The sequence below is a fragment of the Gambusia affinis genome, linkage group LG23 (genome assembly GCF_019740435.1).
Source record: "Gambusia affinis linkage group LG23, SWU_Gaff_1.0, whole genome shotgun sequence".
NCBI classification, from domain to species: domain Eukaryota; kingdom Metazoa; phylum Chordata; class Actinopteri; order Cyprinodontiformes; family Poeciliidae; genus Gambusia; species Gambusia affinis.
In genome coordinates, this window is record NC_057890.1 from 16,587,735 (window position 1) to 16,652,021 (window position 64,287).

Below are 64,287 nucleotides of genomic sequence, written 5' to 3' on the forward strand. Positions count from 1 at the left end.
TCCTTTTAACAGGAAGACTTCAAAACAAAGCCAACACTGAACCATTTATTTACATTTGATGAAAGTAAGTTTAAGCAATGCCTCATATTGAGGATCAATGTGGTGACAGTGATGAGGAAAAAGTTCCCTTTAACAGAAAAACTTTCCAAAAAAGCTTTTGCAGAAGAAATGAAATCAAGAGTAAATTTCAAGAGGCTGCATGTTTTGACACAAAACCAGTTTTCACATTTAGATTGAAATTGTTGAACATAAATGAAATTTGTTTCAGTTATTGACTTATTAAAGTATGGACCCTGTCTTTGAAATATGTAGAGTCAATTTAAAACTTAATATTAAGTAGATACAAAAAAATAAAAAAAGGTATGCATTTTCAAAAAATAAATAAGACACTACCTTTACCCAAAAACATGAAATATACATCCAAAAGACAATTATCTTAATGCAGCTATCCTGTGTCAACATAGCCACATTCAATTATCACTAAGAATATATAGCTATGCTATGACGTTTTATGTTAGTAATTTACTAAGCTGAGTCCGTTCCTGCAGTCTCTGAACTGTATTTGCCAAATCCTTGGCAGCCATTTTTCTTTCACATCACAGCTGATTTTCAACCATGAATACCACAGCAAAACAAAAAACCAAAAAAACCCTAAAGACAAAATGATTTGCAACCACAGAATCCTTCTTAGCTCATTGACTCGCAGCAGAGAATCAAACCAAACCAGCAAAGCTTAGCATCAAACCCGCAGAAGACATGACGGGTCGAAAAGAAGCTTGACTTAATTTACCTTTGATGAGTCGAGTGCTTGAAGCGGTCCTCAGCTTCACTGTCGATCACCCAAGATACCCATTATCAATCAGTTGCTAGTTCCAGACGCCATTTTCTTCCTCAGGGACGCCAGCAACCAAACAAACAAACCGCCGCTGAAACGCCATGGTCGCTCGGTCGCCCCTCCTCTGCTGCTCCGTTTAAACTGTAAAAATGGCGTCAATAACTTCATCAGGGATAAAGCAAACAACTTTGAATAAAGTTTCCGAAAAATAAATTATCAAATAATCAACGTACCTATTTCAAATATGGCGCTCCCGCAGCCTACTCGCCCTCAGTAGCTTATTCTCAGCAGGTCAAGTACATGGCGTCATATTAGGCCTCGATAACACGGAGACGATTTCAGACAGAGCGGCTAAAATTTTGAGTTTTTAGGCTGGGAGTCCAAGAAAACTCGGCTTGTTAGGCGATTAGAAAAGATCATTTTCAATCCGGGTTGCAGAGTTTATGACTACCAGGCCGCACTGGTCAACTGGCGTCATTATTTTTTGTGATGACGTGGATGCCAAATTTTTATCAAGCGTGATGCTTGCGCCTCACACTCATAAACAACAAATTTGGCGCCATTCAGGTTGGTTGCCAGATTTTAAACCCGTAAAACCTCCCCAAATCTCAACCTCTAATAAAGATAATGTAAATAGCACTATGCCTAGTTTACTCCCAATATAGTTTTAGAATATTATAGTATTTAATCTTGTATTTATATGCTACAAAATAATTCAAAGTTTTAAAAAGCTACACTTTTCAAAGAACAATACAGTTATCTCTTATACAGTTTTAGAGACGAGTTTCTAAAACTGTATATATATATAAACTGCTTACTTTAAAAAGCACAGTCAGTCCTTCTGAAATACATTTTTCTTTATCCGTAGTAAGTTTACATAACTATAAGGCAGCAGATCTTAATTAAATGTTCAGTTTGGTTTTAGTTTCAATGCAAATCATAAACTTCCTATAGTTCTGATGTTTAACTTTAATTTAACTATAACTATGTATATGTATAAAATTATGGGGAAAATTTTATATTTATAAATAATAATAATAAAAATTAGTCTACCAGTCTAGTAGAACAATTTCACACTGATTTTGAGTCAATGAGTCAATTAGTCTGATCTGGAAGCTATTGAAGATATATAGTAAATAATGACTAAATAAATTGCTAAAAAATATAAAAAGGGTTCAAATTTTAAAAGAAAAATGTGTGTGGCTCATATAATCGGTTTTTTTCACACTGATTTTCAGTCAACTCAAAGTTTTTATTTTTACCCCGTTGTATCAGACATTAACAGCTAAAATATCTAATTTGTGAGAACAGAATTTTTATGTCTTCCTTTTTTCCTGGGGACCCAAACGCATCATTGTTCTTGGAGTTGTTAATAAAGTTGTTTCAAAGTCGTGACGTCATTTATTCCGCGTTGGCCTGGACGTGGCACCAAGGAGGAGCAGCGCCCACAGTTCTATCTGATCCGGTTCTTCTACGCCTGTTATTCGGTTCTGACAGCAGCCTCAGCGGGCTAAGCGCCTAAAAGCTCCCACCCTCGGCTTGTCATCGACCAAGGCTGCCTCTCTGGAAGACGTTGTTTATTAAAAATGGGTCTGACCATCTCGTCTCTGTTCTCCAGGCTGTTCGGGAAGAAACAGATGAGGATACTGATGGGTAAGCGCAGCTGCTAGGCTAACTAGCTCCCATCTGACCGGGCCAGTACCGGCGGCTGGCTGAAAGCGAACTCTACAGCAGTACTGCTGCTTTTCAACGGTCACACGTTACCCTGCCACCCGGTTTACGTTCGTGCTGATCTATGTTTTACTGCGACTTTTAAAGAAAACGGATCAAATCAAATCTAAGTTAGTTAGCAGACGCTAACGGTCAGAGCTAAACGGAAGGAGTGGTAGATCTGTTAAAACTGTCCGACTCAGTTAGTCTTTTTCTATTAATCTTCTGATCCAGTCAGAAATAATTAGAATCAAGTTGCTGTCAGTTTTAGAGACAGTTCTCTTAGTTTCTGTGTAGTTTTTTTTTGCTTTCAGAAATAGCAATCTACTTTATCTTTATGACTTTGTATAATTTTTCTCTTTTATTGATCCAGTTCTGTCATTCATCCATAAAATGAAGAAACTTCAGTTACTCTTAGTCTGTTGATCCAGTTGTGTTGGACTGGATCCACTTCGGGTTGCTTGTGTCCATTTGTTTGAGACTGGTTCCAGTTTTGAGTTGATCTCCCAATAGTCAGGATCCGCTGATAATCAGTAATAATAATAATCAGTAATGTCATAATATCAGAGGATCCAGACTATTGGTCTGGAGTATTTTCTTAATCCACTTGCATTACGATTTATATTTATTTTATAGCTAGTTTTGCGAGTCGAAGATCTGGACAATATCTCTAAATATATATTGTTTAACCATAATAAAGTTGCGGATGGGTTTTGTTTTTATGTGGTGTTTTTATTACTTTCAGGAAACTGAGTCCAGTTTCCTGAAAGTAACAGCAACAGCTTGCCTTGCAGTAAGAAGGTTTAGTTCTGGGTGAATTGTTGTTGTTTCTGGATGCTTTTCTGTTATTCTGGATTTGTGTCTCTGTCTATTCAGTAACTGATGGATTTAAAGAAAAGTAAAAAATTAGTTGCAAATATTTTAAAAATACTGAGTTTTCAGGGTGAAAAGTTACATAAGATGAAGTAGATCTGATCATCAATATGTTTGTGCATTTCCTGTGGTGTCCAACAGGAGTCAGTGTTTGGTCTAAATTATTCTTGTTACATAAATGGCCATTTAAGTTGGCTAAAATAATATAGTTGTTTTTGTGGAAGGGTGTGGGTGATGACTTAACATATGTGTTATTTAAACACCAGTAAATATGAGCCAAATGATCAGTGTAAGTAATCAGAAATGTTCTGCCTTTGCTTGTTTCAGTGGGTCTGGATGCAGCTGGAAAAACAACAATCCTGTACAAACTGAAACTCGGAGAGATCGTCACCACCATCCCAACTATCGGTGAGTTCAGATCGTCATGCCAGCAGCTAAATGCTCAAAAGTCAAAGGGGGAGGGGTGATGAGATGAAATATTGATTATTGGAAGAATTTGTTGTTACTGCGTTGTACCTTCATGAACTTCAGGGTTTATTTTTGTCCGTTAGGACAGAATCGGATCAGGAGTATCAGTAACCAACCAAATCAACCTGACTTCAGTTCTCTATTTGTTCATACTCTGGAACATTCATTTCCAAATCAGCCCTGCTTTATATTCACTTTTACCTTCCACTAAACTTTCCATTGATATGAGTGGATCCACCTCGTTTGCTTTTGCTCTTGCCGTTTTAATCTGCGTCTGACTGACTTCTCACTGTTCTGCCTTCATGAAGCCTCATTTTCAACTCCTCTGGGTTTTGGGTTGCCGATCAGGTATTGTTTGAGTTTTTCAGATGCTAATCAGCTGCTCCCAATGGTAAAAAACGATACCATGTTGCCATGGTTACGCATCATAACTCCCCAAACCAGAGGGGCTAGTCATCCAAACAAAGAGCAGGGCCTTGCAGAAAAGCCTTAAATGTAGAAAGTTTATCGAACCAAACAAAAGGTTTCCAACTTATTGTGACATTTTAGCAAAATGTGGATTCTTTTCTGGATTTAATATCTTCAGGAATAAATAGAGCGTCATCTGTGTAAATGGAAACTCTTTTCCCCAACCTGGTGTTTTAAAGACCATTTCACTGCATGCACTCAGTGAGAGACTAGCTCTGTTGTTATCACAAAAAAAGTGCAAACCTTTGTCAGTATTCCCCTAATGTCGAAAAAACACAATTGTGCAATTGCAATTGTTTCAATTAAATAAGAAATATAAACATAATCATGTGAATAAGTTTATTCATTAAAAACATCATCCTCCGACCACTTCCTGTTGTCTTCTTTGTCGTTTTTGCCAGTAGTAACATCCAGTTGTTGATTACATAACTTCTGTGTTGTGAAACAAGGGTTTCCATCCATCCATCCATCCATCCATCCATCCATCGACCGACTTACTCACTCAATCACTCATTGACTTACTTTCTGGATCCCTCCCAACCCTTGTCCCTAGTGGGGTTGGAAGGGTGCTGGTGCCTCCAGCAACGTTCCAGGCAATTGCAATTTAGCAAAATGCACCAATCTCAATACAGTCGAATAAAACCTCATCCTGGTGCAAAGACTTTCCATCGAAATTGGCGTGTTGCCACTAAGCTGATTTAGTTCTACAGTCAACGGAAACGTTGACCTGACCTGGCGCTCGCTAACGGCTGCCTGTTTCAGGTTTTAACGTGGAGACGGTGGAATACAAGAACATCTGCTTCACGGTGTGGGATGTCGGCGGCCAGGACAAGATCCGACCTCTGTGGAGGCACTACTTCCAGAACACGCAGGTACGCCCCCCGCAGGCGCAGGCTCAAACTGCGGCTACCGACGTTCTGACCCGGTTCTTCTCCTGCAGGGTCTGATCTTCGTGGTGGACAGCAACGACAGAGAGAGAGTGGCCGAGTCGGCGGAGGAACTCTCCAAGATGGTGAGTGATCAGTAGATCTGGACATGATCTGTCATCGATGACATCACAGGTCACATGACTCCGTCTCCCTCAGATCCAGGAAGATGAGCTGAAGGACGCCGTCCTTCTGGTGTTTGCAAACAAACAGGATCTTCCCAACGCCATGGGGGTCAGCGAACTCACCGACAAACTGGGCCTGCACAGCCTGCGCAGCAGAACCGTAAGGATGGGTTTACAATCACCACCTGCAGAACAGGAGCTGTGGGAAGCTTAGCATAGGATGGTATAGAGAGTAATCGATTATTGAAATAATCGTCAACTATTTTACGATTAATCAGACTCAAGAAAGGTCATCTGCTGAAACGACACATTCAGAGCAGCCAAAACAAAAACAAAAAAAACAATTTTACTGAAAAGTTTCATTTTGTTTATATTCTATAAAGAAAAACTCAAATTAGCACATTTTGCTATCCAATTATTAATCAGGTAATCCATAAAATAATCCCTACATTGTATTGGCATTAAGATGCCAATCATCGCTACAAATGATCAATCATTCACTAAAGGAATGCTCTGCTGCATTTTAGGCAATAAATTAGATTAGATTTAGTTTTAATTTAATTATTTGTATGTTTTAATAAATTTTTAATATTTTGTAGAAAAAGCTTAAATTAAAAAATCTATTAACTGAAATAACTCCTAGTTTCAGTGAGTATTTAGCTCATTTAAGCAATTAGTTTTTTTTCCTGTCATCTGAAACACTTTTTTCACATTATTATTTATTAAATGTTATAAATAATCATTTTTATCTTATTGCCACAAACCCAGAGCTATCAAAATATCTTCCAGTCCTGTTGAAAATTAAAGTTTATCATTCTTTTGGAGGGCGAGATTGAATTATTATGTCATTATTAATATATTACTTAAAAATGGTCTCAAAATAATAATACAATTTATTACAAGAGTTTCTGGGACAGTTAATCGTCCAGTAAAACTTGTCATTGTGACGTTTAAACACATTATTCCATTTCTTCAGCGCTAGTTGAGACTTCTGCCTCCTGGTGGCTATAATGTGCATTACACACCTGGTAAAATGTGACACAAAACACAAATCTCTCCAGTTCATGTCTCCTACAGATTATTTGAAGCTTTGGCAGTTATTCTCTAATTCAGAGTGTTAGAAATTTGGTTGTTTGTGCAATAAAACTGTTTTCTATCCCTTTTGGCAGAAATGATGCAACCAACATTTCACGTCTTTCCTTCCTCTTGTGACAGGACTTTTTGAAACACTTTTTATTGAAGTGTTACAAAGAGCCACTTTTTTTTCTAGCATTTTTTATATGTTCTGCTGTAATATTTTTGCGAGTTCTGTTAGCGCTTCAGTAGTGAGAGTTGTCCTTATTTGTATTTCCTGTTAGAAATGTATAGTATGCTGCGTTTCTTAAAGCTGCAGTATGTAACTTTAATTTATTTTTACATATTTGTTGAAACAGTTTGTTATGAGACAGATAATCTGTGGAAAAAATTGAGTTCCTCAGTATTCTCCCAGTGCTCCCAGTTCTAACTAGAATCAACCAATCAGAGCCAGGAGGCGGGTCTTAATGCTGACAATCACCCTTTGTGCTCTGCTCTTTTAGAGGTGCAGGTCCTGGGAATTCTGAATCAATTCAAAAACCGAGATTAGTTACTTAATTTTTTGTAAATTTATATTTTGAATAATTCTGTGATACTTTTGTTGTGTAATTAAAAAAAAAAAGGCAGTCAGCTAAGCTAACCTGATGCTGGTCATTTAAGTTACAGAATATTATTCACAAACCTGTTTTTGCTACAATATAAACAGATTCGATACACTATGGAAACCATTTGAATTGTTTAAATAAATGTTTTTGTTTTCATCGTCTTTTCTTCTCATCAGTCACATAATTTAAACAGGATCTCTTGGCTGTTTGAATAGAAAAATTGGTTTCTGCATCAAATCGTGACCCTCAAAGTTGGAGTCAAATCAATAGTGAAAGATTTGCATCTCAGACTGCTACGTTGCAGCTAGCTTAGCCTGTTGTGAATGCTAAGGCTAGTTAGCATGTCCACTGATAACTGTCAATAAATGGTTTAAGACGTTTTTCCACCCTTAGCACATTGAGCAGAGTGTACATGATGCTGGTTGACAGCGGTAAGACCCACCCACTGGCTCAGGGAGGAAGTAAAGATGAATCTTTTCAGATTCCTTCCTCATTTTAAACCGTCACAATTTTAACAAATAAGTAAAAATCAGGTTTTAATAAAAGGCACAAACGGCAGCTTTAACGGTGAATGGATTCTGGTTCTGATGGGTTTGTTTCTGGTTCCAGTGGCACGTCCAGGCCACCTGCGCCACTCAGGGGACGGGTCTCTACGAGGGTCTGGACTGGCTGTCCAATGAGCTGTCGAAACGCTAGACGCCCACAGGAAGCAGCAGGATGATGTCACCGTGTACAAACCGAGGAGGGAGGATGAGGAGAATTTCACAGGACTGTTTCTGGGTTGTTGTTTTTTTTTTAAATTATAAATGTATCTGTAGGAGGAAGTGATGTCATGGACTCTGAGCTCACCTGGTTTCCCATCATCCTCTTCTATTGTTTGTTAGGTCTGTTTGTTTTGTTTTAATCTGTTTTAACTCCAGATCATGTGACAGGATGTTGTAGGGAAAGGGGGCGGGGCTTACGACAGGTGACAGTTACCTGGTCATGTGACTCATTCCACAGAGCCGACCTGACGGCCTCCTCATTCCTTATCAGTGTGAAGAGGAAGAAACACAGACGCAACGATGCAATAAAGGTTTTTTTTTCTTCTCAAATCTCTCTAGTGCAAACTTTTTCACTAAATTTCACCTTGACCTTTGACCCTCTTTTGATTTTTTTTTAAAAATTCCAAGGATGAAACGATGCACACAGGTTGTTTTAGCATCTGTGGACTAAATATAGTCAAGAGTTTATTCCATTTAATGAACAGAAAAAAATAGGATTTTTCAGTAATTATCTTGCTGATCAATAATCAGAACCAATTTTGATTTGCAAATGATCCCATATGTGGTTTTAACTAAAAGCAGCTCATTTAAGGAGAGTTTGAACAAACCCTGCATGGGATTGGTGCATCAGAAGATTATGATATAATCTAAGAACCAAGGAATCAGTTCAAACTTTCAATATTAGGAATCAGTTGATCAAGAATCTGAACAATTTCATTAATTCACTTGGAGTTACGTTTGTTCAGGATATGGATTGAGTAGAAGAATGAGGAGGAAATAGAAAAACAGGAACTGGTTCAAAGGAAGCACCTGCTCAAAAAGATAAGTTTAGAGTGAAGAAACATTCAGCTCAGAAGAATCTTCAAAAAAGAACTGGCTCAAAGAAAAATGTCGAAACCCAGGAATCGGTTCAAAGGATATTTAAAAAAAATAAGAATAATTTCAGACTGGGGTCCAGGGTGACCCCGCCTCTCGCCCAGAACGTAGCTGGAGAGGAATCAACAACCATCCCGACCCCATTAGGGACAAGGGTCAACAGAAAATGGATGGATGGAATAAGTTCAAAGAAAGTCAGTTTTAAAAGAATCAGTTCAAAAGGAAGAATCTTCTAAAACAGGAACTGGTTCAAGTAAGAATCAGCTGCTCTGATATGTGTCTGCTCAGATTATGCTAAGCTATAAGGACTTTATGAAAAGCAACCAAGATAAACTAAAATCCCTAAAAACTATTGAGAAGTGATTAAGACATTTCTTAAAGCTCACCAAAGGGAAAATATATAAAAAATGAGCTATTTTTCCATCATTAGGCGACAGTCAGTCCCTGAGAGTTATTCTGGAACTTCTACATAAATTTCATCAGTAACTTGATTCAGGATCTCATTTAAATTTCCACAGAAAACTGGCAGTGAAAGCAGAAGATCAAGTTTCAAACTTTATTTTACAGACAACATAAACAAAAATAAATCACAAAATGACGCCATCGCCTTCGCTCCGGTTGACGTTCTACACGTTGATTGGTTCATGCTGGTTGTTCTGACGTTTGACCACAAACACTTTCTGACCTGAAATCGTCACTACGTACACAAAATCCTCCAGGATTACTGCAAACATCAAGCGCGCAGGCTGGTTAGCTGCTGAGCCAATCAGATCTCTCTCTGGTGAAAGCGAGCGTCTTTGTTACCTGACATGCGTTTGAACGGCGCGTCTGTTGAGCCGGATAACCGGAAGCGGCAGGCCGTCCGGACCATCTGCATCATCACACCTGCAGTGTGCTCATCGTTCTCCAGCTCACCTGCAGACTGAACAGGTGAGGAGTTCTGTCAGAACCAGCCTTTATCGAGGCGGATTAGCATTGCTTTCCAACAGCCGATGCTGTCAACAAAGTATGGGAGTACAATGTTGGAAAAATGTCACTATAGTAAATTGTTTTAAATAAAGATGTCACAGACACTTTTTAAAAAACTAAAATGTAACTTCAAACCATTCCTTTATAAAACAGTCACCAGAAAATAAATTATATATACAAAAATCACAAAACACAAAAGGCATAATTATCAAAATGAAAAGAAATCAAAGCTTGAAATATGTCTGTTTTAATAAATAGATAAAATTTAAGAAAAAATATAATTAAATATAAAATATAATTATAATTCAAAATGTATTTGAATAAACTAATAATACAAAAAGGAAGTCAAAATAATGCCAGAATTCATAGTATTATCATTTATTTCTAGACAGTTTTACTTTATTCTCGTAATTTTATTATTTTTATTTTCTGAGGGTGACTGCAATACATAGTTTCACTTTCTGAAATTAGTAAGATTTTTTGTTTTTTTGTTTTTGCATAATATTTTAATAATTTTTGAGCTGAATTCGTGGGAACATCTCTCCTGGATTTCCTCAACACATCAGTAAGTTTAAATGTTAATGTTGTGAGTAATTTACGTTTCCCACATTATGCAACACTGTTTTCTAACAAACACCTAAATTTCTAAATCAATTTTAAGCCTAAGTCTACCTGGTTGCAAGTTTTCCAACAAAAAGTTAATTTCAGAATCACATTGCCACAAAACGTTGCTTTATTTTCAACCATGTTTCAATCAGCTTGCTGTAGAAGATGTCGATAGAGAAATCTGGCACTTTTGGTTTTCTATACACTGTGTTCTGTACTTTGAATAAGTGGTTAAAGGTGGAGAAACTCGTGTTCTTCCCCAAACTCACAGCCAGAACTCCGTCCTCACTGATGACCAGGTACCCGAGCTGGTCTGGAATCCGCTCCAGACCCGCAGTCAGAGCCGCCGTGGCCTGGAAAAAAAAACAACCAAACAAAAAAAGGCTTCTGTGAACGTCTCATCAGCTTCCAAAGAAACAAAACGCAGAAAATATGAAGTTTAAACCCTCACCATACTGTACGTTCTCTGCTCCGGTCTGTTGTCCAAACTGCAGCTTCACTTCCGCTTGCTGCCGCTGCGTGACCCTCACGTGACCACTGACGCACCAGCTCACATGATCAAGCCTGCTGATCCGAACCGTCTCTCCGTGGTGCTACTGGACCAAAGCAGCTGGCTATGGCGGGTCGAGGCAAACTGATCGCCGTGATCGGGGACGAAGACACGGTGACGGGCTTTCTGCTCGGTGGAATCGGGGAGCTGAACAAGAACCGAAAGCCGAACTTCCTGGTGGTGGAGAAGGACACGAGCATCGCGGAGATCGAGGAGACGTTCAAGTGAGGCCCGATACACTGTTATACTCACATCTACACACCAGAAACCTCTCATTTTAAATTTATACAAAATTAAAATAGACTTCAGGTGTAATCAACAATAATCAGACAACATTGTTGATGAGAATATTAAATATGTAAAATCCTGAATGGAATCTGGAGTGGCTTGTGGTTCGGGCCCACAAGCTCCTCCCCAACTCATACACTTCATGTTTTAATGATTTTAGTTTCTATAATCTGTTTTTTTGGTGTAATTTGGAAGAGAGTCTATAATTATATTAATTACGACACATAAATGAAAACTGTAAATTTAACCAAAATGCTAGCATGTTTGTTATTTATACCAGACTCTCTTCAAAATGAAACACTTTTTAAGATTAATTGATTGTTGATCACATATAAAGCTTTATGTTCAATCAGAATGACCTCATTCTATGTATTGGTAGTATTGTAAATATTCGTCTGATATTGCATTGTTCTGATTATATTTTTTCCATTTGGTTGTCAAAGTAAAATGATTTCCTAAGGATTTTGGCGCAACATGGGTATGGAATACCTTCAGAGTCAAAAATAACAGTGCAATGAAAGTGTTTTATTATTTCAGTTATTTATTTTAAAAATTCAATGAATGTATTCCAACTTCCTGAACAGATTCCTGACTTTGAATCTGTTATTCTTGAGCAGATTACCTACTCTGAGCTGATTCTTGAACAAATTCCTAATTCTGCATACAATCTTCCTGACTGAAATCTGATTCTGAATCTTAGGGGTTTTTTAAATTCTTGAACAAATGACTAATTCTTGAATGGATTTCTAATTCTGAACTTGGTCTTGAACTAAGATTCCCGACTTAAATCTGATTCTTGGCTGTGAAGAGATTTTTTTTTTTACATTTGAACAGATTCATAGATCTAAATTAGTTCCTCTTATTTGAATTGTTTGGACATTTGTTTCTTCCTGCAGGAGCTTGCTGGCGCGGAACGACATCGCCATCATTCTGATCAACCAGTTTATCGCTGAGATGATCCGGCACGCCATCGACGCCCACATGCAGTCGATCCCGGCGGTGCTGGAGATCCCGTCCAAAGAGCATCCGTATGACGCATCCAAGGACTCCATCCTGCGCCGGGCCAAGGGCATGTTTTCCGCAGAGGATTTCCGATAAACGGCTGATAAACGAGCTGAGTGTGTTGATCCGCTGGCATGTCGTCTGAGATTTCCAGGAACTGGATGCTCAGTCTTCATGTGACTGAGTGTCGTCTTGTTTTTTTTGTGTGTGTGTATTTCTGCAGTTGTTCTCCTCCCATCAGTGTTTGTGCAGATGTGTTAACTTATAAAATTGTAACAGATGTTGGAATTAATAAAATATATTTGTGATTGTGGAGTTCATTGTTTATATTTTGTGAGAGAAGGTAACATATCAACTGCGCTTAAAAATTCTTTTCTAAACAAACTCATTTATTTTGATCAGTACATGTAATATTCTTAACTCCTTTAAAGCCGCAGTATTTAACTTTTACAAAAATAAGTTTTTCCATATTTGTTAAAACTGTCACCATGTCAAGGCAGTATGTTACGGGACAGATAATCTGTGAAAGGATCCATCTCCTCCACCTCCTCTGACTGTTATTTCTGTCTGAATTATTGAACCATTTTCAACCAGCAACAACCAATCACGGCCAGAAGGCGGGTCTTAGTGCTGTCAATCATCCTCATGTACTGCTGATAAAAATGTGCTAATGGTGGAAAAACAAGCCACTGTTACTGGAAAACCATTTATGCACTCCCTTTGCTAACTATGCTAACTAATCTCACAGCAATCACTCAGAGTGATTGACAGCACTAAGACCTGCCTCCTGGCTCTGATTGGCTGTTTCTCATTGGCACTGGGATTAGGCAGAGGATATTTATTCACTGATAGTTTGTCTCATACCATATTGTCACTACATTGTGTCAGTTTTAACAAAACATGTTTTATAAAAGATACTGAACTTTTGAGATCTGACTACACAGTTATCAAATCATAATTCCTCCACCACCATGCTTAATAATTAAGGTTTTCTCCAAAAAGACTTGATTTATGTGGGTATAATCTTCAAAAAGTAATGCTGAAGTACTCTTTGGTGTGAAGACACTTTTTTTTACCACTCTTAACAAGGTTTGTTAAAAAAAAAATTAATGATCCTGTTTAGATACTCTTACCCTGGAGTGAACTGGCTTGGGAAATTACTTTTCCTTCATTAATCCTTGTGAAATAGTAATGATTGAAGCAGGACCAGGTCCAGACAAAATAAAAACTAGTACTGAGAACACCAACACAAAGGAACTTCATCATTAAGCTTCTGTCCTTCAGCTGAAGTTCAGAAAAACATGAGCTGACCCTCAATGGAGGACAGGAAACTGATGCTGAAGTGTTGTGCAACCCCAGGATCTTCAGTCCAGCAGAGGCCAAACAGGAACTATTTCTTCTTAAAGGTTTGTCACAATATCAGAAAGTACAAACTGTTCTCAATCAAAAATAATGCACTCGATTAATTTTTCATTGGGAATGAATAAAATATCTTCTATTCTATTACAGTGTGTGTAACAGGGTTTCATTTTAACAGTATTACAGATGTGAGGTTTGTCAAAATTTTATTTATTTTTTGAATAAATTTATTTTAGACAAGAAGTTATTTCTTCAGATTTTTATCGGTGTTTTAAGTTTTGTTACGCTGCTCTTGACGGTTGGTGGTTACCATGGCAACCAATAACTGCAGGTTCCTCCCCCTTGGTAACTAACCGCTGTGTTTTCTTTAGAAATGTTATATTTTCACACATATTTTAGACAAATTTAATAATATACTGTGTTTCATAGTAATTTTGTTGTGTTTTCTATGTTTTTAACTGCTGTCATTATTAATGTTGTCCATTTTAGCTATGTTTAATTTTACTGCTAACTGCTACTAACTGCTGCTGCTAACAGCTCATTGGGAATTATTCCTTTGTAGTTTGCTTTATCTTTGACTTTTACACGTGTGATTTAGTAATGTTAAAGGTGAGATTAGTTATGTAGATTAATGATATACATTTATGTTAAGTACGATCACAATCAGCCCTTTCCTCTGTTGCTGTCTGTAATTGTGGGGCTGAAGCTGCAGGACTGATGTTAACCACCAATTTAATTTCCTCTTTTGTTAGAATAAATACAGGGAACCTTGTGAAGTCAACCTATTGAACCTGAGCCGAACATTGAGGGGTTATAAATGAACAACACAAAACTGATCTCAGATCAGATGGAGGGAGTATAAATCCCTTCCGTTGGCTGGAGCTGCGTCAGACTGCCGCTCTGCTTCCCACCATGATGCTGTTACTTATGATGATGATGATGATGATGATGGCTACTTTTACATCCGCTGGTCCTCTTCCTGCTCCACTTGAGCACTTCAGGTGAGACTCAACCTGGAACAACCTCGGTTTATCTGTGGAGTTCTGCTGCTCTGACAGATGAGATAAGACTTTTGTTGTTGTTTTCTGTCTGCAGTGAGTCCAAAATGAAGGATGACAGGAACTCCACTGAGATTCCTCACCGATCCCAAAATGAAACAAGCTTCTCCAGGTGAGTCATATTGACGTTATGGAGGTTTTCATAATTGTAATAAAAACACTTAACTAAAGTTAAGTTTTAGCTAAAACAACAACAGTTGTATTTCATCTACATCTATATTTTGGAATGATTCGAGAACAATGCCTTGAGGTTCTCAACATTTGGTCTTTATTAGTTTAGATGTATGGTTCCTAAATAACAGAATCTAGCTTATCACTCCTCACAGTCAGGCTTTATTTTTTTTTAAATAATGACCAGCAGAGCCTAGATTGTGAATAAAAGTGGCACAAGAATGAAGCTTTGAGGAACTCCATATAGAACAGATCCTGAGTGAAATATGTACAAAAATGCTCTAAAGAAAACGCACAGGTTTGATATTTATGCAAACAAATGACATTTTCTATTGTTTATCCTTGATAAATGTAGTCAGTCATTTTTTCTGATTATTGTTTTTTTCTGATTTATTCAATTAATTGCTTCTTAAATAATTATTTGATATGAAATATTTCAATTCCAGTTTATATTAGTGTAATTTCTGGATTTTAAAATGTAACATTCCTCATTTCTAGCTCGTGGTTTATTCCATTGAAAAATGTTTTTACATTTAAATATCATTTATTTTTATTAGTTCTTTAGTCCCTTCTTTAATTTTTTACTTAAAATAATATTTTTATTTTATTGCTGTTTACAATTTTATTACATTTTAATTTTATTTAGATTTTATCTAATTTGTTTCATTTGAGTTTTTCTTATTTTCATATTCTTTATAGGAGTGTCTTTTTTTTCCAAATCTACAGTTTTTTGTTTTATTTTGCTTATTCTTTTATACGTTTTGTTTTTGTAATTATTCCTTTCAAACTATTTGTGTTATTTTAATGTAAGTAGAGTATTAAGATATTTTAATATATTTTAGTTAGGCTGAAACTTATATAATTGTTTTATTTGGGTTTTTATTTCTTCTATTCATCTATTTTATTTTTGTTGCTAATTTTTTATTTTCTGATTGTATTTTTCTCTCGTGAAGTTAATTGTTTTATTGGATATTTTCTAATTTTGTCCTTATAATTTTGTATGTGTTTTATTTTTTTTAAAAATAATTTAATTTCATTTCATGTTTTCTAACATTATAACAGTAGGTGCAGATACCATTATGATATGTACAACAAACATCATATTAGGTTGTTGTGATGCGATCGTCTCCTCCTCATTGGTTTTATTCTGTTTTTGTACAAACTTCTTGTGGTTCTTCTTTCGTCTTTCAGTTTTGACTCTCCTGTGAACATTAATGGGACAGAGAACAGAAAGTAAGTTCCTGGTCATCTAAATTTTAAAAAAGAGATCTACAGGAGAAAATGCTGTTGTTTAATTCAGTTTGCTAATTGATCTGTGTTCTTGTCATGAACAGGATTCCTTTCATGTGAGTAAACTCTGCTGTAAATCCTCAACTCCAGCTCCAAGTCCATCCACTTTCAAACTGCTCTGTGTTTGTCTTCCAGGTTGGTCCTCCCTCAGGACCAACTGTAAGAATCGGTTCTCATATTAAACATTCAGTATCTGCTCAGATGCTCGCCTGTGTTGTTCTCAGACAGATGAGAAACCAGATGTTTGTTTATGTGTGTTTCAGGGAACCTGGCAAGGAGTACGTATTACTGATAATCTGATTGGCTGAAAGAGACCGTCACTGGGTGAAGGAAAAACTCATAAGTGTAACTTTCAAAACACCGTAACTATGTTTCAGGAAGTCAATACCAAGAGCCGTAACTATATAAGATGAAGATTACAAACCAAGTTAAACACAAAGTAAATCAAAGAAGGTGAGCTGAGAGCAGAGTTGGGTAGTAGTCAAAAATTGTACTCAAGTAAGTGATACTTCAACATAGTTTTATCCAACGAAAGTAAAAGGAAGCTCTCCAAAAAATTACTCAAGTAAGAGTAAAAAACTATTTGGTGAAAAGTTTACTCAAGTACTAAACTGATCAAATTATCAAATATTTCATATTTAAAAATTACACCACCAGACAGACCAAAATATAAAGTTAATTGGAACTTTGGGTATTTTAAGGACAAAGCTGACAATAATTAATAAAGGTAACATCATGAGGTCAAATACAATTTTTCCTAATCTGTTTCTTTCAATAAAAACCTTATGAAACTTTAGCAAAACTGTGTCTGTTTCTGTGTCTGGCGACTGAGACACACAAACAGAGCAGTTAAAACATTTTTCATTCGGTAGAGAATCCAGAAATTTTACTAAAGTAAAAATAAAAAAGTAAAAATACTCATAAAAGTACATATTTTCTAAAAAGTTACTGAAGTAGATGTGACTGAGTAAATGTAGCTGGTTACTAACCAACTCTGGATGAGACCCACGGACCTTAACAGCCATTTAATCAGGTTCATGTGTACGGAAGCGCCAAAATAATAATACAAATTTTAAAAGTTTAAACCGACTTAAACCTAAATTTCAAAACATCTAGAAAAAAAAGGAATTTGTTTGTTAGATTTTTAAAAATAATAATTACTTCAAAAATGGTAAATGTTTGTTAAATGTTTCACTCACGGAGGTCGCCATTTCTTCACCTGCGCAATGCATGCTTAAATCACACAACTAGAAGATAACATGACATGAGGAATTTGCTTCTGATTGAAGTTTCTTTGAATTTACGTAGCATATATTGTTAGTACAGAGAATAACACTGATTCTGGATGTATTCTTCTTTCAGGAGAGTTCATTTGAACACAAGATGTCCCATCAGTCTTTGCCATACAGCGAGGCTTGGTGAAACTCTTCAGACTGGAGGAGATGAAACCGCTGGAGGGTCTGTCCATGATCCTTACGGACCTGGGAAGTGACATCACAAACTCGCCCACTTCTACCTGACCAGATGCAGACAGACATCATGAAATCACCTTTGATTTTTTTTCTTTGCTCTTTAATCATTTTGGGTTAAAACTAGAAATACTTTCTGGAAATCTTTACAATAAATTATACCATTTTGCCCTGACAAACTGTTGGATCTTCAAGGTTTTGCTTAATGCATAATAAAATACACAATAAATTCAAGGTTTTTTTTCATAATCACAACACTCAAGAAATAATCTGCAGTGTCCATGTCTAACTATGAAATATGATTATTTACTTGATGTTTGTTCTATTTACCAGCTTCATGAGATGTTTTATAGGTAAACCAAATCAACAAACCCATTACAGAAAAACACAAACGTGTCACTTTGGGAGTTTCATCAGTTATTCAAAGACAAAAATATATTTACTTAATTGAATGAGTCAAATACCAGAACAAGATTCTCTTTGCTTATTGATGCTGAGTTAAAGCGATTTTAAAACATTTTCTTCTGGAGCCTGATTTTAAATAAAGGTGATCTTTGGCGCCATCTGGTGGCGGAATAAAGAAGCTAATAAGAAATAAATTTTTTGGCGCCCCTTCTAGTGCGGTGCCCCCATTCGTCACGTACAGAACTGGTTTAACTGGTTTCAACAGGATGTTGGTGGCGTATGAACACTGATAAACAACCTCTGATACATAGTATCAGAAAGTAGAAGCTGTTCTCAGTCAGAACAGTTTGTTCTAACACTTTTATGTATCTAGAAGTCTGGAGAAGAGGCAGTTGAAGAGACTGAACAGTAAAAAGGTTACAGGTCCAGATGGTGTCAGCCCCAGAGTCCTGAAGGCCTGAAGCTACAGAGCAGCTATGTGTGATTCTGCATCACCTCTTCAACATTAGCCTGACCTGAGAGAAGGTTCCACTGTTATGCAAGTCATCCTGCCTGGTGCAGTACAAAAGAAAACACAGCCATCAGTCATCAATGACCTTTTGACCTGATAACCAACATCATGAAGGTCCTGGAGAGACTTCTGTTGGCCCACCTGAATTAGCAGACAAGGACATATCAAGACCCCCTGCAGTTTGCTTATCACTGTGAAGTTGAAGATGTCATCATACACCTGCTTCAACAAACCCACTGCCATTTGGACAAAGCAGGCAGCACTGTTAGGATCATGTTCTTTGATTTCTCCAGTGCATTTAATACAATTCAGCCTAAGTTGCTCTGTGAGAAACTCCAGAAGACACAGGTGGAGGCCTCCACAATCGCCTGACTACCTCACAAACAGACCACAGTCTGTGATACTGAAGGACTGTGTGTCTAACCAGGTGGTCAGCAACACAGCAACACCACAGGGGACTGTATTCTCACCATTTCTTTTCACTCTGTACACATCAGACTTACAGTCCAAATCCAACTTGAGTCTACAGTTGTTGGGTGTATCAGAGATGGACAAGAGGCTGAGTACAAAGAGCTGGTGGATTGCTTTGTGTCATGGTGTGGGAACAGTCGTCTCATCTTAAATGAGAACTAAACAAAGGAGATTGTCAATTTCAGGAGGAACAGGATTAGAATAAACCAAATTTCCACCTCCATTTCTTTTCCTATGAGGAGAAGAAATGGAGGTGGTTGAGGAATATAAATACCTCAGTGTTCATCTGGACAACAGACTGGACTGGAGATGCAACAATGAAACTGTCTATAAGAAGGTACAGAGCAGACTGGACTTCTTGAGGAAGCTAAGAGCCTTCAAGGTTTGCAGCAAGATGCTACAGATCTTCTATATGTTGGTTGTTGAGTGCATCATCTCTTCTGCTGTCATCAGTTGGGGCAGCAGAAACAGAGCCAGGGACGTGAAAAGGCTCAACAGCCTGATAAAGAAGGCTGGTTCTGTTCTGGGGACGACCGTGGAACCTCTGGAAATTATCATTTGCACATAGCAACAGTTATGACTAGTAAATTCAGAAAATACATAAGAAATAATTTTTTTGACGTACCCTCTAGTGCAGTGCCACTATTTGTCATGTACAGAACTGGCTTTAATTGGTTTCAACAGGATGATGGTGGCGTATAAACAATGAAAACCAACCTCAGATACATAGTATCCAAAAATCCAAGCTGTTCTCAGTCAGAACAGTTTGTACTGTACAAAAAAGGCTCAACAGCCTGATAAAGAAGGCAGGTTCTGTTCTGGGGATGACGGTGGAACCTCTGGCCATGATTATGCAAAGGAGGATTCTTCATAGGATCAAGAAAATTAAACTGACCTCAGATCAGGCAGAGGGAGTATAAATCTCTTCAGTTGTCTGGAGCTGCATCAGAGTGCTGCTCTACTTCCCACCATGATGCTGTTGCTCCTGATGACGATGATGATGGTGATGGCTACTTTTACATCCGCTGGTCCTGTTCTTGCTCCACCTGAGTACTTACGGTGAGATTCAACCTCAATCAGCCTCATTTTATCTCTGGAGTTCTGCTGCTCTGACAGATGAGATGGGGCTTTTGTTGTTGTTTTCTGCCTGCAGTGAGTCCAAACTCATGAAGGACGGGATGAACTCCCCACACCGTTCTCCAAAAATTGCAAACTCCCCCGGGTGAGTCAAGTCGACGTCATGGAGGTTTTTATGACTGTAATCAAAACATTTGCGGCTAAAACTTAGTTTTAAGTTAATTTCTATACCAAGGTATCTGCCTTTGAGTTTTGGTTATGGGGTGGCAAATTATAAACAGTTGTGTTTAATCTACATCTATATTTCGGAGGGATTCGAGAACAGTGCCTTGAGGTACTCAACATTAGATCTTTATTAGTTTAAATTTAGAATGATCAAATAAAGAATCTAGCTCATCACTACTCACAGTCAGGGCTAATATTTTTAAATAATTTAAATCTATTTTACTACTTCTTTTCATCTGTGTTAATTTACTTAGACATTATTTGGATTTTGTGTGTTGTTTTCAGTTAATTGAGTCTCTGTGTTACGTTTTTCTCCTTGATTGTCCCCAGCTGCCTCCTGATTACTCCCTTGTGTATTTAACCCCACGTGTGTCACTTGCTCCCTGTCAGTTCCTTGTTCTGCTTTTTGGCAGTCGTTGTCTGATTGTTCGTCACTGTCTTCTTCCAGTGCTAATAAGTGCCTAGCATTATTGCTCACTAGTTCTGCATGGACTTCTGTACTCTTTTGTGATCATAATCATCACCTTTACGTCTGCAAAACATCTGGATTGAGGCAAACTCTGTCAAAATTTTACCGTTATACATGAAATGTCTTAAACAAACAAATGTGATTGGCCTGTGTGCTACTGTTTAATATATTCGCCACAGCTAACACCGTTAGCCAGAGCTAATACCGTAAACTAGAGCTAACACGGTTAGCAGTAGCTAGTGGCTGTTCAAAAGGCCAGTGAAGCATATTTAAGTTTCTGTAACACACCACCCTAATACATAGAGAAAGGTTTAATGTCCTTATCTTCTTTCAGTTTAATTTTATTTAATAATTATTTTATTTTTAAGAAAAATTATTAACCTGTATGTTGTGCTGCTATGTTTAACTGTATACGCGTATCAATAAATCTTTCCTAATATATATCAGAATGTTTTGATCCCAATCCTAACCGTAAACAGCTTGAGTTAAAACTGGAGCTCTTTTCAATATTTAAATGGATAAATCAAAAAGTAATTGGTGAAGGACATTGTGAGAATTTTCTGTCTTTGCTGAGGTTGTGATTGGTTTTCTGATATGATTTATATCATTTTCATATAGATTTGAATAGATTTTGTAACTTGGAGAGGAATTATTGAGTTGATTAATCAGGATTATCTTAAATCACACAACTAGAAGATAACATGACATGAGGAACTTGCTTCTGATTAAAGTTTCTTTGAATTTACCTAGCATATACTTTTAAGTACAGAGAATAACACTGATTCTGGATGTATTCTTCTTTCCACAGTGGCGGTTTCAAGATAAAATGTACCTACAGTTTTTGCCGTAAAGCTTGGCTCGGTAAAAAACTTAAGGCTGTTGGAGATGGACTCATTGCAGCGAAAGGAAGTAAACCTGAAGTGTCTGAGAAGTGACATCACAAACTCCACCAGTTCTACCTGACCAGACGCAGACAGACAAAATGAAATCACCTTTGATTTTGTCTTTAATCATTTTGGGTTTAAACCCAAAAGTATTTTCTGGAAATCTTTACAATAAACATAGTTTGTCTGATCTTATTATCCCATTTTACCCTGTTGCATCTGTCAAGGCTTTGTTTAATGCCCAATAAAATAAAATTCAAGTTGTGTGTTTCATAATCACAACACCCAAGAAATAATCTGCAGTGTCCATCAACTACTAAATATGATTAATTACTTTATGATTGTTCTATTTACCAGCTTCATGAGATGTATTATAGGTAAACCAAATCAACAAACCCATTACAGAAAAACACAAACGTGTCACTTTGGGAGTTTCATCAGTTATTCAAAGACAAAAATATATTTCCTATATTGAATGAGTCTGACACAAATACCAGAACAAGATTCTCTTTGCTTATAGATGCTGAGTTAAAGCGATTTTAAAACATTTTCTTCTGGAGCCTGATTTTAAATAAAGGTGATCTTTGGCGCCATCTGGTGGCGGAATAAAGAAGCTCACTCTTTCTCAGTGAGTCTTAAGAGTTTATTTCAGTTTATTTGATAACTCTTCTGCATATATGACCAACAACGTAACAAACAGGATTGTTGCAGTTAAAAACACAATGAAACATTAACAGGATGATGTGAAACACGTAAAACCACTGATACACACAGAGACGTTTGGCTTCTTCAGAGAAGTTTGGCAACTTTGTTTTCAGGAGGGATGTTGTCAGTGAAGGTACCTGGAGATCCGCTAGGAAGATGAAAAACGACTGAAGGCCGAGCACAATGTCTTCAGGTGGATCTGAACGTTGAGGAAGGATCCACATAAATTCATGCAGAAGGAAATGTACACTGAGCAGATGAGTCTACAAACTGAAAATATATCTTTTGAAGCAGCCAAGTTTGTGGATTCCGCTGTCTGTTTTTCTTAAGGTTTATTTTAGTATGACGACAGAAAAATGTGTGCAGTGAAGCAGATTTCTCCAACAACTGTTGATGGACATCACCTAAACTAAAACGTTTTTGTTGGAAAGTTTTAATTTTATATCTAAATGTAATACAACACAAGACATCTACATGTAAACAAGAAGGCTTTATCTTTAGACTCTGGATTTCATGAAACTGCTGGATGTGTTGCAGAGCCAATGATCAATCGATCAACAATGAAATAAAAGCATTGCCAACTGAGGAGGTTTTGCACCAAAAGCAAATCACCAGTTTAACTTACAACTGGCTGTTAGCTCTCGAAGGTCTTCAGAGGCACAACCCCTCACTGCGCTTAATGTTTGTTGGATCAGTTATTCACAGGACAGGGTTTTAACTTTTTGTCCTTCTAATAACTCATTTCATGGAGGGGGTGTCAGTAGGAGGATATATCTTTTGAAGGACCCATCTCCCAATGGGACTCGTACCAGCACCTTCTCTCAATGCCACACTTCAGAAGGATCTTAATGGGACGATGGGTCTTGCAAGCATTGGTAGAGTGCTTCCCTCTCTACAATGTTTGACCCCATCCTGTACAGTAAAACGGTATACTAAAATACAGTTTTAGTATACTGCAAACAATTAGGGCTCTGCGATTGGGGAGTCTCTGAAGTCAGCAAGTAGTGGAGTGTCACACACCTCAGCCACAACCCCAATTGTATTGCACCTAAGAAAGCCTTTTCTGCACCTGCCCATGTGACAGGCATGTTCTGATTTGGTGTTGGATGGGGATGTAGGGTGGCCTGAGATCATTGGCAGCACCATTGAGGCTGGGAAGGCTTGCTTGTGTGGGTCACACCCATAGTGGTGGGCTCCTGCTGTGTGGGCTATGGCTCCAGAGAATGTGACAGGCCAGCCATGGTCCACAAGGCCCACTCAGGACACTGGTGGACATCCCTCCCTCTTGACCTCTTAGGGGCTATCTCACCAGGGGGGACAGTAATGTGCCCTTCTTGGCCTGATCGTTTAAGTTCAGATGGCACATTCACATACACCATCTCAACACAAATTATTTGTACACATACACTCACCCACCCACACACATACACGGACAGACACAAATATAATCCAGATGGTTGAAAGCCATATTACTAGATTACACAGATTACTATCACATCGATGTGATTGGTGGCCCTCCTTGATGCTTGATGCAGTCTGGATTTTCTTAAAGTTAATCATGCAATGAAAATGCCATGACTCATCTTTAGGGGCACTCAGCTTTTGCAGGCATCATCTTTTGGGCAAGACCTTTGAAGAATTTGCCATTTTGAGAATTAACCTCTTGAAATCAGGTCCAGCTCATCATCATGTCTCAACATTAAAGCCGATGTCCTTGGTTTTGAGAAACATCTTGTTAAGTTCCCATCACTCTGACTTTCACTGTTTATTAATGGTCTATTTAATGCCATTATAAAATCAGAGCCAAAGTTGGTGGAAACGGAAAGCAGTTGTAGCAGTTTGTGGAAACCCCCCAATTTCCTAAAATACACAGGTCTCAGTATGAATTAGGCAGTGATATATAATAAATTATGTTCTCTATGTCAAGGCAATACAGCTCAAAGATAAAGTCATGTGACAATGGACCAGCCCTTTGGGGGATCAAACCTTTAGAGGGCCAGGCTTATGGAGAGATGTTTAAAATGTAACATCTTTTTTTGGGCTTTGACCTTTGAAATCCTAGGTTTCTTTGCCAAACCTTGGACTTAAAACCCTGGATGCGGAGAACCTGTCACAAAATAGACCTGTTCATTGAGAGGACTAAGCTTTGAAAGGAATAATCTTTTTGATGGCAATTCCTTTGAAAGGTCAATGTTTTGGAGGATGAAGTTCCTGAATTGTGACTCAGTTAACTGTGTTTTTTAACACCATATATCTCATTATTATTGAGAAACAGTCCATGATTTTTCATCACTTTGATTGCCACTCTTTTGTGTTCTGTTTGTGAACAGTCTTGGTATTAAACCAATGCCACAGTGACAGACAAGGTGGGAACTTAAAAACCACCAGTGCTAAGAAAGAACCGGTTTGGTGGAGCACGTCATACTTCAGTCACAGTCAGATTTAGGTGGTGATAGATTGAATGTATCCTACATGAAATATGCACACAGCTGATGTACAGTATATATCCACATGACGAAGGACTGGCCTACAAAGGATCCAGCTTTTAGAGGACCAGGTTTGTCCTGTTTCTGAATCTCTGTAATCTGAGTTATCTCTGTAGGACCTCTGTCGAGTCCTTGGAGGTTTTTGCCTTTGCACATTAGCATCAGTCTCAATTGGTGGCTTTTAAACTATCTTTTCATATTCAAGAAAACAAGATAATAAAAACCCCTCAAAGTTGCATGTTGATGAAAGTTTGTTTATAGCACATAAAATGTTGAATGTTTTGAATATATTTGGCTTTTTTTCTAACTTATGCTCTGACTGAGAATAATATTACATTGGCCCCTGAGTTTATGGATGTTCCATATAATTCTTAAGGTCCTACAGCAGTTTACCAAATTACTGTACATTTTAATGCCCATGTACACTTGGTGCCAAAGGGATATCTTTGGCACCAAATATATCCCTTTGGTGCCAAAGGGATATCTTTGGCACTCAAAGATATACTCAAAAAATAAATATACATCTCTGAATTTGCTTCACTGGAGCCACAAACTGAACCAGAATTCCCATGGATCGATTGATTTGATTTCATGATCAGTTCAATGGATCCAGTAAAAACGTAGGAGCACTAACAGAGGATGTTGTGCCAGGACTTAGGCTGAACATCGATCTACACAGGACATGGATAGCAGCATCAAGGAGACAAGGAACTCAGTTTATACGTGCAGAAAACAGAAGATAAGCAACAGAACAGGAGGAAATTCTCAAACAGAGCCCTTTTAATGGAAATTGCTTTGATTTTTAAAATAATGTTAGCTGCCAATCAAACCTCATTTTCTCTGTCATGTTGTATTAGATTAAAAAGCTTCCTTTTTTCCATTCTGTGGAAGACGTGTTACAGATTAACTGAATAAAGTTTGAGTATTGTTCCATTATGAGCAGAAACATGACCCACATAGTGGAGGGCTATTCGCACAGATGTTTTACATGCCCCCCCTTCACTGTCTTTGCATGTTAATCTGCATCTGATCAAAATGTAAACTGCTAGCATAACTATTGAAACAGAAAATGAAAAAAAAATCACTTCAGTGCAAGAACTTTTGTTCATAAAACCATATGGCACTAAATCTAAAGCACTAATCATAAACATTAGGTCTGCTAATGTTGAAGCACTGTCAATAGTATTTAGCAGAAGCTAATGCTGCTAGCGTTAAATTCAACCATGTTAATATGTTGACATAATATGTTACAACATAACACGTCACCCTCTGTTGGGACAAATTTGTTTTTGCACACTTACGTATTCGGTTTTACTTCTGGAAGAGATTATTTGAGGCAGATATTTCACTAATGTTTTAAATTTTATAGTTGTTGAGTATTGCTAACTACTTGAAGAATTCTTAACAGTCGATAACCAAAACATCAAGACATGTCAATTCAGTTTATTCAACTCAAAGTTCACTAAAACAACCAAGTAAATTCGCTCTTCAGAATTTAGAGGAAATTAAATTTGCTAAACGATTTGAAATAAGCTAAATGCCCACCACTGCTTATTTCCTTGAATCTTAAATGGTGTTTTCTACAGATTTCAAGAATTTACTTATTACTTTCCTGGCACTTTCAGGCCACTTTAATGGGATTTTTTAGGTTATTTATCATGGGAATGTTGATTACTTTACTGTATCTTAAAGGGAAGAACCAGGATTTCATGTTACGTTCTCTAAACCTTATAGAACTTTAAGTGCATGTTCCAACAACTCAAAATGTACTTAATGAGGCTATTTATTCGTTTTTTACCTGCTGCTTACATAATATTTTCTTGTAACTTACATGTTACCTTAAAGAAAATGACATGTTACTGAAAAGTAACTTACAAGTTCAGGGCAGAAACGCCCAAGTTTTAGGATAGTACATTTTGAAATGCAATTGAATATTACTAGAAAGCATGTTAATAACTGAAATGTAGGTCTTTAATAATTTCAATGAATGTAACCTTCAAGTTTTTGTAAAGTACCCTCTTTCAGGAAATTACTTTAAGTATTTATGAAAGCAACATGGAAATTCCAGGAAAGTGATAACATGTTTTTAAATATTTTTGTTAATTTGTGAGTGAGTTAAAAACCTAATAGAAATATTAAAATAATTGCGGTTTAAACTCAGCTTCAAGCTTTTTATCATTTACTTTAGACTCTGTTTGAGAACTCAGAGTGTTTTCCATCTTTTCTGGAGAACGAACTCGTTCCTTTTTCTGACTTCCCATTTCCTGATTGATATGTAGGTACAAAAGGACAGCAAGAAAAACAGGCCACACAACGGTAGGGAATACTAAACACCTCAGATTTAGGCGCCTGAACTTACAGAAGACATCACTTTAAAAGTAGCTCCAGTTGAGAAGAGCTGCTGTGTCCGTCCCAGACTGTGTGACCCTGAATGCATCGTCTCTGATGGCTTTGGAAGGGGGAATATCAGAGGAAAAACAATATCCAAGCATCCGTTCAAATTGTTCTTATTTTTTCCCCCTTCATCTGTCTCACATTGTTTTAGAAAAATAGAAATCAGAAAAACATCATTACAAAAATAAACCAAAATGTTTGTCCAAATTCTACATCCACATGACAACTTCACAGAAATATGGACTTATATTGCACAGCGAGGGATTTCCTTCAATAGGAAGTAAATCACTGACACGATTTGTAGAAAAAAGAAACACATTAAAACGATCCAAAGATGAAAATCCTGGATGTGTTTGATTGATTTTTTTCTTCGTTTCCACAGACAGACAGCAGCTCGATTCCCAGGCCCTCCTTCATCCGTCAGGAAGAAAAATAAAATCATCCAAAAGCTGCTCCAAGGGAAGAGAGTAAAAACCCAAAAACACAGGATGAGTTTTGGTTGAAGGCACAGAGATCCAAGAACAGGAATGTTGATGCTGACTGGAAGATGGTTCTGTTCCTGCGGTCCGATCGACTCCCCTGATGGTCGGAGGGCAGGGCTTCGACTCTCTGCAGAGACAAGAAACACGGAGGAACACAAGGATTTAGTTTCCCCTTTAGATCTCATTAGGGTTATACAAAACATATTCATTACATTTTATTTACACAAAATCTTTCTTAGATCATTTTAGTTTGCCCATTTCTGCCGATTTTGGGTTCCTTCATGAATGAGCTGTTTTAGACATTTTTGAAAAGCAGAAGTGGAGGCCCCTGCACAAACAACCAGATTGCAGAAAGTGGTTTCTGAATGGTAAGTCAACAATAAAATATTTGTCTTTTCCAGCAGCCATTGTACATCTCACCAAACATGCTGGAGCTCCGCTTGGGTTGCTATGTAACAGGTTGGACTCGGCCAGGGTTGCTAGGTAACGGCGCAGTTCCCATGGAATGTGACTTAACAATTCCCAACTATGTTATTTGTTAAAGTGCTGAATACTTAGTTTAGTGATGAGTAGGTAAATGAACATTTTGTTGGCCGTCAAGTCCTTTTGATTTTACGATTTTGGCTGACTTCAGAAAAGGTCCTAGTCAAAGTACATACATGAACCCAAATCAGAACTTGCTCCTCTAGTTGAATATTGGTGACTCCTTCTTTCCAACCTCACTCATTTTGAGTGGGTTTGGGAAGAAAGGGCAATTTGGGTTTCATTGCACAAGATGGCTGAATGCAAATGCACACCACACCTTAAAGATTTGTATGTGTAAAACATTTTAACTTGTTCCCTTTCCTTCTGAATCATTAACTAATTTGTCTTTATCACAAATTTGAAGCAAAATACAAACAAACTCCAAGATGCTGATAACAGGAAGGGCCCTTTATTGATGTAACCTGTGAGGTTTCACCAGGTCTTTATGCAGTTCCCCCCCACCTCAACGCCATCTTCCTCGAAGTTAATCCTCCCGCCTGCGGCAGATGGTCCAGGGAGCATCCTCAGCCCTCAGCAGCTCCTGTAGTTATGAATGATTGCGCCGCTGTGGGCATTAAGTTGGATCAGTGTAATCCATCGCAGCATATGCAGCAGCCAAATCCACTGGAGAGGAGGACTTTCCTTCGTCGATTTCCCTCCGTAGAGACATTCCTAGAAGGTCAGGAGGTGCTAGGTTGGCTCGTCTTTTTTCCTCTGATGCTCACTTATCACAGTATCAAGGCATCAATAGTCCATTCTGCGTCTTCCTAGCTCAGTTAGGCATTAATTATGCTAGTTTATAATGTGAACTAGTGGCAGCCATCACACTTCCTTCTTTAATCCACCTCCAGTTTGTTTGGGGAAGTGTGAATGTGTAATCAAACTCTGATTCGGACCAAAAAAGTAAATTCTGGTCCAACTTTAAACCTTGGTCTTGGTTCAGTGGAAGTGAACTCTGGTTTGGCTCAAATGTATATGTGAACACCAGAGACCACTCCAAAAGGAGGAAGTCAGCTACAGTGCAGGACAGTCTGGGTAAATTCAACCAATACAAACGTGCTAGCCTAACGCTAGCATGAGAAATGGCTTGTGGTCTTCTGCTACAGACAAAAGAGAAACAACCGCTAAAATCTGAAGCTACTCTATATTTGGTTACATTTGTGACGTAGGAAGATGCACTCATGTATTTTTTAGAGTTTTTGTGTCGTTTCCTTCTGTGGTTCTTGGTGCAGCGCCTCCACAGGCGAGGAGGAAACATTTTTTTCAAAGTGTTTGGTTTGTTTGACAATGCAGCGTGAAAGGAAACCACATCAGCTGAAAATGTAACAAATGGACTATCAGATGGGAAAACCCTAAATACCCCAAATCAATTACCCAATTATTGGTCCCTCTAAAACCAGGATGCTAACGAGCTAAAACTCAAAACTTTTCACACAAAATTTTGAATTCTTTTCTTTCTTTTATTAAAATTGCAGCAACTATTTAGTTTAATTGCAGAGTCATTGGTTCAAAATTAATATAGAAGTTTTTTTTTTTTTTAAATCAATCATTCCTTAATATTGGTGAAAAAGAACTAGTTCCACTGGCAGATTATTGTACTTATAAGATATTTTATACAAGATACTTAAAACAAGCTCCTTTATCTTGATAAAAACATTACTTGTAAGTTAGTTTTGTCTTTTTTTAAAGTGCGCTCGGATATTTGCATAGAAACTAGATAAAAAATAGTAAAATCATGTATTTTTTGCAGTGTAGTTTTAATTGGCAGCTTGTTCTGTACCTAACTTTGTGTCCACTAGGAGGAGCTGTAGGATCTCTACTGTACACTCCTGCTGACTCTAGTTGATCTGTGGTTCCTGATAAACAAAGATCTCTGGGAGTCAGAAACCCTCAGATCAGAACCGATCCGCTTCCTTAAATATTTGGGCTGAAACTGAACGCTTGTCTCACACACTCTCTGACCTTTTTCAGATGTTGGAGCTGTGACACTTTGGTGTTTATGCTCCAGTGGTCACATTAAACTGACGTAAAGATGAAGCAGAGTGGAGTTTCCTGAAGATAGCATGCGTTTTTCCATGTTTCCATGTTGGGAGCAGGCTGCAGAGATGAAGTCGTGTCCGTCCTGTTACTGACGCTGATGAAAATCAGAACGAAGCAGTTGGATGTGATGATTCACTGCTGAGGCTGTGAAACATCGCGCTAACCTGGAGGGCTCTTCTTGCTTTGTTTTGTTTTGTTGTTTTTGGCTGTCATCTCACAGCGGAGGACACGTTTTCTGATTCTGCTTCCACCTCATCCCTTGTTGCCACGGCGACGGCTTCCCAAAACCTGAAACAGCTGAGTTTGCACGCAGGCCTTCGCGACCTTGACCTGGCTCCCCCCCACCCTCTGACTCGGACGATAAGCGTTTTGCTGGAGGCTCGTTTGCAGCCGTCACTTCGGCTCTGCAGCAGCGTCGTGAAGTCGTGCAGCGAGGCTAATGAGCTGAAAATAAAAAATAAAACGTGACAGTGACGATACATCGAGTCCCAACTGTGACTGGATGCATTCAGTTCACTTGCAGGGAGGAATAACCATCCCGTCATGAGAAAATGCTAATTCAAAATATATATATATATATATATATTTTTTTTTTGCTTTCTTAGAGATTTTTACATATTTGTTGAAACATAATCTGAGAAAAAATCGGCCTTCTCCACGTCCTCCCTGAGCTACTATTGTCATCTGAAGAAAAGCACCGAAAACAACCAGTCAGCACCAGGAGGGGTGTCTCAGCGCTGTCAATCAACCTAGCGAAGGCACTGCTAACTGTGCTAATGGTGGAAAAACAACTTGTTGTTACAAGAAAACCATAATTAGTGCAAACTAGCCTTAGCATTCAGAACAGGCTCAGCTGACAGGGAGAAGCTGTGCTCTGCAGCAGAGCGTGCACACAGGCATGATTGACAGCGCTAAGACCCGCCTCCTGGCTCTGATTGGTTGTGTCTAGTTAGCACTGGGAGTACTGGCAGAAGCCAGAGGAGCTCAGTTTATAGCTTCAGTTCTTTCTTTTGTTCGACTCTTTGCTTGTTTGTTTAGGTTTCTATCTTAGTGTTATTTTTCCTTTGTGTTCATTTCTGGGTTTCTTACTGTCACTTTTCCCTCAGTTTCATAGTTAGAGGTTGTGAGTCATACAAACTTTTCCACTTTTTGTCATTTTATAACCACCAATTTCAAGGTATTTGTACCGCACAGCGCAAAGTAATTGCAAAGTTCTTTTGATTTGCAAAAAAATAAAAATAAATCTGAAAAGTGTGGTGTGCATTCACACTTACAATTCTTTGTAAAATCATGTTTTACTGAAATTGCTTCACATTCTTCTTAAATAGTTCAACCTGAGTCAGATTGGATGGAAAGCAATTGTTTTCATTAGTTTTAAATTCAGTTTTGCTGCCGTTTTTCATTTGCACAACTTTTATTTTGATCTATCCCATCAAATTTAGTTTCTGGTTGTAAAGTATTGGATTTATTACTACTTTTCTGAGGGATCCAGATTTAAAATGTTGGCATTCGCTTTCTAAAATCTGTTCAGATCCTTTTACTTTGGTCATATCTGTGTAATGATTCCTGAAGCCAATTGGATCAGGCTAAATCCTGGTGGCTGTAGCCGGCCCTGCTGGGATTTATAATGTCTGCTTTTAAGGACATAATGCTCAGCTTGGAACATGATCCATCAGTGAGGCTCAGAGTTTCCAAACAAAACCAAATATTCCTCCTTTTCTTATTGGGATTTTCAGGATTTATTACTAGCATCTAATTAATAAAATAAACTTCTCACTGTTACAATAAATTCAGCAAATATGAGGAATATTTTACTGCTATAAGTCCCCATGTTATAATAGTTTAAAAATAAAAACCGAATATAGACATTAAGTTATCTTATTGGTTGTGTTCAAACCTGTTTGCCAGGTATCTAGAAAATTTATTTTCCACAAACTTTTCCCCAGTGAGTAAAACCACCAAGGAAAATAAAGAGATGTTAAAATTAATATCTTACACGCAGTGGATAAACACATTAAACTGGAAAAACTCTGTTTAAAGTATTAGTGGGTTAAAAAAAATATTATTTTTAAAAAGTAAAATTACCAATTTTGAATTTGGTCCACCAAAAAAATAAAATAAAATAAAATAAAAATGACATCAAAGTTTTATACAAAAAGTAACAACAATCCATTTCTTAAAAAATATATTTTCCCAAAAACACAATTTGAATGTCTTTCTTTTAATAAAGCAAATGTGCAAAATTGTTTTTAATTTTGGGGGACACATTAATTTACACAACCACTCTGACAGAATGTCTAACTTCTTCATTTATTTTAACAACTGCATGCTTAAAATTTTATTTTAAATTGTTTTATTGTTCTTTCTGCTGAAGTGTTCAAGACAGAATCGGGTTAAATAAAATAAAATGGTGGCTCTTTGTTGGACTAAAATGTGTTGGTTTCCATTGCGCTGGTTCTGCTGGCCCGTTTTGCGCCTCATGGCGGAAGGAAAACGTCTTGCGCCATGTTGGCGTGCTCGGTGCTCGGTGCTCGTGCGTAACGGACAGTCAGTTGCAGGTGAGCGCGAGCTCACATTTGGTTTGTAAAATGTTCCTGTTGGCTGAGCAGAGATGTTCTCCTGTTGTGACAACTTTTCTGCTCCAGTTCATTCTGGTTATTTAACAGTCGGAGATGAATGAGAGAACATTCGGCGCTGCTCACAGCCCACGACTTCACACCCGCGTCCTCTCGGAGAGCGAAGTGTGATGGTGATGAGCTGTCGGGAAGACGGTCTGCTGCCTGCAGAGTCAAGGCCTCTGATTTATTCAAGCAGCAAAACCACCAGATTACACAGATCTACCTTTAATTTACATTCAGTTGATCATATTCCGTCTTTATGTTGATTTCCTTCACTGGAAGATTTGATGATATGTTACTTCATATCGCTCAATATATAGATTTAAATATTATTGATATTACACTGTAAAACAAGCATGTGGAACTAATTTTCTTGTTGGGCCAAATCAAAAATCTGAATGTTCTTAAAGGGCCGGTAGTGCCAGAATGTATCAATAAACCCAACTGTTAAAATATCAATAACTAGCTGTTTGTTTCAGCATTCAATAAGCATTTCTTAAAATTAAATAATATTGAGCATCTTTTCACACTGATCAATTAATACAGGATTTTGTGATTGTGTTTTTTGTAATCAAAATCACAGATTTTGTTGTGCTAGTTTAGAAATATCTGTAAAGAATGTATAATATTGAACATGACTTTTTATTAATTGCCATATCAATCATGGACTGTAACAGTAATTTTATGAGAACTATCCATCCATCCATCCATCCATCCATCGATCCATCCATCCATCCATCCATCCATCCATCCATCCATCCATTTTCTGTTGAAAATGGATGAAACCAGCTGGTTTCTCTCCAGCTACATTCTGGGCGAGAGGCGGGGTTCACCCTGGACAGGTCGCCAGTCTGTCGCAGAAAACTATACAATAAATTAAAAAAATAAAATGAATAATTTTGTCTCATTAAAGTAACTTTTTCTTGTAATTTTAAGTCTTTTTCTGGTAAAACTGCATCTTCATTCTAATAATATTATGACTATATTCTCATGACTGAAATAAGACTGAAATTAAAATTGCTTTCTTTCATTTGTAATTTCTGTTTTTAAAACAGAAAGCAAAAAAGGAAAAAAAGAGAAAAAAAAACAAGTAAAATTGGATTTGAAGTGAAACAAATTTGATTATTATTTGTAAGCCATAAAGCAGCCCTACAACAACTGATGGTGTCATCCAGGACAAGTCCTAAAATTGTTCATAAATTAAACTGTTAGCATCTCATAAACTGTCATACAGCAACTATCTTCAGTCAGAGGCCTCTTCAGATTAGTTGGAAGACTGACTGCTACGGGAGATCATTGCTGCCCACAACATTACCATCCACAACGACTCTTTGAAGATACTTTGAATGACATTTAATTTCCCTTTTGGGATAAATAAAGTACTTTTGAATTGAATTACAATTATGGAGGAGCAACAGAGATTCCCAGCTCAGGTGGGAGAAACTGTTCAGCTGTCAGTCGTTCACTAATAAATAAAGCAAAAATGTGTGAGTGAGAAAATGTTCTGCTCAGAAAAGACTCCAAAAACACGGTGGTGGCAGCATTATGCTAATTATATGTCAAAATGGCCCAGTCAAAGTCCAGAAACTGTATCAAAATTTGAAAATCAACTTTTACAGATATTCTCCAGTCAGTCAAACTGAGAGATTTCTTCATGTTGGTCTTTCAATAAAAAATAAAATTCTTCACAATCAGTGGTTGTGAAACTCAGCGGAGCTCTCTGATTGGCCGCTGGGAGCATGTGGCCGCGGCGTGTGAATACAAAACTCAACCTCAGCAGCTCCAATCCACGCGCACTCCCACTGCATCTATTTATATCTGGGGTGAGACATGCTGAGCGTTATTACTGAGTAATTAAATCTGTGTGTTCATGCATGACTCCTGTGGCACATGGAGTCAAACGTGCTGCTGTGATCCATCAGTTGGAAAAAAAACTAAAAATAAATGTAAATAAAAACAGAGGCTTATGTGACGCAGCCGTGGGGATAACAAATCAGGATTTTCCCTCTTTCGCCTCCTAAAATAGCTCACAAACTCAGGTAAGGGAATCCATTACTGACAAGCCGCAGCGTTTTATCCCTGATTTATCTGTCAGGTTAAATCAACAGTAATGTTTCCTGATTTATTGTTTGATTCAATAAGTGATTCAATATTGTGCGACAAAAGATTCTGGATAATTAGTCAGCTTTACAAACATCGATCAGAGGCTTGTGCTTGTCAACAACTTCCTCGTTGCTATGGTTACGCATCTTCCCAGGCAGAAGAAACTGAAAAAGTACCACAGCATCCATAAAGAAATTAAAAGAGGAGGAAAAATCCCCCGCAAAATATTTAAATTTCTTTTAATATATCAGAACTATTGGAGCAAGTAGATTTAACGGCGTTTGGTTTTAAAAATATCACACTTTCATCTGGTTTGGTTCGCTCACAGATTCCACCTTTCACAGTGTGTCAACGTCTTAATCACATCAAAGTTACAACAGCTGCATGTTTGGGGTTATCATCAGGTGATGTCCAATATGTACAGCGGCCCAGAAGGGTCAATAAATGCAAAGCCACAACGCAAAAGCCTGAAACAACAGAAGTCACAACACAGAAACAAAAGTCACAATGCAATAACAAAAATCTAGAATCGCCTCAATATGTGGAAATATCTTGTTAAAAAATTCAAAAGTGTTTTGATATTTTAGCATTTGTTTGCTGATTTTTTGACAGTGGGACCTTTCATGTCTCTTTTTCATGTTTTTCTGCCTTACTTTGACCTATTGTGTCTTTTGTTGTTTATTTTGTCTTTTAAGTTTTCATCTGCTGTCTTCCAGTTAGTGTTACAATCCCTCCAACCTGCTCCAGTAACCCCTCCATGAACTGCACCGTTGTTGCAGCAGAGCATTGTTAGAAACATGGGTTTACCAGTGACTTTAATACTGAATGAAAGCTTTTTTTATGAGAACAGATGGTCCCTAAACGATGGTCCCTTGTGTTGTTCTTTTGTTTTTTGGCTCTGGTGTTGGTGATAAACAGCGACAGCCTTTTTTTATTATGCTCATTACAGATTCTCACCCAAAATATTAATTTCGCTCTTATTTACAAACTTATTTTATGCAGCAACACCCTTCATGCGTTTCTACAGCAACACAACCCGATCAGCACAGAAAAATATGTCTCTGAGGATGCTTAATGTCCTGTATTATTACACAAATCTGCCCTGCTTTACTCTCTGTTCTTTAACAACACTCACTCCCACTAAATCAGAAAATATCAGCTGATCGACTGCAGAAAAGAGTTTTTTAATGTCTGCAGCAATTTTCAAAAATATTACTGAGCAATTTTTGTTAAAGGTATCATATACTATGAAAAAAAAGATTTACACGAGGAGTAGAGTAGATTTAGATGGAGCTGAGAGGCTCTGGACATGAGATTTGTTGACAACGAGAAAAATATCACATAATGCTTGTGTTAATCCTTTAATCTGCGTGTTTTAGTAGCCTGAAAACTAACATCAGGTCAAATTTCTGAGTTTTATAACTTGCCTTTTCACCTCAGTCATCTTCATGTGACCTTTATATGGGTTGTTATGCAAGTATACATTTAATATTTTGTCATTTGTGTTGCTGACAGGTACAAATTTAAAGTGCTGAAGGAATTGAAACACATGCAATAAATACAAAACCAGAAAATGTAAAAAAATATCAGCTTTTAATTTTAGTTTGTGTGATAAAGTTACCAGATCAGCAAAAACATAGTGGAAAGGTTTAAAAGTTATCTTTCGGTTTAAAATCCACCATCTAATGTAATAGCTGGGAAATAATGAGGATTTAGAAAGATACTACAACATTTGGATCATGTATTTTCAATAATAATTAATATTGTAATAATTTTAGATTCATGTAAACATTTGTTTCAGGGCGGAACTTTCGTTGTGCACTTTATGTTCCGGGGAGCAGTAGACGGGGAGCAGTAGTCGTCCGTTCCTTCGGACGCTAACATTTTGCTTCCTGTCCGAGGTCGGTTTGCTTTCAGCTGCTTTTAAAAGGTCAGAAAAGCGTGAACAAATTCACAAGTAATGCTTTACACGATTAACATAAAACAAAAGACATCTCCATGCTGACTTGACGTCAATATTTATAAAGTCATTTCAGACAAAAGTTTGTCTAATTAGCTACTTCCGGTGTAGTGGCCATTTTGTGCCTCACTGCGGTTTCAGTGTTTAATGGGGATGTCTTTGTTAAACTTTTGTTCTTGATATTCAAGGAAGCTAAAAGCTAAGAATATTGTGTTAAAAGGTTGTTTTAAAATGTATGTGACTTACTATTTTTGCTATTCAGCTCTGTGAATAAAATAAGGTAACACGTACAGACAAGAACCAGCTAACTGGACATTCACTCATTCACTCTGCGAATGAGTGAAACGTTTAAGTCAACTAAGCATCACCCAAATGGAAAATGCGATTGTTTTTGTGTAGAAATGTTAATGAATACAAATAATAGTAAAACATTTTTAAGAATATTTTGGCAGAAATCCATAAAAGTCATGTTGGCTGCAGAAGACTTGAGGCTGTGGCTCATTGTAGTTCACCTATGACCTTAAACATACAACCAGAGCTAGGGGAATGATTTGGGTGAAATCATATTTTGTGTTACAACAGTCTAGTCAAAGCATAGAGCTTAATCCAAGGTAAGTTTAGTATTATAAGCACTGTTCTACTTTTGTCATATGATGACAAGAAAGGCTTTGAATTGAATTATTTATTTATTTTTTTTACATTCAATTTGATTGAATCTGAGCTGTTATTCAAGAAAAACTCAGCCAATTTCTTTCTCTTTATATTGAAAGGTGGTATCTCTGCAGGAGATAACAGAGTACAGTGACCTACATCTACCCAGAGAGACATAATCTTATACCAAATTACTCAAAATGACTCCAGAGTGAAGAAAACCCAGAATGTGAATTTATATAAATGATTTTTCAAAAAGAAATAATGATATCTAAGACCCAATGAGGACCAGAAGGTAGCATGTTACAACCAATCACTTGTTCCATCTGCATTAATGGCAGCTGGAACAGCAACAGTTTGGTCCTGATGTGGTCCCTGTTTGCATACGAGCACCATCACGGTCACTGTGGGCAGCACCGTGCTGCACGCTTTGAAGCCGCTGATGCAGAAACGATGGCGGCGGCCGCTCATGTGGAAACGCTGCGTTCAGTCTGTCTGCTTAGATAACGCTCCACTCATGCCTCTTTGTTTGCTTGTTTTCTGCTTATTTGATTCCTCTCTTTCTCTTTCTCTTGGTTTTCAGGAGGAGCGCATTCAAACTGCAGAAACGGAGCTGAAGTTCAAATGAAGCCGCACCGGAATAAAAACAGGTCAGAATATCCTCTTAAACGAGTAAATGCGCCATGTTGTTACACTACAAACATGGCTGGTTGGTGCTATTTTCAGAATATTTTGGTTTTAAATGTAAAATATATATGCAACACATTCTAAATGCCCGTGGATGGATTTTAATGCAAGAAGTGGGTTTATTACAAAAAAGAAAAAACTACATAACAGGAAGCTTATTCTGTTTCCCAAAGCCATGTCGTCAAAAAAGTTATATTTTCTCAATTTTTAAATTTATTATTATTATTGATAATATGTTATACTAATATAAGTATTAATTGTTATACTTTCATGTAGTTGTTATCAGGTTTTTATATTATTTTTACTTCTATTTGTTTATATTTAATAGGTGTTTTTCTTAATGCCCATTTATTTCTTCATTATTTTTCTGTATTTTGTCTTTTTGAGTGATTTTTTTCGTATGTTTTTTCTGTACGTATATTACTTTTATTTAAATTTTAAATTCTATTTTTCATTTTTTATATTAATAAATGATGAATATGAATTATTTATATTATTTAGATTTTATTGATTTTTCTACATGTTTTACATTTTGCTGTTTTCTTATTATTTCTTGTAGTGGCTTATTATTAATATTGTAATTTTTTTACTTTTTAAATATTTACTCTCTTTACTCCTTTTTCCGTAATTGTTAAATTTAGCTTGTTTTCATTTGTTTTGAAATTGATCATTTATTTTGCTTAAAAGGTCAAACTTTCTTTGTTTTTCTTCTGAGGTTTTAAAATCAAAATTGCACGACGCAGCGCCTCCTGCTGTTTATCGCAGTCACCTTTTTAACAACAACAATCAACAAAATGATTTATCAGGAATCAGCGTTTGTGGCTGTCAAACATCCATCATCGTTAATCAGGAGGATTAAGATGGAGGTGATGTTTTATGAACGTGTGATGTTTAAGTCGATCCCTGTGGCGGCTCCGATGATCCCACTGAAGCAGAGCGAGTTGGGAACAGTGACAGGGATTAATTAGCCCTCTCAGTGGAGTTTACACAGATTTCACTAATTCAAACCCTCGCGATGATAAAGTTAACAGCTCTTCTCCGAGGCCAAACAATCAGCAGTTACATAAGCTCATCCGAGTCCTTATGTTTCCACGTCACGGAGCCGGCAGCTGAAAACTGGGAATCATCAAACTCTGATGAGAAGATTGCTCACTGTTTTACTGTCACGGCTCCAGTTAATAAGCCGGATTATGACTCCATGGTGGGGGTTTGCATAAAACCCACCACTTATTACATAAAATAAATTTTAAAAAGTCTTATTCTACATCACTAATTAGATGCTACAGTTCAAACTGTGATCATTATTTTTTATGATCACAGTTTGTCAAATGTGTGAACATTTTTCCATATCCTGAGAAATCTTTTTGTTGATTGTGCCTGTTAAAAGGGTAACTGAGATGAACAGCAGGGGGCGCTTTATGGTACAATTTTGATTGTAAAACACCAGAAGAAAAGCAAGGAAATTATTCTGACCTGTTAACCAACTAAAATAAATAATATTAAAAATAAGTAATAAAGAACCAAAATAAAAAAATAGAGAAAAAAGTAAAAAAAAAAATATTTTAAAATCTAAAAAATTATACAATATTAATAAATATTAAAAATAAAGAGGACAGTTAAAAATTGGCCTTCAAAGTAAAAGACCAAAGTACCAGACTGAAGACTTTTATGACCCTGTTTTGGTAGAGAGAGGGAAAACAGAAAAATTATAAATCATATAAATGGAAATGACCAAACTGGTTTTAGTTTATTATGTGTTTAATTGAATTATTTATTATTATCACAATCCCAGGAAGGCATTAATTTAGCGAGGCAACGTAAGAGGAAAAAAAAATCCCTCATGTTGCCAGAAGGGGGCTCCACAGCAATGAAGAACTTTCCTTCAAATTCAAAAATATTTTATTGATCCCAAACAGGAATTAAATGTTGTTGTAACTCATTAATTCAAAGTCTTCGAAGAATTACATAGTAACGGCTGTAGCAGTCTGTATTACAGCAAATCTGAAGAAGCCCCTGACTGAAGATACTCCGAATCTGCCCCCAAAATAAAAAAATTGGAAGACTTTATTTGCTTGATTTTAGTGTGGGGGCCGGCGAGTATTGGCCCTAAAGGTTTGGCTCTACCTTGTCCTGGCAACCTTTGGCGACCTTTGGCTACCTTTACAAAGGTAAATCTGATAATCCAACCAGATATAAGTTGATTTGATTTGCAGATGGTTCCTTTAATTTTAATTATTCATGAAAGAAATCATCAGTTTCCAGCTGGTTTTAACGGTATCATCTGGACATTTATAAACCCAAATTCTGGTTTATGTAACATAAAAATGCCTGTGGTCCAAACGGTACACGTGTTTGTGCATGATGGTGATTCAGAGTGTGAGGTGAGTTGACACCTGAGCTCCTCCATACAGAAGATTGGTTCTTATGAAACCTCTGATTACAGCAGAGGGGGACGACTGATGGCCAGCATGCAGTTTAACGCAGAACGCTCCACCATTCAGTAAACATGAAGCTGAATGTAAATATGTAGAGTAAAAATCATCAGGCGCTGGTTGATGTTAAACTGTGTGTACAGGCTGCACTCTTTATGCTTCACCGCCCATTTAGTCCATATATACTGTCTGAATTCACCTCCTTATCCAGGACTTTACCCAGAGCTCTGAGGTCCTTTCCTCACGCCTCGTTGAGAAGTTAATTCATTTCAACAAATCATTGCAGATGAACCCAGATATTTACAAATTTTAATTTTAATTTGAGAGGATTTTGGTCCATCCAGAACCAACAAACCAACCAGATTATGCATAGAAATCTAATTTATTGTCACGATAACAAATTTTGCTGGACAATAAATTATTGCGATAAATGATAATATTGTTGTTTTGAGACCATTTTCATGTAATATAATGTCATAATAATGCAGGAACACATTCTCAAATATAAATAAACTTTAAATTCTAATCAATATTTAATACTGGCATTTTAAATATCCAGAATAAATTAACAAAACAACAAATAAAATTAATTATGGAGTCTCTGTAAACAAAATTGTCTTTAAAAATGATTAGTTGAGACCAAAACAGCAGACTGAAGACTTTTACAACAAAAGTTGTTTGGTAAAAACAGAAAAAAGAGCACAATAATCAATTTATCATGCGATTAGTTGATTAATTGATTTATTGCTTAATGCGATAAATGAAAGCCTACATGATAAACCACAATTTTTATGGTCACTTTTATAATTACCAGAGCAGCAGAATTAAAAAAATCCTTTAAATATAACCTGACAGCACAAAGTAGGCGATAAAAGATCTCAAAAAGAAACAAATGATGCCTTTAACTAAAGAAAAGTGGACAACAAAGTTACATTTTTTTTAAGGCTTTTGTACTCATTATCCACTAATGTAGAAACCAATGAACAGCTGCGAATCTTCCAGGATCCGGGAGCGACCAACCGAACAAAATTACTCCAATAATGGGTCCGAAACTCAAAGAGGAACCATAAAGAACCCAGAAAAGTTCTGAGGCTAAAACCAGCAACAGTCAACAAAATCTCCTCTCACGTTTTCCGCAAATGCTTTGAATTCTTATTATATTTATTTAATTATTATTATATTTATTGACAGATATGGACACACTTTTGCTAATGCTCTAATAGTGGAGATAGCTTCTCATTTAGCGTTTTTGCTAACTTTGAAAACGTTTAGCGCACTTAGCTTCCTAAATTTTCCAGATAAATTTTAAAACGTTAATTTACTTTTCTGTTTTGTGAACTTTCAGTTGAATAAAATTTGACATCAGTGTTGAAGTTTTGGTTATCAAATTGTTCAAGTAGTTTGATGTTTGTATTCATGCTTTTATTTTGAAGGGGGTGGAGACTGTTTATGCTGCAGTTCCACTTCCTCTTCTCACATTCTTTCTCTCTCTTTTTCCTCAATTATGTTATTAAAACAAAGAACAAAAATACGATTATTATTTCATTTTATTAAAATTATGACTTTATTCTCATATTATAATTTTTTTTCTTGTATTATTATTACACTTTATTCTCAGAGTTTGACTTTGCAAAATGATTTTCTTCTTGTATTATGACTATTCTGGTGTTATTATGACTTCTCACATTATTGTGACTTTATTCTCATGAGTTTCTTTTTCTCAATGTTATGACTCTTTTACTTATATTTTTTTTATTAGCCTAGTTCTAGTAGTCGTACTCCTTTGTAATATTCAGAATTTGTGTGATATAAAAATAGAATACATTTTAAGGAGGAAACTTGTTTTTACAGGAATGTACCTAATTTTAAAACCTGCAGAAAATCAGGTGATTTTTACAAGAATCCTTTAGTGATGGTGTGATAAGAAAACCTGCATTTGAAGACGTTTTAGCGGCTCCATAAACCGCCCTGACGGATTCGTCTGGACGAACATGATGGAAGCTGAAAGCAGCATTTCCTCCGGAGTCATGGCCGGTTCATACTGTCCCATCTTTGCTCTCTGGCTGCTCTGCCTCTTTTTTCAGGCTGCACTGAAGCCTGCAGCTGAGGACTGGCGCTCTCTCTCTCTGTGTGTGTGCTCATATATATTTATATTTTTCTATGAATGTGTGTATTATGTAACTTCCTCTTTGCTTTGTCTCATGCGCTCGCAGCACTTTGCTGCCCTGTGCGGAGTCAGAGGTCACTGCAGACTGAAGCTTGCTTTAATCATCTCTGTGAATTCAAGCCTCTCCTCCATCTTTATATTCAGCCTCCATCATGTCTCCAGCTGATCCTCACTGTCACGTTTTTATTTCTGACAGTTTTAATAGTTTGAATCAGTCTGTGTGTACAAGCATGTAATTACTCGCTGAAATTTCCTCCGTCACGCAGGGCAGAAGATACCCGTCGGATGAAATGCATTAATGTGGATAAAAATAACAAAATTATGGCCCACTGTTGCAGGCATCGTTTGTGATGCAGCAGCCGCTCGGACCGCGTCTCATTTTAGTCATGGATGCTTTCCAACCGTCGCTCAGCTCTCAGTGAAATGAGACGTCGCTCATCCTGACAGCCGCAGATGTGGATTTCTGAGAGCATGTAAAAGTTTTATAATCTCTTTCACAAGTTTTGGAGGACGAGGCTTAAAGTTCAGGCTCAGATCTTACTGTGGCACCAAGACGAGGCTTTCGGGGTCAGAAAAGTCAATCAGAAAACACAGCTTTGGAAAAGTGTAAATAAGGGATAAACTTTTCAAAATGAGATCCACTTTTAATCAAACTGCTGCCACAACTGTGCATGCAGGATTTAGTATAAATAAAAAACAGTTAGTGAAAAATAGAAGATATTAATAATGTAACTGCTGTGGGAAGATCAGAAAAGTTTTTATTTTTATCTCAAATACTTTATTGACATTTCTTATTTTTTCTTTTTCCTAATATTAAGATATTATCTATGAGACTGTTAAATTTTAATTTAAAAAGATGGGGCCTAAAATAATTCCCTGTGGAACTACTGCTTCAATTATTTTCACTTAATACATAAAATCTGTCTTTAATGATGTTGAAACTAATATTCCAACAGGAGATGCTGACATTTTTAACCAGAAATGTTCATTACATTATCCGGTTGTTTAAACTTTGTTTAAAAATTTTTAAATTGAAAGTTTTATTGCAGAAATGTGGTTCAAAATTCACCTATTCTGTAATCTTTTTGTTTTTGTGGAACAAAACTAGAAATTATTTGCAGAAAATTTGATATTTTTTATATATGTGTATATATATATATAACATTTGAAATCAGACACATTTAGTCCTGATAGTTGCTTACATAAATATAGAGAAAAGTGAGGATATTTTACCCTAAATGCTTCAGTTTAATGAACATAAAGTGTGAAAGCACTGCATAGTTTTATAAAGTACGTTTTTGTTTTGCTGTATATCGATCTGAAAATGAACAGAACCTTGAATGAAGTTTATTATAATAACAATAAAGTAAATAATTGGTTCATTTTTATTTAATTATTTCACTGCTTCAGCTTTATTCATCGCTAAATAACTTTAACCTGAATGAAAAATAGGTGCAAATTGTTTAGAGTTTTCTCCTACATGAATTTGCTTTGTGAATCTGTTAAAAAATTTAATCAAAGAGAGGGAACGTATCGCAGGGCTGAATTTGCTGCATCATTTAGCATTTTGGTCAGATTTTCCCCAAGATGGTTTTATGTAAGTAACTACGCTATTTGGTTTATAAGATAGTAAAAGGTATTTTCTTTCCCATATTGAATCGTCTGTTGAGCAGCCATCAAAAACCATTTCCAACATGCAAACATCTCAACACTGCCACAAACCTTTGGCTCGATCGTCAAGCTAAAGTTGGAGCAAATTTACAGAGAACTCAGAAAAATGAACTAATGGGAGAGAACAGTTTAGATAAAAATCTAAAACTGTTTAAGTAAAAATGATCCAGAGGATTTTTGTCTCTCAGATGATCAGAAATCTGAGATATAAATCAGATTTTCTGTGTTTTCTCCGTCACTGAGCCTTTCTGGGTTGATTTTTATTCAGCTGCCAACAACAGACGGCTGCTACTAATTTGAATCAGCACCGGAATACACGGCAGCCGGACCTCTGCCAGAACTCCTGCTGACTGGACAGGTCCTCCTGGAAAGTCCAGTTAGATCTGGCTAATTGATAGATCCAGCAGCACACAGTCATTTCATTTTAGATCTCATTGCTTTATACGTGGGGAACTTTGTCTTACATTTAAACCTGTTGGAGCCTGAAATAAATGAAAAGGTTCCACATTATGGTGAAGTTTATGAAGAAATTCTGCTGCAACTAAAGCAAATAAATTAATGACTGAAAACTCAAATAATTCGAATAAACATCCATTTTAAAACTATGATGATGATTTTAGAAAAAATATATTTGCAACATTCTTCAAACAATCGATTTTTTAGTCAGAAAGACTTTTTTTAAAATGGTTATATGAAGATTTACAGCTTAAAACATTTTAAAAAGAAAACTCGGATAAATGTACTTTAGATTTTTAGGTAACAGTGATTTGTTGGAGAGAATAAGTTACAATCTACACTGATGCATTAAAAATATCTGCATCTCATCATTAAATACCTGTTTTTCGTCATAAGTGACAAAATTGAAACTGGAACCCCACAGGGAACCATTTTAGGCCCTCTGCCATTTTTTATTTTTTTTTTATTTTAATGATTCTACTGATGTTTTGTAAACATTTATCAAGAAAAATTAAACATTTAATGAAAAATTGTTCACTTATTTTATGTAAAATATTTTTATTGTCGTTATTTAGTAGAAATCCATCCATCCATCCATCCATCCATTTTCTTACACCCTTCTTCCCTAATGGGGTCGGGAGGGTTGCTGGTGCCTATCTCCAGCTGCGTTCCGGGCGAGAGGCGGGGTACACCCTGGACAGGTCGCCAGTCTGTCGCAGTATTTAGTAGAAATCAATCGAGTGGATCAGTTAAAGAATTGAATATTTGCAAACTACACTCTTGCATTGAAAATATCTGCATCTCTGATTAAAATACTTGGTGTTTTGTTGTGACAAAATTGAAACTGGAACTCCACTGGGAACCATTTAGGCCCCCTAACCTTTTCTAGCTTGTATTTTAATGAGGAATTAGAGTTCAGTTTGACATTAAAGGGATTCTTCTGTCATTTTGTTGTCAAAAGATTCAGTTTTGAAACATCTAAAACACCCTAATTTTATGGGCATTGTAGGTTTGCATACATAACCAGGCAAAACTTTGTCTACTGTTAGGCTTAAACTGAGAGACAGGGATGTTTAATGGTCCTAGGAGTGTGTGAAGCAGCCAACATTTGGGACGATAACGAGACAAAATTTGAATATTTACTTACAAACGGCTAAAAATGGATGTTCAGCAATAAGTTACAAGGTTTGGAGTCTAACTCTGTGATTTCACTTGAAAGATGGCGGCTAATATTGAAGCTACATGGATCTGCAGGACAGGTTTTCATCCTGCAGCTTCCTGTTCAGCCGTGAAGCTCAAAGGCTGTTTTCTTTATGCAAAAAGCAGCTCATACAGCTGGAAGTGGATGACTTGATGAGTAAACGGGAACGTTATATAATCCAACCGGATACAGGCAGCGCGGGGACCTGGATTGCTCCCAGAAACTCACAGAAGTGTCCCTGAAAGGTTCAGATGGAGGTGGAGGCAGCTGATGGATGATGGCAGAAAGATGAAAGCTGCCGAGACCACTAAAGACAAATTAAACTGCAGGTTGACATCTTTAGACAGATGAACAGCCTGACAGGGAGATTTTACTCATTTTGTCAAATGAATATTCACCACATACAGTCATATTCAATATAACAGATTCAATATAACAGAATATACGTTTCAATGAGGCCGGTTTGTCGGAATAAACATTCTTTTTGAAAATAATCTTTGATCCGGTATTAAGTCCACATTTCAGGACTTAAATGTTTTCAGCAGAAAATCATCATAGTTAACAGAAATAAAGGCTTGAAAGTATCAGTTTATGATGTTTCACTTTGTGAATATTCTGATTTATTGAATATGACCAAACTTCAGTTCATTGCCTTGGTTGTAACCTGTAATTTGGTTCTGATGCTTATTAAACCTTCTGCGAACCTTTATAAAACCTTCATGTTTTCCTTTTACGTTCCAGGAAAGCAACATGCTAGTTTTCTGGGAGTAACCAGTAAATCCATGGATTTAAAGTATTCTGTATGTTTCATAAATTCCCCTGACGGATTCAGCAAAGTATTCAGTACCTTCTGCGAAGGTAACATATAAATCCTGGAAAGCACTTCCTTAAGGCAACCTGAAAGTTATGAGAAAGCAGTCTTTACATTCTCCTGGAAAACTAAAAAATTCTGGGAAAGGAACCTGACCGTTCCTCAAGGCAACTTGTAAGTTCTGGGAAAGCAATCTTAAAGTTCCCAGAGAGCAACCTATCCATTCCACAAGGCAACCTGAACGTTTTCAGAAAACTACCTGTCTGTTTCACAAAGCAACCTGGAAGTTCTCTAACCTTAACCCTTGGTTTGGAAAAGAAACCTGTCTGTTCCTCTTGGCAACATGAAAGTTTTGGGAAAGTAACCAGTTTCTCAAGGCAACCAGAAAGTTCCCAGAAAGCAACTTGTTCATTTCTCAAGGCAACCTGCAAGGTCTGGAAAGGAAACTTGCCTGTTTCTCAAGGCAATATATAAATTCCTAGAAAGCAACCTGTCAGTTTCTCAAGGCAACCTGTAAGTTCGACTCATATTTTGGTTCAGATTCATGATCAATGAAAGTTGAATGTTGCTGCAGACGTTCCCCGTATCTTTACAGCACGGTTGATTCTGTCGCTTTGGCCTTGTGACTGTAATGTTGAACAGTAAAAGATCTCGCCCGGATCGAATTTCATTGAAACAATCCAAGCCGGATTGGAACCAAAGATCTGATTCCATCGCCACTTTTTCCTTCAAGAACAATTTTAAGAAAATCTCCTCTCTAAATGAGAGAACTTCCTTCCTGACAGCAGCTTGCTTCGCTAAATGCTCTATAAATATCCAAAGTGTTTTCAGGTTTTAAGACGCTTCTGTCTCAGCCCGGAGCACTTCGGGGTCTCTGAGGACAAAAGTGCAGGAAGCTCCCATCTGCTGCAGGGAAAACGCTGACAGCTGACGGCTTGACGCGCCTGCAGACTCCATCTGTCCTCTGCAGATTCTGACCAAAGAAACGGAAAAACAAACCCACTTCCCACCGGCCGAAGTTTGTCTTGTTCCTACAGTTATCAACTTATAGATTTGGTTTTGATGTCAAGATGTAGCAGTGATACTTTTCTGGTGCTGGTTAACAAATTTTAGTAATTTGATTTATTAAGATTTTCATCCAGTCTGAGTTTGTGTCTTTGATGTGGCCGCCATCTTGCTCAGGGATTCATAGTGAGTTAAAAGGAGTATTACAACAAACTCACCATGAGATTATCTGAAAGATTTTGGAGGAGTCTTGACCCACCCTGCTTTGCAGCAAATCTGTGTTTGGGCTTTGACTAGACTACTCCAACAAATAAATTTTATTAGACTTTTTGAGAGATAAACTTTCTGCCAGAGAGCGGAATACATTATTTGGGGATTTATTGCAAGTTGTTGAGGTCCTGAAGCAGCAAAGCAGCCCCGGACCATCATACTGCCACCACCATGTTTGACTGCTGCTACAGTTGCCCCTGCCTGTTTGCTGTTTTGTATTTGCGGATTTTTCTGTGGACTGTAACTCCAAATTCTTTGAAAAAAAGCTGAAATTGATAGGAACAATGCTATCTGACATGATATTAGTTGGCTTTGCCAAAGCAGCCAATCCAGGATTGCCATTTATTTTCCTCTGAGCTGATTGGCTGTAAACTCAAGAGGCAGACCAGAGATGTTAGCTTAAAATGTAGCAATATTTCACCATCTTTCCATTTATATGTTGACTTTCTTTGGATTTATGTCAACTGAAATTTAATTAAAATCAGTGTTGAATATATTTTTCCGTTATGAAACAAAATCATAATTTTAAAACTAATATATATGGTGTCAATTTTTTTCACACCATGCGTTAAGTAGTGGAAGAAAAAGGATAAATGTTAAAAAAAAACGCTTAAATGCATGAAATTAACTCAGTACAGAATTTAAAACATGCAAAATTTATGCAATGTTCTTCCAAAGAAGCAAAAAAATGGATTTAAATGAGCAAACCTGTCGGTATGAAACAAATATTAACAAATAGATTTTACCTATGTTTGTATTCTTTTAAAATTAAACTACAGCCTATTTAAAGTGTCCAATTCAGGTACAGGAGTGTCTGAAGGAAACAAAATAAAAGGCAGTTTTTTTCATATATTTAGATGGAGAATTAGGAGTTTTTGTTTGTTTTATCCGAAACTGTTAAACCATTTCATGGGATTTGTCCCTCGGTTATAAGATTTCTAAGTATGAATTAAACTATTCACATCATGACCCGCAGATTTGCTGAAAACTGTTGTTTTTATTTGGTCGTAATGAAATGTGGTTTCAATCAGACTTCTCTGTGAAAGTGAGTCCAAGTGAGTCGCAGAAGAAGAATGTAGACGTCACACAGCAACACACTGTTTATGAATAACGGTCGCCGCCATTTTAAAGTGATTCAGCAGTGGGAGCCGACAGTATTGTGACAAGATCGTTAGACAAAAAAAACTGTTTACGTTTGGGTCAGATTTGTTTTTAAATGAAAGGGTTTGAACTGAGTCGTTAAGACTGTCATAAAAAAGTGGGATAAATCTGCAAAAAAATCACTTTCTTGCTGTGTGAACAGAATCACAAAACAAAATGCCAATAAATAAAGCTTTATCTATTTAAAATACTGTTTTTAAATCTCATTTAACACATCATGAGTATCACTTAACACTATAATTTGTATTTTCATTTCTTTTGAGGATCTCATGACCCCACATTTATTACATACGTCCCAAAGTGAGGCCTCTACCCCCACTTTGGGAACCTCTGAGCTAAAAGAGATGAACATTTACTTCAGTTTTCTTCCTCTACTTATCCCCTAATTAACTCTAACCAGCTTTCCTGTCACTGATCATCCCACATCATAATGCTTCCAACACCGTGCTGCACCACAGTAAGGATGGAGCGTCTAACTGGAGTTCTTTCTTCACATTTACTGTTTGCTAAATGAAGATTTATATTTAGTAAACAACTAAAACCTCTGTTAATAATCCATTGTGTTTTTAAAAGTTTAAAAACTTTTAACTACTTTGATTGAAGTTGTTTAATTTTAATGTGAGGTATTTGAGTAAATGGAACCACTGTTTAAGAAAAATCTGGTTATTTTAACTTAAATTGTAAGAATTAAATGTTATTAATATTAACTATTAAATGATTTGTTATGTATTTAGTTTAAGTAAATCAAAAGAAAATAGGTTTTTCCATAAATACAGAGCAAACATCCTCACGTTTTTGTTTAGAGCACCAACAATGTTCATTTTGAGCGTGAATAAGAAGATTTCTGTTCACTAACCTGGTTTCAGGATTGATTCCTCCACATCCTTTCTGCTCTGTCGTCTCTTCTTGGTTCCTGTTTTTTGTTTTCTGTCCATTATTTCCCCCCTCGCAAATAAAAAGTTCTTTAATTTAAACGAATTGGACACAAACGACAAGGCTGAGGTCCACTCTCAGTTAGAAAAAAAATATTTCAGCTCTTCCATAAAACCTGAGTGTCTGCATCTCAAAAATAGACTTTTATCCTTCCAAAAAAAGAGAAGAAATTAACACCAAATCCAAAAATTTCCAGCTTGATGTGGGGAATATGTACACATCTGCTTGATGTAAACATCATGACTAAGTGTAGGAAGTAATAAAGTATTTTTCCCCTCTCTCTTCCTACATTATGTACAGAGAGTGTGGTTAATCCACCGCCATGTCCAGTAATTATCCCGAGTCCTGATTGTCCCTGATTATCCTCTTCTGAGGCCTGATGTCCCATTTCCCACTAATTCATCTTGCAGCCTGCAGAGTTCATGTTTTCCTGCAGGTTTAAAGGGCCTCTCTGCTGCATGCACGCACTGATGGATGTGGGAGGAAAGTTTTAATCAGAACCGAGTTCATGGGTCAGAAGGAGCCCGACCCGGCGGGGCTACAGGTCCGTCTCCCGCGTGTCAAGACAAAACGCGTAAAGGGATTTCTTGAAGTCCATGCTGCTGTTGGCTTTAATGTTCGCCTTCTCCACCGAAGCGCCGTCGGACTCGTTCTTCTCCACATCCTGAGACTTCACCGACGTCCTGCTGCCTTTGCGCTTCACCTCTGGGCTCTCCGCCCCCCCGCTGTGGTCGTCCTTCAGGCTGCCCACTGTCGTCATGGTGACCACTGCCCACCAGAAGGCGTCCGGGATGCTGGAAAAATGGGACTCCGGTTCGTCGGCCTCCGCAAAGTACACGGCGCTGGAGAAGAGGATGACCCCGATGAAGAGGAAGAAGATGAGCAGACCCAGCTCCCGCATGCTGGCCTTGAGGGTTTGACCCAGGATCTGCAGCCCCTTGGAGTGCCGCGAGAGCTTGAAGATCCGGAAGACCCGGACCAGGCGGATGACCCTCAGGATGGCCAGCGACATGGCCTGCTGGCCGTTCTGGTGTTCCTGGCCCTGCTGCTCCGCCAGCTCCGTGCCCACCGTGATAAAGTAAGGCATGATGGACATAATGTCGATGATGTTCATGATGGTCTTGGAGAACTCGGACTTGCTCGGGCAGGCGAAGAAGCGCACGATCAGCTCGAAGGTGAACCAGATGACGCAGGTGGTCTCGATGATGAAGAAGGGGTCGGTGAAGGTGACGGATGGCCGAGGCACGGTGCTGTTGTCCAGCCGGCTGCTGACCGCCAGCTCCCGCTCGTCCCGGAACTCCGGCAGCGTCTCCAGGCAGAAGGTGATGATGGAGATGGTGATAACGATCACGGAAACGATGGCGATGCCCCGCGCCGGGCTGGAGCTCTCCGGGTACTCGAAGATGAGCCAAACCTGCTTTTGGAACTCGTTCTGCGGCAGCGGCTTCTCCTCCTCCTTGATGAACCCTTCATCCTCTCGGAACCGCTCCATGGCCTCTTCTCCCAGCTGGTAGAACCGGATCTCATCCGCGAACACATCGATCGAGACGTTCACGGGTCTACGGATCTTCCCACCGGACTGGTAGAAGTAGAGGATCCCGTCGAAGCTGGGTCTGTTACGGTCGAAGAAGTACTCGTTCCGGAGAGGGTCGAAGTACTTGATTCTCTTGGCCGGGTCTCCCAGTAAAGTGTCCGGGAACTGGTTGAGGGTACCCAGCTGGGTTTCATACCGAAGTCCGGCGATGTTGATGAGGACCCTCTCGTTGCTCTCGGTGTCCATGTCCATGTCCAGCATGTCCTCGTCGAACAGGTGGGGACTGTGGTCCGCGCGTAAAAGCGCATCCATGGCGTTCTCGCTGCAGCTCAGAGTGTTATTCATGTCGTTGATCTTCCAGGGGCTGCGCTGCTGCTGCTGCTGGTGGTGCTGCTGCTGCTGGGGACTCCCCCGGGTGTTCAGCTCCTTACCGAACTCCTCTCCCAGTCCACTTTGAACAAACCCCGGCTGAGGGACCTCCAGTGCGTTCCGGCAGCTCTCTTCGGCATTGCCGCCGCCTCCTCCGCCGCCGCCGCTCCCCTTAGCGCCGCCGTTCTCAAAACTCACCAAGGCTATCTCCATTCCGCCGCCATCAACGGTTAACGGGGGAAAAACAGCGGGGACTTGTTGAGCGGCGGGGCGGACATCCTCCTGGTGAGCCGGTGATGGAGACGGAGCTGCGCTCTGAATCACAGCCGCGGCTCCGCTACGCAGGCAGGCATGTGTTGCTGCTGCCGCTCCAAGAAGCGCAGAAGAAAGTCAACTCTAAACCCAGAGGAGGAAGAAGACCCGGATGAGACAGTTGGCTGGATAAATGTTCCTGGGCGGTTTAAGCTCTCAGCCGCCTCTGAAAATTTCTCTCTCTCTCTCTCTCTCTCTCTCTCTCTCTGTTGCGCGCAATGACGGTTTTCATGATTTAAGAGTATCTTCCTCCCTTCTTGCAGAATTCATCGCACATCTTATTTCTTGGAAATGAACCAATTTTGAAGTCAAACTGACTGATAATCAGATTAATAAAGAACATTTACTGAACAGCTCATCGGAAGATTTTTATAGTTTGTTCACATTTAGGGGCTTTACAACCACAAGTCAGTTTTTTTTTTTTGAAAGTATGTATATACAGAATAGGATTAGGGCCACCAGTCATAATAACAACAACAATAATAATAATAATAATAATAATAATAATAATAAAATTCTTATTTTAAGCTCAGAATTTTGACATTTTTACTTTAATCTCAGAATGCTCTCTTTTTCTTTCTTCTCATATTATGACCATTCTGCTGACGTCTTGACTTATGGTGTTATTACAACTGTTTGCTACCATTTTATGACTTTATTCTCGTAATGTTTAAACTTTATTGTAATGTTTTGACATTTTGTTGTATGACTTTATTGTCTGACTGCATTCTGATATTTTAACCTTTTCCTCACATAACTTTATCCTCATAATAGCGAGTTTTTTGTCATTTCACTTTATTCTAAGATTATTATGACTTTACTGGTATTATTCCAACTTTTTCTCATAATATTTCGACTTACCTAATCCAAACCGCTTCCTGTTTTTAAAATGCACCTTTGAACTCAGATAACTTCATCCCATGTGACGGCGTCTGTAGACTCTTTTATTCCAGCCTTTGTGTCTTCCTCTCTTCTCTGGCGGAAAGTTCGGGGCCCGGGGCCACACTCTGCTCCCTGTCCTAATGTTTCTTGTCCTTGCTTTGAAGACCCTCCTCTTTTCTTTACAATTACAAACTGCTGTCATTCTCCAGTTTGAAAGCAGTACCCAGCACTCTGGAGCTCAGTTAATCAGGACATACTGCGTTAGGTGGACCTCTCCTCAATGCATTGAGGCATTTAGATGTTTTGCTAAAGTTCAAGCAATGCATGCTCTACAAAAAAAAATCAGAAACTACTAATCTGAATGATAAAAGCAAAAGGAATGTTAATGGAAACACAGCTAATCGTTCAGAAATCGGTTCATTAACCTCTGAATTATTCTTCATTTGCTTCGCTCAGGACTTTCCGACTACAAATGAGCAAAGGTGTAGTTTTTCCTCATTTGCTTCATATTTTTAAAAATAAAAACAGAACCCAAGTTACCCTTTAGCTGAGGCCTGCTCTAAATGTACCGCTGGATGTCTGAAATGTATTCTTCCCCTTGTAAAGGACACAAACACGCAGACACTCGCTGGCAGCTCGTTCAGTTGTCTCTAAAAGCAGAGAAGGTGACCTATTTAAAAGGTTACTCTCTTCGCCCCCTGGCTGGATTAGAAAACAAAGCGTGAGCACTAAATTTATCCTGTTCCTTATCTGATGCTGCAGCCTAATCATGATAAGAAATATGTGCATCTTCCCGCCCCTGGATTAAATGCACTCTCCTCAGACTGCTGGAGCCATGAATAATGAGTCGTCATCACCCATCCATCTCACTGTGTGACTGGCCACTGGCAACGCAGCGATTTCACGCACTGGATACGGCCATTAGGGCGCTTTTACAATAAACTTCATGAAGTTTGTCATGCGGATAACGACAGAGTGGAGCATGTGAAACTGGAGCTTCATGGGTTTTGGTACAAAAAGATGAAAGGAGACGTTGGTAGAGGAGGAAAAGCCAAATGTCCAACACAGAAACTCATGTTTCCAGTTTCACATATGGTATCTTAATCTTGCATTTGTAACCCTTCTATGTTCGTCTCAGGTCCAGTAGGTTGACTTCACGACAGACACACTCAGGTTCACAGTATGTCGAACAAAACTGAAAGTCAAGTTGGTGGTTAACATCAGCCAGCAGCTTCTATACATTAAATAAAATGCAATAAATAACCCTAAACAACGGGCATTTAATAGCAGTTAGCAGCAGTTGACATTTGTAAAATGAAACATAGCTACAATGGACAACATTAATAAAAATAACAGTTGAAATATAGCAAAATTGTGAATAAAACACTGTATATGATTAAATTTGTCTAAATATGTGTTAAAATATAATACTTGTAAAGGGATCACAGAGCTGATCCTAATAAATTCTACGGTTACCGATGGCAACAGAAAAGGGGAGGAGCCGGTAGTTACTGGTTACTACGGTAACCTCCAACTGTCAAGAGCAGCATAACAGAACTTAAAATCAAATCAACAAAAGTCTGAAGAAGCAACTTCTTGACTAAACAAAATAACATCCACGTTCAAAGAATAAAACATATTTTGACAAACTTCACATCACATTGTTCTATTCATAAAAATGTATTAAAATGTGGTCTTTTTTTCAACTATATCAAGTTAGCAAAATTATTTTCAATAAGGCAAATCACCTGAGCCCTTTTTAAGTTTTGGCTCTAGAATAATTTACGTCCTTTTCCAGCAACAAATGTGATTATGTTATGTGTTTAATTTAAATATTGTATGTTTAGTTTTTTGTTGAGTGGGTAAAAAATAATTTTTTGGCCCTCAAGTCCTTTTGACTCAATGATTTTGGCCGATGTGACAAAAAGTTTGGACACCCCTGTTTTAACTAGAAATCCAGCACTAATCAGTCAGTCAAGTTTATTTGTGTAGCACATTTCACAGGCAGTCTGAAGTGCTCTACATCAGAAAAACACCAAAATAAGAAGTCATAGAAACAGCAGTCACTAACTGAGAAATGAGTCGATTGACACCAACAAAATCATCAATACACATCCAATATTTTGAGCAATGTTCCAATTATTATGGGTCAAAAGCAAATTTAAACATGTGGGTGTTTAGCTTTGATTTAAAGGAACTCAGTGTTTCAGCTGTTTTACAGTTTTCTAGGAGTTTGCTCCAGATTTTGGTGCATCTCCAGTAAACTAACTTTTAGGAAGATATATCAGTCTATTTAATGAATGTATTTTGTTTCCAAGTTATTAATTACATTTCTGAAACAAAGTTAAGATTTTAATGTTGCACATTTTTTTTAGATGCAAAAAAAGATTCAACTAAATACGTTTCATTTAGCGTTAAAAATGTATCCATTGTTTGACATGCAGTCAACCACTTTAAACTTTTTTGTTGTTCCTGGCTTCTTTTAGTGAGACTTTTGTTTTGGAATAAAAGATGTAAAATTTGCAGCTTCTAATAGAAAACTAACAACATAAACTCCACTCTTTGGGAAAAAAAAGAACAAGAACCTAAACTTTGTTTATCATAGTTTTATGCAATGAAAGAAAATGTTTATTCAGTTTAAAATGAGAAACTAAAAAGGGAAAATATAGAAACCTGCTGGAGGTGAAACTCCAACATCCCAAACGTCAGCAGTGAATGTGTGGATGTGTGGGAGAATCCCATCATCTGTTGTGCTTCAGGTCCTGTTGGTGGTTTCAGAGGGAGACGGTAACCATAACAACAGGTAACCATTAACGACCAGCATCCACCATGACTGCAGCTCACAAATTAGCTCTCTAATTACAGAGATGCAGCTCAGAGCTGCTGCTGCAGCTGATAACAGCCGGCGCTCCTCAAGTGTTTTCCATCCTGGAACAAACAGCAGCAGCACGTCCAGATCAGGGACTTAAATGCAAATGTGATTTCATTCAAGGAAACTTGCAATTTAAATAAATGTAACTATTACTATTATTATTATTATTATTATTATTATTATTATTATTATTATTATTATTATTATTATTATTATTATTATTATTATTATTTTAGGATGATCACAGTGTCTAAACCTTTCTTAAACAATCCCTGATTTGAATAAAAGAGAAATATTAGCTGCTGTTCAAAATGAGAAAGACAGGAAAGGATGGTTTAAGACAACAGTAGCCAAATATTTAGTTGAATTAAGTACTTATTTTAAGGCCGGCCATGTATTGAGGCTCAAACTAAATATTTAGCTCCAAATGTTTATTTTGTAGTCATTCTTTTTAGCTTGCCAGTGTTGTGATATTCAAACCGGAACGGAGCAAAACCGTGTGAGCACACGAACAGAAAGTCAGCCAACACAGAATAATCAGACTTTACTTCTTTTTATTCTTTTTTAACACTAAAAAAGAGAGACGCTTACCCTCACAGACTAATAATTGTGACGTAAAAATCTCACCGGGTTTTATACAGCATCTGATCAAAAAACGGACGATCCCTTCCTTATACCTAAGACACGCCTATTGGTCGCCTGATATCTGACGTCAGCTTAAGCTTCTATTTTCTACAAAAGCCTTTGGTGTAAAAGTGAAACATGCAATGTGTGTAAAAACTTGTGTGTGTGTATCTGTGTCCTGGATAAGCGTCTCAACACTAGTTAAATATTTTATTTGAAACTGACATAAATGAATAAATAACATGGTGAAAATATGACTTTGAAAAATCAGTCAGAATCCAGGAAATCAAAATAATTCAGATTTATATGTTGCTTTTCCCCACCCCTTTCTAATGTCGCCCTGGACAACTGCCAGCTGCTCAGACCAGACTGATTACTGCAGAGGAAAGCCCAAGTCTGTCAGTTTTCCTCTGCTTTAGGAACCAGAGGGAGGATCCCAACAGAACCTGTTTATCTAAACCCAGAGCTGCAGATCCTAAAGGTCAAATTGGATTAAAGTCCCAGTAGAGGTAAATAAAACGTCAATATATTCCCAGACGTTACACGGGACTGTGGCGGCCAGACTGTGCAACACCTGCGGGAGCATCCTCCATCACTAAATCCTTGTGTGCCTCATACCGCCATCTGACCCCGCGCTCTCCCCGCCCGGTGTGTGTGAGTGTTTCTGGGCTCAGGGCGGATGCATGAGAAAACGCTGCGGTGAGTTTAAGAAGTTTTGACAGCAGATGTCTGCATAATAACACACAGAGTGGACATGTGCAAGCAGGAAAATCAAGGACAGCACGTCATGCGTGCCAGTCACTTAAAGTAACAGTTTCCTCTCGCAGCTTAAAACACAGATTATGGCCAGAAAAGGCTGCAGATACTGTTAAATGGATTTATAAATCTGAGGAGGGATTTAAAACGCTCTCCGCGCGCCTGGATGAGGCCGAGGCGGTGTTGCTAGGTAGAGTTCTGGATGAGCAAATGCTGATGTGTAGGAGGAGGCCAAGTTCAGCTCTGAGCACGCTGCAGAGGCTCGTTAAAATTCAAATTTCTCAGTCAGAATCCAAAAAATAAAGGTGGTGATCATAGTTAGAGGTGCAGAGAGAGCTCGTACTGTGCATGAGCTTCTGACCTGCTCAGGACTTGGAAGTGGGGATTATTTTGCAGCTGCATTTTGCACCTCTAACATGTGTTGACTCTGGGAAATAAGGCCGTGGCGTGCTCTGCTGCACGCTCAGTGGTGGTATTTACCTCAGTGAAGCTGCAGGCGCTGAACATTGCTGTTTACACTTCCTCGCTGTTGTTGTCTCAGCTCTTATTCTCTGAGGTTCTGCAGGACGAGTGCAAATAAGCTTCATGCAGAAGCTTTGCTTGTTTTGTTTGTTGAGCAAAAATATGTACAAATAGTCAGCATATAAATATGATTTTATATAAATTTAATGCAGGAGTATACAGATTTGCTGAAAACAAAATACTAAAGTGAACTACTAGTTTGTCTTGAGTTTATAAATTTATTTGGATCAAACTTAATAATGGTACTATTTTTGGTATTTTATTTCAAAATATGGCCTGAATCACAACGTTTGAAGTTTACCACAGTTTTACTTCATTTGGGATACGACACAGAGTAGCGCATCATTGTATCCTGACCATTGCCACAGTACACAGTTCCTCTTGATTCTCATCTTTCTTTGGTGCTCCATCTGGGATTTCTCCCATTGAAGTGGATTGTCTCCAGTAGAATTTCAATCAGAAAACAGAAGAAGTTGTGAATGATGTCAAATTTTTCTGCGCTGTTTTAGAATTATAGTTTACCTGTAGGAAGTGAACAAAGCCATTCAGTCCGTGTTAGTCACGTTTCCAAATATTGAATTAACATTAACAGCCATCTTGTTTGGCTCGGCACTTCTGTCTTTGCAGTGGGAGACGGTGTCAGTATGGAAAGTCTGTAATTTGATCAACACATCCGGAGGGAAGATTACGGTCGGTTTCTAAGCTAGCTATTTACAACGTTTGTAAATACCGCCGTCTGTGACCCCCAACCAGGTGTGTTATGTTCACAGATAAATTAGCTCGACTCGAACAAATAAAAGCCATGAATAAACTGACAAAAACAGCTTTGAAAAACAACTACAGTTGCTCAGTTCAGTACGCTCACTCCTTACTTCCAACGTCCGTCATGGCGCTTCCAGAAAGTGACGTAGTTACAAACGGTCAGTACCAAAGCAATAGAGTCAGATGTGACTTTCATGAAACATTTTTATGGTATAATACAGAGTATATTGCTTTTGTTTCATTTTCATCTGTATATTTTCACTGCCTGCTTTAGGATAGTCAGATACATCCCCAACTCTGACCAACTACGTGGGTAAATTAATCTGATGTTTCTAGCTTGAAATCAGTTTTTATTGGGGAAAAATAAATAAAAGGATTAGAAGAAGAGACTTCCCTCAGAAGAATAGAAATGAGATTATTTGTGTTCACTGAACTGGAAAATAACAGGAAGAACCGCTGGCCAGTCATCAGTCCATGATGGAGATGAAACTCACCTCCAGCTTCTGCATCCATCCGTCCCTTCCTTCGTCTGCCACCCTCCCACCCTGACCTCACTCCCTCCTCCTCCTCCTCCGACCTCGGAGCGTCTGCATGTGTACGAAAGCCCTCAGGATCCCAGATCACCAGATACACAAAGAAAATCTCTGCTTGTTCACAGCAGCCTACGCAGGATATTAACACACTGGTGCACACGCACGCACGCTTGCATACATGCATGTGCATGACAGCAACAATAACTCAACAAGAGCTGCAGGAGTGGGGGAGGAAGAGGAGGAGGTGGGGAGGGATTACAGCCTGGGAGAAATAACAGCAGCCTCAGCTTGCTCTCTGCAGACACGTGCGCACACATAGATGCAAGTCAGATGCATGGGGAATAGGAGGTCTCTGGTGTTGTGTCAGTAGTGCCGTTAAGCAAAGATTTTAATAGACAACACTTTCAGTCCTCCCCCATCACTCACTGTGAGGTCACCCGTGGCCCCCCGCCGAGGGTATTAAGAGTGAAAGGCATTAGAAAGAGTGAGGATTTATGAGTCTTCTCTCACTGAACATATGCAGACGAAAACTCGCATTTAACATCAATTTATCAAAGTGGGATCTGTTTGTGTTTTTAATTTAACTCAGAAAAAGGTGATTTTGACAGATTCTGGAAAAAAAGTCCAGAAGCATTTATTGATTTAAGTGAAAACAAAATGTGCACAGATGCTGGAGATTAGCTTAGCTAAAGTCACTTTTATCAGCTAGCTAAGATGGAGATGTAGCCTACATGCTTGTTATTACATCCACTTACTCTACCAGCCACTAGAACCTTGTTATTCTCACGTAAAGTTTGTACGCCCTTTACAAACCTGTTGAATCACTGATTGTTTTAACATCAAAGCGCATTGCTGAATAAATCAATCCATATATGGTGGCGTCCATTAATCCATCCGTGAACAGTCCCCTGCTGTGTGACGTCTACGTTCTTCTGCGCATGCGGGTCGCAAAGCTCCTCCAGGTTGTACCCACTTTTCATGTTCACTAAGTAGTGAACTACGTCAAGGTAGGAGGTCGGAGGCAGCTTGTTCACATTGTATGAAATGTTTACATTATGACTCCACCCATATCTCATATGGGTTGAATCAGCAGTGATTCTGCTGATGTAAATTTTCTGTTCCACATTGGTCAAGAGTGTCAATATATTTTCTTGTTCGCTTTGCGCTGCACTTGCCTAACAAGATGGCGCGGATTACTTCCAGTTCACACTAGGAATGTGCAATACATGCGGTAGAAACGGAAGAAATTTGGCATATAAGGCAGGAAAATGTTTCCAAAAATAGAAAAAAACAAATAGTAAAATTATTGGTATATAGACACATTGCTAAACACAAATCTCAAGATATACTAAATGAATAAGAAACTTCAAACTGTACAAACGACCTGGAAACCCCATCAAATTTGTGTTTTTTATGTTTATAAGAATATAAGCTACACATCTGTTAGATATATATCTACAGGCTAATCCTGGTAATGGTTGTTGATGACGTAACCGGCTGGCATCAGAACACAGTAAGCGGGAACCAGCGTGGCAGAGAGCGCAAGCGAAGATCTCGTTAAAAAGGCAGGTCCAAAAAACATCAATTATCTCGACCTGTTTTGGGTTTAACTTCTGCGTGTTAGCGCAACACTCAGGACGAGCGCGGCAGATGTCACGGTCTCTTAGGACTGCAAAAGGGTTAAACACTCAGACCAGGAACAGAGAAATGTAATCGGCAAAGTTAGGAAATAGAAGCACTTTGTTTCACCACCTTAAAAAGAGTTTTAATACATAAAGATGCATTTCACTTAATTAGTATGTGATTTATTTCGATTCTGTTGTAAGTTTTATACAAATAATATTGTGATATATATCATAATCCGCATATATCGTGATATTAATTTTATGCCATATCGCCCATCCCTAGTTTGGACTTCTGGGAACCATGTATTGGCAATTATGAACTACCACACAAAAAACAACCAGGGATTCATCTTTCAGTCAGACTGAAGTAACACCCTCATTACTGCACATTAAGCTCTGATCTGTCTGTCTGTCTGTCTGTCACTCAAGGACACCAAGACACTTGACCTCATCCAGCCAGAAACATACAGCTGAGGAGTTATAATCTGCTTACTGATTGAGAGGGAACAACTAAACGTTTTATTTCCCAATGCATGTAAAGTGTAATTTCTTCAGTTATGAAGCTAACCATGCCCTCAGTGCAGCGTCTGGCTCTGTGTCGGAAGAGATGCAGCTCAGTCTGCTGTTGGTTTCTGCAGCAGCGCCTCTGCTGCTCCTCCATTCGGTCGTGTTTTCGCTGCGTTGTGGGAGGGAGCTGCATTTGTTTGAGAAGTGCCCAGCAGGAAGAGGCTGTCCTACTTTATCTCCGATTAAAACAGGTCGCACATCAGGGACGCGACTCCGACGGAGCAATAAAACAACAAGACATGAGGGAAAACTGTAATTTAGGGAGAAACTGAATCCTTCCTGGAGGCTTTAGCTGGGTTTGAAGATTTATTTATATTTAGCAGGAACCACAACCTGAGGGGGGATTTTCATTCTTGCATCATGTCATATCAGCTATTTGTTACTTTGTCTCCTCTCCCTCCATTTTCCACCCTCAGTATTTGACATCTCCTCCTCTCTTCACAGGTTGCCATGGCGACTCCAGGGTAGTACTCACCAGTTGCCAAGGCGAGTCTCCACGCGAGCGCAGCCTCCCTCCCACTGCGATGTGATGGATTGTGTACTGGAAGCAGGGATTTGTGTTGCCTTTTGTTGCTTTTTTTTTTTTTTACATCGAAAAACTGACCTGCAGTGTTGCTCATGTGCCACCAGGTGGAGCCGGAGTCCTTCTAGGGGATGAAGACAGCAATTCTGCAACAATCTGAAACAAAGATTTTACACAGGTAGCTGTAATGACATAAACAGAGAAAACATGTTTTATCCATGTTATCAAAGCATAAACGTATTAATCTTATCTTATTACAATATATAACATATTTATTTTTAGTGATGTTACTTAGTAACATCATTAAAAAGTAAATTTAAAAAATAATTTTATATTGTACAGATTTATTACAAAGTGATATATTTCAATCATTTCATGGATAAAAAAACCCCAAGTTCAGTTTTATAAAAATAAAATTAGAATTTTCTATAAGTTTTTTGAAAATATGCTAAAACGATGCTGCGTAGCATGAAGTGATCAGCCGGGCGGAGAGATGTTGGAGTAGGGGATATGATCCTTATTATTGAGGAAAGAGATGATTTGAATGTCTTTCTTCTACCTTTGCATTTTGCCCTTTGAGATCTAAAGATCATTCTAAATTAAATCTATTATTATTTTATGATTGGAATAAATTAAATAGAATGTGAAATCTCAGTTTCTATTATCTGTTAGCTATAGTAATCCAAATTGAAATAAATAAAGAAGTTTAATGTAGTTCATCTATTTGATAATAATTTTCACTTTCTGAAATGAAGGACAAAGAAATATAGATTTTTTTTATGATAGATACGCTTTTAATAATGTAATGTACTGTGCACTTCTGGTAAAAACTGTCTATTTTTTATTAAATTTTTTTCCAATTTTTTTCTCAGAAGAGTTTTGTTTTTTTGTGGCGCTAGTGGCTCATATTTTGTCTCCGCTTCTGGAGGTTCAGCCAATCAGCGTCAAGGAAAATAAATGGTGGTTCTGTATTGGATGTTTCGGAAATGCCTGTCAGTAGTGTGAGGTACATTTCCAGCTTTTACTTTCAAATATTTTAAACAGATTAAATGAAAACATCTGTGACTAGGTAATTTTTCTTCAGATAATTTGGAAAGTTGGCCCACTGTATACATACTGTAAGATAAAATACCGTAGAAGAAAATACCGTCATATCTTTTAGACATTTTACTTTTAGAAGTTTATTTTACGTAAATATAAACTGAGTCTGAAAGTTCCTGACAGGCAGAGACAGTTTGCAGCTTCTGAATCCTCCGTTATGATGTCATAAGATTCTCCAGTGATGTCACAAAGCCATCAGTTACCTGTGATCAGAGTTTTGATGTAAACTTTGACAAACAATCATCACTAGAGTGAACAGAGCGCGGTCTAAAAGGACTTTGACAAGAAGATTCAGGGGAAAACCCATTCAGTATCTAAAGATCAAGTTGATAGAAATATTTTAGACGCTACCAGAGACATGACAGAAAGAGATTTTGGAAAGAAGGAAGAAAGGTTTGACATGAAGCCAAATCCAGAGATTCAGGAGAAAATGGTGGCTCTTCATGAGGAACATTCAGATCAGAAAGCCTTGAAAACGAAGAGGAAAAATTTGAATCGAGAGAAAGAGGAAATGGAAAAGGGCAAGACAAAAAAATGCCAGGAAATTCAAGAACAATTTGAATTTATTGCAGCAATGAAAGAACTGGAAAATGAGAGGAAAAGACTTCAGGAGAAGAATGACTTCCTTAAGAAGATAAAGGAAAAGCAAAACGAGAAAGAGCAAAATATCCATAAAATGGAGCGCGACATAAAGGAACTGATACCAAATTTAGATAACGACACAGAAATTATTCTTTTGCAAGTGAAAGCACTTGCAAAGGAGTGGGAGCGCTTGAAGAAGTGGGACATAAAACTGTTGACCGAAGAAATCAAACTAAGAAAGCCAAAGATGGAAGTGGAGATGGAGAAACAAGAAATACATGAAGAGATAGCAACTTTCTACAACGTATCCCAAAACCTGCATAAAATTACGGTGAAACTGGACGAGCGGCATGAGATAATACAACAAACGCAGAAAAAGATCAAGGAAGACAAAGAGAAGCTGGCGATAGAAAAAGAAAATTTCCAACTGGAGTGTA

At 37.9% G+C, this 64,287-nt stretch overlaps 4 protein-coding genes and 1 long non-coding RNA gene across 6 annotated transcripts; 3 read left to right on the forward strand and 2 right to left on the reverse strand.

The window, feature by feature from the left end:
* The first annotated feature begins 2,233 nt into the window (after positions 1–2,233).
* LOC122826644 (ADP-ribosylation factor 4) lies at positions 2,234–8,178 on the forward strand. Its single transcript, XM_044108765.1, has 6 exons — positions 2,234–2,488; positions 3,746–3,826; positions 5,117–5,226; positions 5,295–5,366; positions 5,440–5,565; positions 7,694–8,178. Exons 1-6 carry the CDS (start codon positions 2,422–2,424, stop codon positions 7,778–7,780), a joined length of 543 nt encoding a protein of 180 aa, XP_043964700.1. The 5' UTR covers positions 2,234–2,421; the 3' UTR covers positions 7,781–8,178.
* A 1,088-nt stretch (positions 8,179–9,266) lies between these two features.
* lamtor4 (late endosomal/lysosomal adaptor, MAPK and MTOR activator 4) lies at positions 9,267–10,881 on the reverse strand. The gene is made up of 4 exons (XM_044108768.1): positions 10,751–10,881; positions 10,569–10,652; positions 9,529–9,646; positions 9,267–9,448 (listed from the first exon to the last, which is right to left on the reverse strand). The coding sequence occupies exons 1-4, from the start codon at positions 10,751–10,753 to the stop codon at positions 9,351–9,353; spliced, it is 303 nt and encodes a 100-aa protein (XP_043964703.1). The 5' UTR covers positions 10,754–10,881; the 3' UTR covers positions 9,267–9,350.
* A 21-nt stretch (positions 10,882–10,902) lies between these two features.
* Positions 10,903–12,454, forward strand: atp6v1f (ATPase H+ transporting V1 subunit F). The gene is made up of 2 exons (XM_044108766.1): positions 10,903–11,073; positions 12,034–12,454. The coding sequence occupies exons 1-2, from the start codon at positions 10,916–10,918 to the stop codon at positions 12,233–12,235; spliced, it is 360 nt and encodes a 119-aa protein (XP_043964701.1). The 5' UTR covers positions 10,903–10,915; the 3' UTR covers positions 12,236–12,454.
* A 9,703-nt stretch (positions 12,455–22,157) lies between these two features.
* LOC122826647 (potassium voltage-gated channel subfamily A member 5) lies at positions 22,158–53,394 on the reverse strand. 2 transcript variants are annotated; one of them, XM_044108771.1, is made up of 3 exons: positions 53,363–53,394; positions 50,210–52,585; positions 22,158–27,722 (listed from the first exon to the last, which is right to left on the reverse strand). In XM_044108771.1, the coding sequence occupies exon 2, from the start codon at positions 52,400–52,402 to the stop codon at positions 50,825–50,827; it is 1,578 nt and encodes a 525-aa protein (XP_043964706.1). In that variant the 5' UTR covers positions 52,403–52,585; positions 53,363–53,394; the 3' UTR covers positions 22,158–27,722; positions 50,210–50,824. The 2 variants fall into 2 exon arrangements, with proteins under 2 accessions (XP_043964706.1, XP_043964705.1); XM_044108770.1 differs by lacking the exon at positions 53,363–53,394 and having other exon boundaries at positions 50,210–52,884.
* On the forward strand, positions 36,727–43,786 carry LOC122826651. The gene is made up of 3 exons (XR_006369836.1): positions 36,727–36,811; positions 38,076–38,142; positions 43,117–43,786. It is a non-coding gene; the product is annotated as an uncharacterized LOC122826651 (long non-coding RNA).
* Positions 53,395–64,287: the final 10,893 nt, after the last annotated feature.

Bases quoted from the DNA above. Each gene is read 5' to 3' on its own strand.
- atp6v1f (XM_044108766.1), top strand. From the start codon at position 10,916: ATGGCGGGTCGAGGCAAACTGATCGCCGTGATCGGGGACGAAGACACG. The intron at 11,074-12,033 runs GTGAGGCCCGAT...TTCTTCCTGCAG, and splicing joins GAGATCGAGGAGACGTTCAA to GAGCTTGCTGGCGCGGAACG.
- lamtor4 (XM_044108768.1), bottom strand. The intron at 9,647-10,568 runs GTGAGTTTGGGG...TCACCTGTTCAG, and splicing joins GTGAGGACGGAGTTCTGGCT to TCTGCAGGTGAGCTGGAGAA. The intron at 9,449-9,528 runs GTAACAAAGACG...TGATGTTTGCAG, and splicing joins GCCGTTCAAACGCATGTCAG to TAATCCTGGAGGATTTTGTG.
- LOC122826644 (XM_044108765.1), top strand. From the start codon at position 2,422: ATGGGTCTGACCATCTCGTCTCTGTTCTCCAGGCTGTTCGGGAAGAAA. The intron at 5,367-5,439 runs GTGAGTGATCAG...CGTCTCCCTCAG, and splicing joins CGGAGGAACTCTCCAAGATG to ATCCAGGAAGATGAGCTGAA. The intron at 5,566-7,693 runs GTAAGGATGGGT...TTCTGGTTCCAG, and splicing joins ACAGCCTGCGCAGCAGAACC to TGGCACGTCCAGGCCACCTG.
- LOC122826647 (XM_044108771.1), bottom strand. From the start codon at position 52,402: ATGGAGATAGCCTTGGTGAGTTTTGAGAACGGCGGCGCTAAGGGGAGC.